General features: G+C 40.4%; 2 protein-coding genes and 2 long non-coding RNA genes across 14 annotated transcripts in view; 3 read left to right on the top strand and 1 right to left on the bottom strand.

The window, feature by feature from the left end:
• Nucleotides 1–10,643, top strand: part of ZRSR2 (zinc finger CCCH-type, RNA binding motif and serine/arginine rich 2) — a 14,402-nt gene extending 3,759 nt beyond the window's left edge. Inside the window, exons 6-11 of the mRNA XM_035326334.1 lie at nucleotides 996–1,034; nucleotides 2,849–2,964; nucleotides 5,938–6,151; nucleotides 8,520–8,575; nucleotides 8,757–8,866; nucleotides 9,527–10,643. Coding sequence (XP_035182225.1) covers nucleotides 996–1,034; nucleotides 2,849–2,964; nucleotides 5,938–6,151; nucleotides 8,520–8,575; nucleotides 8,757–8,866; nucleotides 9,527–10,008 — 1,017 coding nt within the window. The 3' untranslated portion in view covers nucleotides 10,009–10,643. The remainder of the gene's footprint in view (nucleotides 1–995; nucleotides 1,035–2,848; nucleotides 2,965–5,937; nucleotides 6,152–8,519; nucleotides 8,576–8,756; nucleotides 8,867–9,526) is intronic.
• A 4,193-nt stretch (nucleotides 10,644–14,836) lies between these two features.
• AP1S2 (adaptor related protein complex 1 subunit sigma 2) lies at nucleotides 14,837–45,388 on the bottom strand. 8 transcript variants are annotated; one of them, XR_004751099.1, is made up of 7 exons: nucleotides 45,225–45,387; nucleotides 44,038–44,216; nucleotides 36,622–36,730; nucleotides 35,656–35,793; nucleotides 27,369–27,463; nucleotides 17,815–17,823; nucleotides 14,837–16,979 (listed from the first exon to the last, which is right to left on the bottom strand). XR_004751099.1 is itself a non-coding variant. In XM_035326424.1 (6 exons), exons 2-6 carry the CDS (start codon nucleotides 44,214–44,216, stop codon nucleotides 16,932–16,934), a joined length of 483 nt encoding a protein of 160 aa, XP_035182315.1. In that variant the 5' UTR covers nucleotides 45,225–45,387; the 3' UTR covers nucleotides 14,837–16,931. The 8 variants fall into 8 exon arrangements, 5 of the variants coding, with proteins under 5 accessions (XP_035182315.1, XP_035182377.1, XP_035182442.1 ...); XR_004751102.1 differs by lacking the exon at nucleotides 17,815–17,823; XM_035326424.1 differs by lacking the exon at nucleotides 27,369–27,463.
• A 1,203-nt stretch (nucleotides 45,389–46,591) lies between these two features.
• Nucleotides 46,592–50,749, top strand: LOC118166897. 4 transcript variants are annotated; one of them, XR_004750851.1, is made up of 6 exons: nucleotides 46,592–46,706; nucleotides 47,915–48,153; nucleotides 48,288–48,397; nucleotides 48,881–49,077; nucleotides 49,366–49,785; nucleotides 50,055–50,749. It is a non-coding gene; the product is annotated as an uncharacterized LOC118166897 (long non-coding RNA). The 4 variants fall into 4 exon arrangements; XR_004750876.1 differs by having other exon boundaries at nucleotides 48,325–48,397; nucleotides 49,366–50,749; XR_004750842.1 differs by having other exon boundaries at nucleotides 48,291–48,397; nucleotides 49,366–50,749.
• A 20,609-nt stretch (nucleotides 50,750–71,358) lies between these two features.
• Nucleotides 71,359–71,658, top strand: part of LOC118167030 — a 25,793-nt gene continuing 25,493 nt past the window's right edge. Inside the window, exon 1 of the long non-coding RNA XR_004750904.1 lies at nucleotides 71,359–71,484. This is a non-coding gene — a long non-coding RNA (uncharacterized LOC118167030). The remainder of the gene's footprint in view (nucleotides 71,485–71,658) is intronic.

The raw sequence follows: 71,658 nt of genomic DNA, 5'->3' as shown, positions 1-71,658 counted from the left end.
TTTTTCTGGATTACTGATTTACTGGTCTAATCAGCAAAATTGGCTCAGAGAGGGCATTGACATGCGCACAGAGGGATGCTGTGAGTGCTCAGCTGGGAGTGGAGCCACCCATTTCAGCAACAGAAAGTTAGTCAGTTGATTTGGCCTGTCTCTTCAAACTGCAGTTTATTCAAATTCTGACTCACTGAAAGAAAATACTTATTTTTTCCTCTTAAGATGAGGAAATAGTTATTCTGGGTTTGTCTCTCTTTCCTCACATTGAATTGTATTTTTTTTAACTTGCTCCTCCTCTTTTTAGATCTAATTAATTCTCTTCCAAATCAGAACAACAATAATGTGTTTTCTTGCATTGGCTATCTTTAAGTGTCTTTATTCTTGAAATTTCATAGAATAATTTGTGAGAACTAATTTCCAGCTAGTCTTGGAGTGTGTCTATTGCTTTGCTCATCCCACTTAGAGGAGGGAAGGGAAAGAATATCCTCCTTGTTTTGCTCTGTTTGAAAGACTAGATGCAGCTAAGCTTACCAGGTTTCTGATAGTAAGATTTCTTAGTAGTTATAAACTTGGGTTTAACAGAAGCGTGCTGAGCAATATGCTTTTCTGGGGTGCGTCGGTTGTTCCAAGTCAAAACGTTTAGCACAACTAAATGGTTACAAATTTAACAGTGACTAGATTGAGTACTAGACCAAGAGATGCATTTAAGTATTCAGTAGTTCAATGATAGTTTCAAAGAAGAAAATGAAATTTTTGAAGTTTTCTAGCATTGAGGTTACAAAATTGTCCACATGAAAGTCTAGTCTGATGTATCCTTTAACAGCTTTGTACCATGTGAAATGCTACAAAGCAAAGTAAAACGTCTGTTTTTAAAGCAAACCCCATGAATGTTTCATTATGCATAATCTTTGAGTATTGTAAATTAGGTTCTTAACTAAAGAAACCAGATGTTTTGTGTGTCCTTGGGATTTTCACTAGTCCTGTGTTTGCACCATTTATAGGCAGCTGTGCAGAAGATGCTGGATCAAGCCGAAAGCCAGGTACGCTCAGCGTCTTTTTAAAAAAAGAACTGAAAAACAATTTAATTGCCATCCAGTGTTTGCCTCGTAGCGTGCTGTCCATCTGCTCTCAAGAACCTAATGGCCTGAATAAATTTAATATGTAGTGGTTTGCGTGAGCAGTAAACAATTATTTACTGGGTGGAACATAATTAAGTGTGTTTCTGGCTGGTTGATGGCAGTGCATTTGTGCATGCTCATTCCTGTTCAGGAGGTCTGAGTCAAAAACAAATCTGAAAATACTGCTGTGTGCTGTATTTAAAACAAAACAACAAAACGCCCGACCCGCAAACCTGGGAACAGTGGATTTTTGACTTAGAATTCTAAATAAATCTGTCAGTCCTTCTGGGTAGCAAGACAAAGTTGTTTTTTAAGCAGATGGGGGATTCTAAATAAGACATTCAGCAGCATAGGAGAGCACAGATCCTTAAGGAGAGAAGACAGTCTGCGGGAAGCTAACTGCTGGAGCGCCTGGAAGGACATGGTTTTCAAGCTGGCAGTGTATAGTAAGGAAGACTGCAGTCTTCCTTTGAATCTTAGAGAAGATGAATTGAGTTTTTCCAGTTTCCTTAGAGAACAATCTGATACGGTTAGATTTGTGAATACTCATACTCTGCATAAATCTGAAAATTAAACTTTAACCAAGTTACCTGTTGAATGTTGATTGCTTTTAGCTACATTCAGTTCTGAATTGCATTTAAAGAGTTTTCTTAGGCAGGGTATCTAAACCTTTATTTTGCAATATGGGTAGAAAAATGCTCTGAGCTATTATCTAACTAGTGCTGAAGATGTATTAGCAGCCACTTCTGCAAGGGCAGAGACAGAAATATTACATGTTGGGCTTTGTGTGGTATAAGTTCAGGGTTCAGTTACTTCGGCAGCGTGAACAGTGGTAGTGCTGTTTTGTTGAGGGGAAATTATGGCTGAGAATCATGAGCAGAACTGGTGGCAGAGTCAAATGCTGCTCATAAATAAACCGTTTTCAATTAATTTAAAAGGAGAACTTAGGCTAGTTAGCTTTACAGATCTTTTAGCTAAGGAAAATTACCTTCTTAAAACCTGTGTTGTTCATGGTCAAGCTTGCAACTTGATAATCCCAATTTGAATTTTAGAAATCTTAATGTGATGGCCTGAGTTGAGCAGTATGGATGTTTTTCATTCCAGTGCTAACTGTGAATTTAATTGCTTTTTGATTATGGCCTTTGGCAGGTTACTTTTATTTGGCCTTTCCTAACAGCATAAAAAGTGATAGTGATAATATTACTGAGCTTTAAGCTTTTGCAGGGACAGATAAGTAAATAGTCCTAGACTTTTACCTGCCAGGTGTAGGAGTGCTGCTCAATGTGTGCTGGCATGAAGGGGCTAACTGGTTTAGCTAAATTAAAATAAACTGTCCCAATACTTGTAATTCTTGTGGTTGATAAATGAAATTGTTATTTCAGGAACAAGTATCACACCTCTTTCTTTTTTTTTTTATTTTTTTTTTATTTTTACCTCAGCAAAAGAAAACACACGGTTTGGTTATATTGTTAATATGTAATTAGGAATATGGACTTATTCTTAAAACTGCACAATTATCAAGAAAAGGGGCTTCCATCATCAAAGACCCAAGGCAATGGGTAGCTTTTTTTTTTTTTTTTTTTAATAAAAGCTTAAATAGGTTCAAACTTGCATTTGTACTAAATGCAGTGCTCATAATTGCCTGGGGAATTAATTGGTAGCTTCATTTTGATACTAAATATTTCTTCTTTTTTTTTTTTTTTAACTTATATGTATGTTAATGTTTTTTTCCACAGCTGGAGAATGGTGTGTCCTGGCATAACCCAGAGCCCCCAGAGAACATAGGAACAGAGAAGGACAGAGCAAATTGCCCATTCTATATCAAAACAGGTTCCTGCCGATTCGGAGACAGGTAATCAATTGACTATTTACCAGCAGGAATGTTTTGGAGAGGTGAGAGGCAAGCAACTTCATTACCTCATGTGCAAAATGAAGAAATCTTGTTTCATAAATTACTTTTATTTATTTGGATGGGGTTCTGTTATTCATGGTGGAACTAGACATTGAGAGCAAAACCATTGGCTGCCTGGAACTGAAGTGTTTATTGTTAGGGCATATTACTGATGGTACGTTCTGGTTCCACTGGCCAGACTGCCTTTACCTTAGATCTGGCAGATGCACAGATACACTCAGGCAGAGTATATTTGATTTCTGCTATTAGCACAGGCCTGAGGTGTCAGATGTTGATTTTTATCTTGATTAGTTTACATATGCTGCATCTTTTAATAAATAAATAGTAGGAGGATGTCAACTAAAGCAAGACTGTGGTACATCTGCACAGTTGGGAAAGATGTTGTAGTAGCTTCCAGAATTCTCTTATTTGTATACTGTTAAACGTGTGATACATTCATTCTTGGTTCTTGTATACTGCTGTGGGTGCCCTGTATGGGAAAGGAAGTACAGTAAAATGTGAAAACAGAAGGATGACAAAATGAGGAGAGATGAGGAGCAGCTTCTGTAGGAGGACTGGCTAACTGGTCTAGGCTCTTCACTTTCAAAGAGTTGGTGAAAGAGGGCTGTGGTAGATTAATATTGATGTCATGAGCAGGATGGGAAGGATTATTTGCTTTTAGTATGAAACAGCTTAATTGGGTGTCCCCAAACATTTACCAGCTTCGAACAACAAAAAAACACCTTTCTGATAGGAAACAAATTGTAAAATTTGTTGCCAGAGGACGTAGAGGAAGTCAAGAGCGTAAATGGGTCCAGGAGTACAGGTTCATCAGTGACCATTGGAACTGGTGTCCCAAATGAAGGGCCTGGCTAGAAAATCCCTTCATTTCTGTGTGTGTTATGGAGGAACGATAGGTCAGCAGGGAAAAACTGATACTTTTTTTTTTTTTTTTTTATTACACGTATCTTCAGCATAAACAAGTAAGGCCATTTAACTAACTGGTATCACTGAAACGTGTGTGATTCGTGTACTGTAGTTTTCGTTTTCCTAAAAGTAATTTGTTGTAGAGTGACACGTATAGCAGACAATTATGTGACTAGTGAGCTCTATGGAGTTGCAAGCCCATATATCCTTTTCTATTCTGAAATATGTGTTGAATGCCTAAGTAAAACTTTGGGCAGCTATTTTACCGCAAACAGCATTATTGCTATTAAAATTTTAATGCTTAGTTCTTTGTAATCTTCGCAGTATTTTTGTTCTGGAGGTACATAATGGAGGTAACCTCCTTGGGTTAAATATGAATTGGCCATAAATCAATTTTGCTGCAAACTATGCATAAGCTTTGTAACTAAGTACTGAGAAACATCGTGTGCTGCCCTTCTCTCACCTATAGTTGTTGATTTCAGCTAGCTCTCATTCATCTTCCTTCTTTATCTTCACGTAACATACTTCCTTTGTATTCTGGTCATTTCATCTGCTGCTGCTAGCCTTAAGTAGAAAGACAGAGATACAGGCAGGATAAGGAATGAATGAATAGAGTAGAAGCTGAAATGGGCCACAGTGGTGAAAAATTGAGAGATAATATTACCAGTACAATAATGACAGACTTGTCAAAGCTCACTACGTCTTGAAGAAGGCAAAACTTTTTCAGTCGATCTTTATTAATCATAGAATCATCAAGGTTGGAAAAGACCTCCAAAATCATCTGGTCCAACCATCCCCTTACCACCAAGTAATCACAATAATTAAAATACTGATTATTTTTTTAGCAATACTAAATTCTGGGTCATTTTCCTTGGGGTTGCTTTTGTTCTGTCATGTGCTATCTGTGTACAGGCAATACTGGTTGGGTATAATATTTGTGTTCCATAATACAAATACAGTGGCGAAATGAGGTCGCTTTTGAAATCAAAAACGATCAAATTCATTGTCTCGTTTGTGTTTTTTTTCTTTGGTTGGTTTCTAAGTTGTAATTCAGAACGTGTGAGTTAATTTCTAGCTGGCAAGATGCAGAAGGAAACTTTCTGTCTTAAGTCTAGGTTGTAATTGCTGGTTTTAGACCTGACCTCCCCCAGTTTGTCTGTGCTTTGCCATTGCTAGATAAGAGAGCAGACTAGTCTGACTGTTGCTCTGATCATGTCATGAAAAGCAGAAATGTGTTGGAGAGCGTATGACCCAGTTACTCTGTGAAGTGTTTGAAACAGATCATAAAGCACAGTGAAATAAACATGGGGGCTAGCGTCTGTGCTCTTACCAAATCTAAAGGTTTGTGGGGGAGAGCTGTATTTCGTGAGGGAGGTAGCCTGAAGATGACAGACAGCGTGGGAGATCTTAATACTTTTATGGCTGCCCAGAAGATGCAGATTAAGCTATGACTTGTTTATAAAGAGCATTTTTTTAATGGGGGGGAAAAAACAAAACAAACAAAAAAAACCAATATGGTAGTCATCCAACTACAGGTCTAGGCATGCTTTCTTTTCCTCAGCCCCCTCCCACCACCTCACAAACCCTCTCTTCCCTGTGTGGTGAGAACACTACCAGTAAAAGTTCTTCAGTTAGCAAAAAGAAGAGCAGGGACTTATTTTTTAAATATAGTCAGTAAATACTTGTCAGTATTTCTGTAAAGCCATTGTGAAATGGGGAATGCATTTAAGCCTTGCAACTTTGGCTTTTAATATGTTACGGGTATCTGTCTTCTGCAGACAATTTTTTTAATGTAAGAATATACTTATGATTGACAGAAATCATTAAGATTATTTGCAAACTCACTTCTAAACTTTACTATTTTAATAATTAAGTAACTTGATTTTCCACTAGTGGGTTTTCTTTTGTAGTAACTTTCTCAAAATGGCAGCTGTTGGAAGCTTCAACAGGTCCATCTTCTGCCAAAAGTGGAAATCTTCTTTGTTCCTCTTCTCTGTAACTATCCAGGTGTTCTCGCAAGCATAACTATCCAACGTCTAGTAAGACACTACTTGTCCGAGGGATGTTCATTACTTTTGGCATGGAGCAGTGCCGGCGGGATGACTACGACACCGATGCGAGTCTCGAGTACAGTGACGAGGAAACCTACCAGCAGTTCCTGGAGTTCTATGAGGACGTGCTCCCAGAGTTTCAGAATGTGGGGAAGGTTGTTCAATTCAAGGTATGCATGGGAGTGTAATAGCTTGTCTTTTTTTTTTTTTTCAGTTTTTAACATATACCACATCAGCTGTGTTTTACTGGCCTTCAGAGAATTCTGTGCAGCATGCTCTAGCTAAATCCCATATACTTGAGAGAACTGTCTGGTGTCTGCTGCAAACTGTGCATCTCTCTCTCATGGCGCTTGTAAACTTCCAACCGCTGCTACAGCGCATTCTGGGTGAATCTTCTCTGCTCGTCTCCTGAACTGTCATAAAAGCTTGCGCTTTTATATTGCCAAGTGTTCATACAGAACAACAGTCCACTTAACCTCACAGTCCCTTCTCTACTTAGCCTGTGATAAGCCCCAGAGGGCCCATGGATTAAAACTGCTAGACAATATTAAAGATATCTGGGCTAGTGCATTTGTGCCACTTAAGGCTGCACCAAAGGAACGATGCTGTGGAGATGCAAAAAGTATTTGGAGTATACACCCAAATCATGTCGTTTTAGAACTGGTTAGATAAAATAAGTGACAATGAACTGAAAAGGTAGGAGATACTGCAGTAGCAGGAATTAATTTGAAATGGCTGTATTACAAAGAAGTATGTTATGTAAATGGTGTTGAGATTTGTCATCCAGCCTTCTTTTCTGCATCTGGCTTCCTGATTTTTTTTTCCCATTTATATTACGATTTCTCAGGGGGACAAATGAGGGTCGTGTAAATGGTGACCTTGGAGATGAATGATGCATTTTGACAGTCCCTTGTCATCATAAAGTGTGCAGTTTGGATGGTGAAATTGAATTCTCCTTGTAACAAAACCTATTGCAGCATCCCTTTCTGCTTGCCATTCCTAAGTGTTTTTCTGTAGTCACCAAGAGGCATGCTGTGCCTTTTCTCTTTTTGTTTCTCTGTACTGACAGCTGCCTTAGAACAGAGGTTGTATTAGCATTTCAAGCAAGAGGAAAGTTAAGTTTTTTTTTTTTTTTTAAAGTGAATTTTCAATAGCTGTATGAGGTTGTAAGAAAGAAACCTTTATTTGTTTGGATGAGTATCCCACCTTATTTTGACTCAAGGGATATTAGCCAGCAATGCTCCATCGTAGAAGATGGGATGTAGATTCCCACTGGAGCGTGGCTTGAAACGCTCTTACCTTCAAACTCGGATCCTTAAGGTAGTATCTTTGTTGTGTTACATGCAACTATCTGCTAAAGTTGCACATAGTTGGATCCCTGGGGCGAATAATGGGGTAAGAGCTTCTAGTGTGGGGTTTTGTAGCTTCTCAAGTAATTGTTCAACTGTAATTTGATTTTCAAAGTCATTTTCATTTTATTAGAGATGCTTTGGAATTATGTTTTGGCAGCTGGAATCTCAACCGTGGTTGAGTCTCTCCTACCATTTATAATCATATTATACTCATCCCTGTTTCAATTGACTTCCATTTCCAACGTGGCATGGGGTTTTATTCTTACTGTTCTTTCTGGGAAGCTACTCCTGAACCTGGCAGATTCTGACAAAATGCCCTTCCTTACTTTTCCCACCCAAACATGTCAAAGGTGAGGTCATTCTTACTTGTTCTTACATTGATGTTGCTATTTATCTCAAATACTGTGACTATTTACTCTGTAATATTTAATTACATAACTTCCCCTTGTTGCCTCTGAAGCCCTTGCCTAATCCAGGGGTGTATTCTCTGAGGGTCAGGCAGGGTCCAGTGATGAAAGAAGCTGCTTGCCTCATTTGGTGCCGATACTGGAAGAGGCCTGTGGGCAGAAGAGGCTGGGCTCACAGTTCTGCTCTGGAGAACTTGGTCCGAACCGGCTTGGGCCTGCCCATCTCAGCATCCCTAGTAACTAGTAACAAGGTTTTTGGAGGTTAAATTGTGTATTTTTTGTGAGTTCTAGATAGACTTCAAATGCTAAATTATTGTGAAAAATGGTGTGTCAGAACTGTCCAGTGAAAACTAGTGACTTCAGCTTTCCTAACTCATCTCACAGGGACGCTGTGAAGGTAAACTGTTCTAAAGATTCTTTTTCCATGACGAATCCCACATTTCCTCATGGCGCTACTACTGAATGTTTTCAGAGCAGGACTTGGCAGTTGCATAGTAAGGTTGGCTCAGACTTACGTGCAAGACAATGGAGTAAAAGCTGCCTTGTGCGCTAACTGAAGCAAAGGTCCTAGTGTTAAAGCAAAATGCTGGGAACATACAAACACAAACCAGAAGGCCTTTTTGTTGTCTGAACATCGTCTAAAACTATGTTTAGAAGAACATAATTTGCAAGTTCATATTGATGTGCTGTCATAAATCAGGATGGCTGCCACCTTCACGTGTGTGACTTGCTGTACATCAACCTTCAGTTGTCCTAACTTAATGTTTTGGTCTCCTTAGGTCAGTTGCAACTACGAGCCTCACCTGCGAGGAAATGTGTATGTCCAGTACCAGTCGTAAGTATTCACAGTCTTACCAAGTTTTAGAACTAAACTCCAAAGCCCCGTAATGAAAACTGTATAATCCAAATGATTTGTTCTCATACTGCAATGGGAGCCTAAAACTGGTAAGTAACATCCTAAATGCTTGTACAGTGATAATGTTACATGTGTGTTTCTTTCTTTCTTTTTTTTAAAGGGAGAAGGACTGCCAGGCAGCTCTTGCTCTATTCAGTGGCCGATGGTACGCAGGCCGGCAGCTTCATTGTGAATTCTGTCCTGTGACAAGATGGAAGACTGCCATTTGTGGTGAGTTACATAAACGCTTGTAAAAGAGAATGTGTTAATGAAAGAGTTAACGTAGAAGTGAAAAAGGGAGTTAATCTGTTGCTTTGATTCAGCCAGTGCTTCAGATCCATGTTCATTTCTGTTTGGAAGACAAATATGCTTGTTTGTGTAGCTCTAGGAAGGAAAGGGAATATTTGTCCTATGTCACTTAAGCGTTTCAATCGTCCTAGTGGATTTGCTTGGAGTGGAAAAGAAACCGTAGATCCCAGCTTTAGAAATAATGACAATACTAAGGAGGAAGTGCAGAAAATACAAATTTATCTCTTTCAAAAGCAACAGTAACTTCTCAACCATCAACAATTCTTAGCAGTAACTTACATTTGACTTCTCTATATTTACATTTTTACTAAGTTTAGATTACTGTAATTATTTATGAAAATAGTTTTAAGCTAAAGCCATAATAGCCGTCTTAAATACATGTTAGAAGGTTAACTCTAAGAAAAGTACATATTGTAAAAATAATCTTGGGTGAATTACACTGGTAGGTGTTCACAGATGTTTTCTGCTGGAGGAGGCAAAATTAAGTTCAGAAAGCTTCTTTTCCAGTAGGTGCATAATGAAGGTTTAACAGGTCTGGTTCATAAAAAATAAAAAAAAAGAACAAACCCTAATCTGTTGCAGGCTTATTTGAAAGGCAGAAGTGTCCAAGAGGGAAACACTGCAACTTTCTTCATGTATTCAAAAATCCAAACAATGAGTTCTGGGAGGCCAATAGAGACATACGTATTTCTCCTGAACGGACTAATCAGTTGTCTAAAAACTCTGAGAGGAGAAACAGATCAAGCCATCGCGATGACTATTACAGCCGGTCAAGGAGAAGGGGCAGCCCAAGCCCAGATCATTCTTACCGCAGAAACGGAGAATCTGAGAGAAAAAAGAATCGCCGCAAAAACAAGAGGAGGCGCCGGTCTGGCAGGTCAAGGAGTCGAGAAAGGAGGAGATCTCACAGCAGAGGGAGAAAGAGGAGAGGACGCAGCCGCAGCAGAAGTTACAGTCGAACACGTAGTCGGAGCAGAAGTCGGAGCTCTTCTCGATCCAGGAGTAGGGGTAAAAAGAGATCAAGCAGCAGAGGAAAAAATAGTGAAACTCCCAAAACAAAGTGAGAATTAATCTTAGAAGTTGCTAATTGATCAAACGTGGATCAAATGTAGAGCTGACAAAAATCTTTCCAATAGGGCACCAGATACGTTTGAGTTTTAAATAAAGTGTTCTTGCACATTAAAATGTTTCTTCCTAATAAAGGAACCTAGTTTACTGTGTGCTAAGCTTCAGAAAATTAAAAGTTTAAGTCCTATATAAGGTGTAAATGTCAAGTACTCTAGCTGCTCTGTCCCTCTGAACTACTGCAACATCCGGATGCATACTGAATACAAAATAGAAAGAGAAGTAAAGCTTTTTTGGTATATGCTTATTTCTGTGTAATGTGTGTGTTAAGTGTTTACTGTCCTGTTAAGGAGTTAGTACAGAACAGCTAGTGCGCTGTCAATTCACACAACAGCACACTGCCAGTTGAAGTCTGTGTAAAAGACAGCCATTTATGTTTACCGTATGTTTATGGGATATCTCGTTCTAGACAAAGTAATATAATCATGTTTTGCATTGGAGAAAAGGGATCTAAAAGGCTTCACTGTTTGCTTGTACACTTGCCCAGTAGGAGCTTTGTGGTCATAAGTGTTGGATTTTTCTCTCTCCTGTGACTGAGCTGCTGAGCTAATTGCCTGTAGGGATTGCAGTAGACTAAAACCAAGTAGGAATTACACAGGAAAACAATCAATTTATTCAGTACCTTAATCCCCAAGTAAGTGTGGAGACCAATCACTTGTAATCCCTGGAGTGAAGACAGAAAATACTTTGCATACTTCTTGGTTGCATACCATTTGTAGTTGAAAACAACCTGCCTAGCCTATTATGGAGTGGGCGGAAAAGCGTAAATCTGGTAACTGAAGACGGGAATGCGGTTGTAAAGGCTCGAGATGTTGCAGGGTGGCTAAAGAAACTCAGTATTATTTTATGCCTGAAGTAATATTTCTTTTTTTTTTTTTTTTTTTTTTTTTGTGAGAGGAGGACTTGATATAAAGCCTTTTTTAAGGCTTATATTACAGTTTAAGGCACCCTACTGCCTAGCTTCCCTACAGTCAAGGTGGAGAGGGGTACTTAAAAACGAGGTTATCGGGACGAAGCTTTTTAAAATGACAGCTGTGTTAGCAGAGTACCTGCAATTGGCAAAGTTGTTAATAGCTTTTTCTTCAGTTTTAAAGGAAAGATTTGTGCTGTTAAATGGACTGTACTTCACACTGTTTAACTTTACGTTTTTAACTTGGGCACTTCAATGTCTGTTTATGCTTGGAGAGAGCAGTTTGTGGCCCTGAGGGTGAGGGTGCCCCAGGTGTCTGCTGTCTGCAGAGATAGCTCTCTTTCTTCAGCCTCTCCAAAGAACGTGGGACTCCTGCCTCCAGAGTACAGTTCAGACCACTTGCTAAGTTAGAAGCCTCTGAAGTTGGCATGAAATGCTCCCAGATAGGTGTTTGTTATGACTCAACAACACAGCATCAAGTTCTTTAGAAAATCTGGACATCCTGACTCCAGTGTAGCATTCCTCATAGCAAGTGCATTTTTTTTTTTCCCAGGATAGTTAAGAGTGAATGACCATTGCTTCTGGATATAATATATATATATATATTTTTTTTTTTTTTGCTTTTCTAAATGCATACTGCACCTAGCATGCTGATAATACATTTTCCTTCTTTCATGTGTAACTGTTGTCCAATTTGGAGTAATACAGCAGAAGTGCTATATATTGTTGTTCAGTTCAAACCCGACTTTCTCTATATATTGTCATAACTGTAGGCAGAACTGTAGCTTAGTTAATTTGATTAAATGTTTTAGTTATTAACAGATGTAGGGACTGTAATAGCATAACTTTTGAAATAATAACTTCATTTGAAAGGCATATTTTGATGGATAGACAGCACTGTTTTAAATTATATTTGAGAAATTTGTGACAACTGCTTTCTCATAATGTATCTTTTCTGACTAGATCTTACAAGCAGATTTTCCCCAGGGTTTCTATTTTTTCATAGATGCTCACTTGTCTAGTTGGGGCACTTGTACAGAACGTGGCAAACCAGTATGGTTGAACTGGCCTTCCCCACTTGCTGGGCAGCATCACCAGCAGGCCAGTAAGATCATTTCACTGGTGCTGCCTCGCGTCCCACAACCCCAGTTCTGGTGACCTAGCCTGCTTGTGAAGGCTCTCTGGTAGAAATGTTGATTTGCGCCACCTGCAGCGTGTTGTACATCCCCTGCCGTGCAGCGTGCCCTGCCGCTCGTGCTGTTGCTGAGCGTTATCTGAGGGAAGTAAATCACTGAGCTCGACCAGAAGTGAAATGGGTGGTAGGATGCTGATTTTGTGAAGATCTGTGACAAGCAGGGTGAAATAAATGAAACGGACATCTCTAGGATTAGAAACCAAGTGCCAACTAAGACCCATGTGAGAATTCCACAGGTAATTAGGCTCCTTGTCCCCACGGTTTTGTAATGGGATCGGGGAAGCTGAGCTGCTGTATTTTATCTTTTTTTTTTTTTTAAAAAAAGTTAATAATAATTAAAAAAACATTGCTCAGAGGAAAAAAAAAAACATTGCTCAGAGATGCATGTAAAATTTAAATATACTTTATTTCTGCTATTCTAATGGCTGAGGCTTCAGCTTTTTTTCTTGAGGTCTGGATCCAACATGCTGGCTGCACTCGTGCGCTGTAGAACTGGTAGCTATAATTATCATTGTTTCATATGCAGTCTGCTTATTACACAGAAATTGAGTGCTGTAGATCTGACATTTAGTTTGCATTTGTTAGCATGAAACCTGGCATTCAACCAGTTTTCGAAATTAAGAGTTCATGTATTTCAGTAGTTTCCCTACTTCATAATCTTAAGTAGTGTCATATGCATGGTTTTGTGTTTCCTTATTAGCTGAGTGAGCTATTTATTCTGAAGAGACAAAAGAGACTAGAAGTTCTTAAATGTTAAGCTCCTTTTTTTTTTTTTTTTTTCCAAAGGGGAAAAGCCCCTGAAGGGGGCTCAAAACCACAGAAGGGATTTAAATTTGCAAGGAATAGCTTGTTCTCACCATGTACTCTTCTGCATAATCCACATAAAAGGACTTCATAAAGTGGCTAGTGAATTACTACTTTTTTTTTTAATAGTTGCTTAAGGCAGTTGCTTTCAAACTTTTTAAAATTTAATTGTGTAAGGATCACCAAGAGGCTTTGGATTGATTATGGAAGCAGGTATTGACAGAGCTGCAAGAAGGTGGTTTGGGTAGCAGCAGGGGCTGGCCAGCCAGCTGATGGAGTCAGGGCAGGGAGCAGGCACTGCTCTGACCCTTCTCTTGTGTAAGGACTAACGTACCTGAGCAGGAAGCTGAACGTGGAAGTCCAACTACTTCATGAAAACCATCCTGTGCCAGGTGATTAACTGAAGTGTCTTGTGACAGTAAGCTAGCACCCTTCCTGTGGCAGAAGGGGAATACTGGCAGAGGGGTAGGAGCTACTCCTGTCAGCACCAGTAGTATCCCTGCCTGGTGCTGTTTAGGCAGCTGGGAAATAGGTTTGCCTTCTGCCAGCAGCACACCCTCATGGTTTCAGCAGTGCCTGCTTTGAGGTGATCTCCCTTTCCTTGGTGCTTGCTGTGCTTGTTGCATAGCCAGCTACCATCACACAGCTCACGTTCACATGCCGAATGCAAGACTTGCATTTTCACGAGGGAACAAGTGTACAGGAAGGACTTTCCTCTCTGGCCCCTTCCATGAGTGATAGAGTGAGTGGTCAGAAAATATTTTAAGTAACTTTTCAGCTTTACACCCTTCAGGCGGACAATCTTTGATTCAGTTGTGTATTACCGCATGCAATATATCAGTAATTACCCTGATATTTACTGGTTATATACCTGTACCAGTAGCAGCATCTTTGGGATGTGCAAAGTAACAGTTCTCAGAAAAAATACAGGAGGCTGCTCAGAAATGCTGTTGCTTTCTGTCCCGTAACAGCACTTCAAAAATGTGAAAGTTAAAAACTAGTTAAAAGTTCAATTTAGTTTCTTATATCACTTAAGGCAGCTGATTTTGCTGTCACTGTAAACTTGTATACTTTTTTTTAAAAAAAAACACTTATTCCACTTATCCTTCTGTTCAGCTCTGATGTATCAGCTGAATACAGCTTCTATCACTTTTTTTTTTTAAAAAAAAAGCTATCTGACAGATACAGTTCAGAAAGCTACTAGACTGAGTAGAAAGCAAGCTGTACAAGCATAACCCATAAACATGGTAATTCAGCAAAGTGCAGCCACAGCATGACCATCATCACACTGTTAACTCAGAAAGAACAGCAGATGTTTAAGAAGGCCTCTTCAACTTGAAGATTCAGTGATCACTGTGAAGGCACTCAAGCCAACAATCCCTTGTCTAAACAATTCATAAATTCTACAGGATTCTTTAGCTTTTTTTCCCCCCTTCTCTAGGTAAGGTAGGAGATTCAAGAAAAAGAAGTCTTACTTTCACATTAAAGAACGCCCTAAAGATGGTAAGCTTTCCCCATGGTTTTTCTGGTAACATGAAGCAGTTCAGTTGTTTTAGAAAGCTGGAAAGCAGGTGAGCCAAGAGAAACTTCAGGTTGAGACTAGGACTGTGCATGTTACATTGACATGTTCCTAATTCCATGTCAGGAATGGAACAGCAAGCTTGTATTATCTAGAACCCTCTCTCAAGCAACATGTGATTTGTTTTAATTTCAAGTGAAGTGGCACTACCGCAACAATTTACCATCCACTTTAATAAATTCCATGTTTAATGTGATAAGCCTTCCAAAAACTTGCTAATTTATTGCTTTCTGTAGAACTTAAATGGATGTAAATAACTAATCTTGGACTCAGTATTCTCACATTTTTTAATAAAGTGCTCAAGAGCAGGTTAAGCACTGTAATAAAATTTCCCTTTTTTTTAAGCTGGCACTGAGTAGCCTTTTTTTTCCTCAGCAAAATAAAACAACTAATCACATATAAACACAAAGCAATGGTGTAAAAATGGACATTTATTACAACTGAACCAATGTGACAGTACGATGGAGGTCAAACAATTTATTCATCACAATCACAACAAGGCTTAACCCAGCGAAGCACATACAAGTGACAGTGTAAACTTGAAAAACGCTTAATAGGTAGGAAATTGCTTCAGGTTTGTCTAAAGGTAATTTCACCGCTTCAATCTCACACTGAGGGTATTCTAACACCACATTAACCTCATCTCTCCCTGCACACCGTGCACAGAGGAAATGTAAACCCCTGCTTTTGTGTGCCTTAAGTTAACCATGGTCTCTAGCAATGTGGTATGTTCAAATCCCAGAAATGGCTTAAGCAGACAAAGTTGAATGCTGGGAGTTCACAGGCTCTGCTCCAGCTCTGGCACTGAGGCATGCAGACCCAACCCTGCCTTCTGCTGCCACCTGCACTGGGACCTGGGTCAGGGAACTCACGCCTGTCACCGCTGACCCTCTTCTGGTGGTTTAGCCCCCATCAGGCCAGGCCAACAGCCTGGCTCTCCCCCTGGCCATGTAACTCCTTGTGCTAGCGCTGCACAACTGCCTCCATCAGCTATGCCAAAGCTCAGTTGGTGAGAACATATATGGCACTACATACTTAACTGACCCAGCCAAAACATGGACTTCTACCGTGAAATTGCTGGGAAGGGACGAGAGGGAAACAAAGCCTGGCATTCTCAGGGATCATGCATGCACACAGAACTTTGCTACTCCCAGGTGTGCTGATACCTTCTCAGAGCTCGCAAAGCATACACGAACCACATTTCCTCAAGTGAAACAGTTCAAGTGTACAATTAAAGGGCCTGCAAGAAGCATCAAATTATCACCTGATACCACTTTGCCCCATTTGCAGTGAATCTCATCTACACATCTGGTTTTAAAAGTTCTCACTGCAAGTTAGTTGGTTATACCGTACACCAGGTAGGAGTTTTATAAGGGATGTATCACACGTGAAAGATCTAAGTCAAGAAAAGTATTCAAACATGAAGCTGACACTGTTTTTCCTAAAGGTGCTTATACACCCATTAATGCGTAACTATAAAATACCAATAAATACAAATTAATCTGTAGAGTTCAAAAGAAAATCATAAAAACTCCCTTTTGTAAAGCTCCCTCTTTCCATGTTCAAAAGTATCCCATTTTCATTGCATACCTCTATAGTGTCAAAAAGGCTACTTTTGTTGTGTGTTTATATTCAGAGCAAGCTAATACTGATTTAAAAATAGTTTCCCTGTTTGGATTTTTAACTACATGCATTCCCTTTTTAATATAGTAACTTGCACAGTTTTGCTCAGATAACTACATGTAAATGCGTTTTCACTGCTAATAAATGATCAGTTTGCAGTTTTCTTGCAAAAAGCATTACCACCTTAACAGTTTTTAACCAGTTTGATATGCAGATCCTAAGAGGATTCTTTGGTATAATGGCAAATTCAGTAGTAAACAGTTATTTCCAAACTTAATGCATCAACTGAAAGAACACAGAATTATCACAGCTGTTGACTAAAAACGTAGATGAACAAAAGTCTTTGGTTGCATAAACACGATTTCTACAATATAACATTTCATACTTGAAGTTGTCCATGTAGTTTCCGTTCATTTAGATATGCTATGGCAAGGATACATTTATTTCCTGAAGTCAAGTTTGCTTATAAAAAACAGTACACTTACTGAAATCAAATGCAATTTTCCTATAAATGCAGAGAAGAGAGACATTGAGTCAATTTAAATCTAATTCCCTTTTGTTTATCATGTTTGGACTTCAGTTCCTGGTTCCCTTTTCAAAAGGAGAATTTCTCTTGTAGGCCTGAATGAAGCAGCTTAGCAAAACAGTAATACTGACAAACAGCATCTTACACCATTAGCTAAACATTACAATGAAGGCAGTGAACATTTACAGTATGAAACACTGAGATGTCATCAGCGAAACTGAAGATTTATGTCAATCCGATTTCTTCGAGTACACTACGTGGGGTCTCTGCTTCCTATGGAGGGAAAATTTGAGACAGTGGTAAATGGATCCTGTGCTTCTACTGAACAGTACCATACATGAGAGTTAGTATGAAAGATGCTTAATTAAAGAAAAGCTGAAAGACATGAAAATATAAAAGCACTGCAGTTTGCAAACATGGCATTAGCTGCACTTTTCAAGGAGCTGTTAATTAGATTGTCATGGTTCACAGGAAGAGCTGGTAGATTTTATTGCCCTTAAGCATAATAAAAAAAGCAATTCAAGTGTACCAGCAGGGAACAAATCACAGCCCAGTAATAGAGATATGAACTGGGGAGGGATGGGGAAGCATCTTGCAATGGAGTCTGCCAGTTATTTTTGTGGTAAATTGTTTCATAGGTCTCTGCTAGGCTAGAAGGAATACATGGATGAAAAGACTGAAGCTGCTTAGATACAGTATCCCTCATGCTCTTCATGAAGAGCCTAGACTTTTTACACTGGTAACATGCTTAGCTTAAAAAAAAAACAAGTCCAGGTTCCTTGGTACACCTGGTGTCAGTAAGTTTACTGTTCTGACAGTGGAGGTATTGCCAGGTTAGGAATTGGATTATTCTACGCTGGGTAGAATACAAAGCTTTAGGTTAATTCTGTTCTTACAAAGCTTTTTTGTAGTCAGAGCAAGTTGTTTTATACAAAATTCCAATCATCATCAGTTCCACATTCATTATCGCTATAGCATCTGAAAAAAATATTAGTTTGATTAGAAACATTAAGCAGTACTTTGCCATAATTATTAAAATATGATAAAAAGGGATACTGTATCTTTATGGAAACATAAGCATTAATATCCAGAGTATGAATAGACTTACTTTAGCATCCTAAAGCAAGACATGTCATGAAGCAGGAAAAAGGCAGATAACAGTTAAAGCAGCAAACAAATGTTTCCTAAACAAACTCTTATCTAAACATTTTTTAGATTTTTTTTTTTTGGTAAAGTACAAAATTAAAAGCCTTAAATCTTGCAAGCAACACCAGAACTTTGTTTCTATGGACTTTGACTATGGAGCACAAAATGATCACATTTAGAATCTTTCAATCTATTCAATTCACATGTAGAACTATTTAGCACTAAAATAAAAGCTCTAATATTTTAAAGGCAAATTCACTTTAAAGTCAGCATTTGGAAAAGTCCACTGCTGAGTACTTTCAGATGGCTTCCGAAACCCAGAAAAAAAGCAAGTTAAAACTGGAAGCAAGATACTTAGTGAATTAAAGATACAGTGTTTCCTCACTGGTGCGATATTTAAGTCTTCTTAGAACTGCAGTAACCTTGATAAAGCAAGGCAGTATGGCTTAAAGACTTACTGAGGTGTTTTAACATGCCACCCCAAACCCCCAAAAAAAGAGACACTGCTCAAAGAGGAAGCTATATCCTCTCTCTCTCTCTCTCTCTCTCTCTCTATCCTTGTATATATCATATATATAGGTTTTTAATATAACCTATAGCATTAAGTTCCCAGATGACTTTGATGCATTCATTTTAGAGGATATGCCTCTCCCCTATGCAGTAACTTAACACATTTTACTCCAAAAAAAATCCTCCACTTTTAACCAACTATAGCAACAGAACTTAAGTGGGGAAAAAAAAAAACATCTTGAGAAAAACATGAAATCATGAAACTTCTCATGGATTTCTGGGTCTTGAAAATATTTGTAGTAGGACAATCATGTAAAGTTTTAAATTGACTCAACAGCACTAGACATTTACAGTTACAGCGGTGAAGCAGTTTATTTACTAAACCTAAAAAAATGTTGCTCTAACTCTGAAGACAATGCACTGCTGCTATCTTTAGGGCAGTTTACTATTACCATCTCCACTGCCTATTCAAAGTTGCAGCTAATTTTCACCAGGCATATACTTAAATTAAGATTAAATTTCTTCAAATGAATCAAGGTCATTGTCTGATAATGAATTTAAAGCAAATTATTTCAGGGACATTGGCTACTTGCCCACAGGTAGACCTCATCAGTTAAACTCAGTAAGATGTTAACGTTTTAATACTACAGCAGTAGCCTTGAGGCAAACATGCCTTCTTACATGCATATCAACAATATAATCTCAACAGGAACACCTAAAAGCTGATGTGTTTTGCTAGAATAATTTCATCAATTATGACTTTTAAGAAACAAAGGGAATGGATTATGTTGTTCATGTTATTTGTTTTAGGAAGTGTCAAACATTTTATGCAATTATGGAATACATTCTTCTTTATTATACACTACCTGCAGCACAGAATCACCCAAGGCAAACAATGCAAATTTGAAATATATCAGAACACAGATGAGGAAAAAAGCCATTCACATGAGACAAAAGTGCATGCAATACTTTTATTTCAAACATGCCAGGGAAGCTAATTCATTACCTAGTCATTTAGAAGCAAGCAGCTGTATACAGATAACAAGAAAAACAGCATCTCATTACAGCTCAATGCACAGCATTTTAAGCCAACAGGCATGAAATAATGCAGGCTAAAGCAGCATTAACCAGACTTTCAGAAATACATTGTTAATGTCTTACAGAAAAAGGCAAACTTGGAAATGGAAAACCACTCCTATGATCTTGTCTTCTATGACTTCAGAATGCCGCAAGTCTGACCCAAATCTTTTGTCCCATCCCCTAAATCTCTCATCTTTATGTCAGTTTAACACTTGAAATGTAGTGCATTACCACATACAAGATGTGGAATTAGCTACCTGTAAGTAGCTAGTTAACCTCTGTAACCACCTCTTTGCTAATTACATTTCAACAATTTTCCAAGACAGCATTAGGTTTAGGTTACAAAATACACTCTTCTGCTAGACTAACAGAGGACGCTAGGAGTGCCCTCTCATTCTGCCCACTCTTTCTAGCTAAAAGTTACTCATCATATTTATGTGTGGCAGTTTGCTCATGCACACTGCAGTCTGCACTTAAAACTGGAAATATCAATTGAAGGAGACACATTTCAAGTATGCTATTAATTAACTTAAAGTCTTTCCCATCCTAATCATGTGGGAAACAATGAACTTGTTCTCTCCTTCAGCAGCAGCAATTGTTTAACTCACACCAGTGTTTTGAACACTGAAATACAAATGTTCTAACTTCCAGATTTTGCCCTAATCAATCCTGTCTTCCTTCTTTGTAAGGTAAGGCACACTATTGTACAAGATTCAAAGGATACTGGTATGAGCATCTTTAATTAAGATGCAAGATCTATGTAGAATTATGTGCAATATTTAATACTTCTATGTATATATGTAGTAGTTCCACACACTACTACTACGCTAATATCTCAGTAAATATTAATATCATCTACTGATTTTAACTCTATGTTTAAATACCACCAAAACTCAGTTAAAAGGTAACACAGGTCAAGTAATGTTACAGTACAGGTGCTGCAGCAAATAGATGTTTAGCTCAGAAAATTCTGCAGAACTTTTAAGCATAAGACTTCAAGCTTACACACAATACAAAAGTTAAACCATATGCCAAGAAGCACAAGTTTTGTTGAAATGAGACATGTGAAGAGACAACACTGTAAAACATAGGGGGAAGAGGAAAGTACAACAGCAGGGAATGGTTGTGGTATTCTATTAGATTCAAGATGACTGGATTCACCAAGCTGATGATAATGTTGTCATGAGTAAGTCACACGTCTATCTCCTCTGAAATTCTGCATGCATGATGAATGAAGCCATTTAGTACACTGGGACATTAAAGTATTCATGACGTGGCTACAAAAGAAATGTACATATTCTTACACATAATAAAAAGGTGGACATATATGCAAGGAAAAAAAAGATTCTCATTTTAGTATCCCTGACATGGAAGAACATTATATATAAAATAAATACTGTATTTTTGACTACTCTAGGTTTCCTAGGGAAAAAAATATGTTTTCACCCCCCTGTACTTGCATGCTGGCAGCACCAACATACAGGAGAGTTTCACATCATAATTACTCTAGTAATTACTCTAGAAAGTTCAGTTTCTTCTCAGCCAAAAATTGAAGCTGAGTAACTGTTCCAGAGATGGCTCACCCTATGTACCTGCTACATGCTAGCCTCTTTGGCAGGCATCAACTTTTGGCTGCTGTGAGAGACACGGCGGTGTGCTAGGTGAGCTCCTGACACCACCTACCATATCCACTCTCAAGGACACACACTGGTAACAGGCCCCCCGAATGCAATTGTGAGGAGCACAACACACCAGGGTAATGCAGCAGGGGGATTACATGATAGAGAAGTTACCATTCTTTTAAAGAGCGCCTGTCTAAAAACTGGGAGGAATCTGAGACACCTCCCACAGCAGTCCAAGTTCTTTGCTTTCAAATTATGCCACTGCACTATTTTAATAACCCAGCTCTTTTTGTTATCAGCATGAAAGATGGTACAAGATTTGTTGAAAGATTAGTTATAAATCAAGCAACATTCAACTTTTTTTTTTTTAAACCCCCACAAAAAACAATGCCGTGAAGACAGATAAGGAAGCTTTTAAACATAGCAATAGTAATTTAGGAGCATATGCCCCAGATATGCCAATTAAGCACTGTCTGGGAGAAAAACCTCTCTGCATACTAGTTAGCATCTTTCATTTTATATCCATTAAAATCTTCAGCACCCTATTTTAGCACCCTATCCCCCCAAATCACTGAAGTCTTGGAATAGAACCAAGAAAATTCCCATGACTTCTAAACCTAACATTTCCTGTCCTGCATTTTTCACAGCAGCATTGCCATCTAATTCACAAAATATTCAAGGTTGAATATTTTTTAAATTCTTATCTCCACTTAGTAGAAGTCCCAACAAAAATATCCTAGGGGCTTTACAGGATTTACATTGCTTTTTAAGAATTGGTAACATGACCATCATTTCGTACCAGTATACTTAAAATTATCGAGAACAAATCCAGAAGTTCTCAAACAACAGCTCAGTGGCAGCTGCAAAGTGAAGTCTGCTGTGATTTTTGGCAGAACTAGGAAGAATTGGTGTATAGCAGTGAATTATAAACGGATTTTTAACTCTTAAAATTCTTATTAAAGTCAAGTGTCAGTGTACATTTAAAAATGAGAAAGTACCAGAGTTGAGGCATATTTTTAACTGGAAAAGGAAACATCATGCTGACAGTATACAGTACTAGCCCCAAGGAGTAGGAGCCTCGACTAAAAAGAAGAGTAATTCTAGAAGCCTCCACAGACAAAAAATTTCCAGAGATAATTATGGAGAACTTCTGTTTTACTTACACTGCTGGTATGACATTCATTCATCAAGACAACTAAAAAACAGGCATAACTGTAACAATCTAAAACACCTAATTTTTACATTTTTGTATTTTAATTTTTTACCTGCTATCTTTTAGTTTTACACTACCTGATATCAACAAATAAGGACATGGAAGTGTTCCTTTTTTGTTTATTTACTTGTTACCTTTTGGCAATTTCCAAACTACCCAAGTTTACAACTGAATATTCTATTCCCCCCAAACCACCCTCCAGGTATTCCCCACCTCATTCTTTGAGCTACAAACCACTGAAAATAGGAATTAAATATCTCTGGTGTGAACATACTGGTACACAAAATTAGATGACTGACTCCTGACTCAAATTAATCTTACAGAACTAGGGTCTCATCTTGACAGAAATGCATTACCTGCTGATAAGGCAAGATAGAGTGTCAGATAACAATAGGAAGAAAGTGGTAATTTCACTCCTGGCAGCATTTTAGCTTATGGAACATGTAAACACCACCTGCAACTAGCCGAGCAATAAACTGACGTTGTAGAGGTGAGTCCAAAAGATGAAAGGGAAGATAACAGTAACTGAGAGATGAAGTGATAGCAGCAAAATCGTGAGATGGAAACTGCTGCAGTTTCAGTGAGCCCTCTGTACCAAGGACATCCTAGAATATTACATGCAGAGGGTCCGGCACTGTGGTAGCCTGACAACCAACAGAAAGGAAAAGAAAATTTTGACAAATTGTATCTGGTCAGAGAACTACAGTACCTCACATGCTTCAACTACAAACTGCTAAATTTCTTGCTGCATTCCCTGCCACACTGCCTTAAGAGAGACATAAGCCTGGAGGTCCAAATAGTAGAAAACGTTTGGGAGGGGAAAGGATGGATGTCAACTTTTACAGCCAGCATCTAGACTACCTTGCCTTCCTTCCTTCTATGGGACTCTGCAGACCTCAGACATCTAAGCCTGTGAAGCATGTGCGCTTAAGATAGCTAGCTATCTGTGAGTTTATAAATAACTTTATCTAGCAGCTAGGAAGAGGTAATGGTGTTCTGACAGAACAACACAATGTCAAACTAACATGAAACACTGGCCCTGAAAAATCATAACTTATTTTAAAAATGTGTATGTCAACTGTTTATCTGACTTTAACATGTAGAATCCATTTAACAGGAGAATCCATTTTTTTTTCAAACTGACATTTGTGATTGCAGCTCATTTTTAGAAGCTGGTGACACTGGGATTTTCAGTCCAAATCATCAGAGATTAAGTTAAAAAACAGTAGAATTTGGGTCACGGAACTATTTAGCCAGCCCAAGCAACATCTTTCTCAATCAGCTTTGTAATGACTCAGCCTAATTAAATATCACAGTCATACAAAAATTAGAAGGGACTTCATTTAATCCAGTCCTCCAAACAGCATACCTGTAACATTACTGATATATTTAATCTCTTAAGGGCATCCTGTGACAGGAACTTTTTAACATGCCGCAGGCAATTACTCATACGCTTCATTATCGCTGCTTCTAAAATTTTTCCAAACATCTACTTGGAATTTATTTTCTTACTGCAATTTTTTTCTGCAGTGGACAAGAAAACAGTCTACTTCTTTCAGGCATTAAAGAGACAAGAAATAATTTATGCCTAAACCAAGCTGACTCAAGCTCAGTGTTTTGCCCTGCTGACAGCTCAGCAGTGAAAAACAGACTTCAAGAACACCTGGCATGCCTCCTTCGTCAGGTAAAATTTGCTTAGGTTTTTGTTTCAACTTTCCATCAAAACCAGCACAAACCCCCATGAATGTAAGCCATGCTAAACTGCAGTCAAAAATACAGAGGCTACCTTATGATAAAGACTTGGTGTTTTGTTCCTTATTTGTTCTTTCCCAGCATCTAAACAAACACCAAGCGAGAACAGACAAAATGCAGGACCATGAAGTGCACAGCAGTTAGGGAATGACTCTACAGAAAAAAAGAAAACTTATGTGGAGAAGAGAGGGGAAGGATGAGAGTTTCTGTTTGAAAACACAAAGCTCTTACAGCAGAGATTAACATTTAACAAGCACTTCTTCAGTAATTCTTCAGAAGCAATTACTTTTACACTCTACTTCTGAATCCTTATTAGGAAATATTTCTAATGAGAGGCTGCTTTAGAAGACTGCTACTGTTCACTTGAAGTTTCAAGGACCTTAAAATATTAGGGTAACTGTTTCCCAATCTTTGCTTAGCTAAGTACTCAGAAACTGCAATTACAGGGTTATTGGGAAAAGTCTCCTTTACTTACAAGGAAGAGCAATGTATTTTGTTTCCTAAAAGAGCCTAGAAATACCCATGAGGTCGTCACTGTGTTCAAATACAACTATTACCTATGATATTGTTTAAAAACAAACAAAAATGATGCCAACTCCAAGTCAAGACCTTGTCTGCAATTTCCTATACACAGAGGACAAAAAGCAGCCTTCAAGATTAGTGAAAATCAGTCAACATGATACTCTGAAACAGCAAAAGTTGTCATGAACATGTTTCTCAGCAAAATGTTCTAGCATTTGTACACAATTAGGATCTAAAAACACTACCATTACCTCAGCAGACCAGAGCAGGAGGACGTGACACAATCAGTGACCTGCCTACCTCCCTCTCAAAAGCAGGAGTAAAAATACCAGTGGAAACTTTACGTACTGTAACCGGATAACAGTGGGTGGTCCTGCCTCTTGCTATTTCTGACCTGCTGGATCAGGGGTGATAATCGCTCCATGACGCAGTGCTTTCTACCTGCCTGTCAGTTGCTACAAAGTGAGCTAGGAAGAATTAATGTGGTCTGAGCTTTCATGGTGAGGGTGGTTCTGATAATCCACTGGCAGCTTTGCTTTCCCACCACAAGAACACAAAAGCTTTAGGGAAATACTACTGCAGAATGCTCCGTATTACAAAGCCAGAGCCAAAGTTATAAAACAAATCACTGAGTTCTCCTCTCCCAGATGATACCACTGTGTCTGTATGTTTGGCACGTTGCCAAACAATACGCAAAAGGATTCATTTATGTTTTCTTCCATTCTCTTCCAGTCCTGCACTGCAGCTAGCGATTTACATTACTTATTCCCCTTTGCTTAAGGAACCATTACTTAAACTGCTGGGCTGTGTTTCTGAAGGAATGACCAGAATATACTGTTGTAACAGCCATGTCACGTCCAGTATCATTCAGCTTCCATGGCAATGGCATTTAAGTAGTCCCACTCTTTCCTGTTCTGCAGCACTTTGCCTTCTTATAGTTGTTTGGACAAATGTTTGCAGGGCCAGTTTGTTAACAAGGAGAGAAGTTGCTGACTATGGGTTTTTATAAATGAACACTTAAATAAAAACATGTATCATTTAAAATACGATACATGAGGAACGCTGGCTTTTTAAAACACATACACTGACAATTGTTGAAAATAAAATGTAATTGAAGTTACATTATTAGCTTTAGTATATGAATCCAACTCTCCCCTTGCCTGCAGCCAACCTTCTTTACCACTGATGACCTTCATACCTATATAAGAGCAGCAGTTACTTCCAGGAGGCAAACTAACCCTCTCACTTTGTGCAGCCATCTGTCTGTCCCTCTACACTCACCCCAGCAGACATCATCCCCAGTTCTGCAAATCCTGTGGAGTCATAGCAAGCAGAAGTTACGCTCTGTACACTGTGACTATTCTTTCACTCCTTTCAGGGAAAAGCACAGCCCAGGAAGAAGCATCCCATAGGCAACTGACAACACCACTCTTTAAATCAATGGGGACAAAGCACAGTTGTTCAGCTAAAACCATGTCCCCATAGAATTAAAGATGGACATACTGTAGATAAAGTCAAGTCACCCAGAATTCTCTAAGCTTGAGCTTGCATGTTCCTCAGTCTTTGTAGCAGTCTAAGACAACAAAATATTAACACTCCTAAATAAAAAACTCTATGCTTAATATAGGTTTGAACCATCACAAATATACTTTTTTAAAAGTTCGGATCACAAGAAAATGTTTACAGTCACAGTATTAACACTAACCTCACCATGAAAAACACACTTTGTGAATAAAATTATTATGAAGAGAAAAAGCAATAAATGTGAAGAAAAAATGCGGAAAAAAATGAGTTGGAACATTTAGGTTTTCTTTTAGTTGTTTTAGTATGTCTAGATTCACATAAGTAATTCAATCATGAATAAATGACTCTTGTTGGCTGCTCGTATTGTACAGAACTAATATGCAAGCATATTAGTTATGTGCAAGCATATTAGTTACTCCCCGCTCCCTGACACCAATCAACTGCCATATCATGGACTAGGTAACATCTAAGTAGTAAAACTATCCATATAACAGTATATTTGATTTTGAACACATTACGAAATATTTTTCTCTATTATAATAATTTTCTTTGGTCTGGAAACAAAACCTTGATCTTTATAAAGCTGCATATGAAATTACATTTATTACTGCAGTTCCACATTACAAAAGCCAATTTGTCCACTGAAACACTTGTATACCCTGATCCCAAATCAGCAGCAGGCTAATTAAGTTTTCTCTAGCAAATCATTTTCATGTGCGTTTTAAACTTGCCTTATTTAAGATAAAATCTTACCTTTATTAGTAGGACTGCCATAGTGTACTCCACTTACGCTTTGGACAAAAATATGTTGCAATGCACTATATATGCAAATAAGCTTTGTTCTGTCATGCAGCATCCGGCACTTGATATACAGTCAATTGCAGCAGCACCCAGTCTTTTTAGGACCCATTTTCCTTGCACAGCAGATGTAAACAGCCCATTTTCCAGTAAATACACATTTACATGGGTTGATTGTAAGTAAACAAAGCCAAACATCTGTTTAGTTATTAGTTTTGGTATCCATTTCTCTAACTTGCATTATCTCACTTAATTATCGACACCAAAAGAAAGCTAGTAGAAGTCAGACGCTTTGAGTTGATGCGGTTAGTACAACAAAGGAAAATAAAAGGGAACACTCAAAGCACTCTTCAAAGACCATCATGCAAGTGTTGCAGAAGGTTAAGGCCATCACCCATTTTTGTTTACCCTTGCAAGGATTTAATTACACGTGCAACAGTTTTTGCATAGCACCCATTTAATCCATGCCACCAAAATGGTAAACTTGGTAGTTACCAATCACTTAGATGGGGGTCAAAAGGGCTAATGTCTTAGATTGCTCTTAATCATAAGATATCCTCAGACAAACCTCCCCAGTCTTCATTCTGGCTCTATAAACACAAAATCAAGCAGCAGTGAAAATGTAATATCAACTATGTAAAAAACAAATTAAAACACTGTTTACAGCTTATTTCTATTTAAGATAGAAAATATTCTCAACTTTATATAAAAGTAAATTCAGTTATTTCACTTAAAAATATTTTAGCTATTGTTATTCATTAACACAATTTTATGAGGTCCTACTAAAAGTCCACTGTTAAGAAAGCAAACAAATGCATCAGTAAAGAACATCTGTTCAAAGATCCCATATAGATGCATTAAAGAATGCATTAGTTTATTTTTCACTTCTTAACAAGCTAAGGATATTAATTCCTTAAAAGAATAAGCTCTAGAGTTAATCAGAAAGCTTCAGCTATGCTTGAAGTATGCTTAAAATCAGTTGTTCAGTTGTTCATTATTGTAACCTTAATAGACAGCATAGTAGCACAGGACGGTGCAAGTTCACATATATTTAATCCAGTGACCATTTCACACAGTGCTATTACTAACATTGATATTTGAGTAAGTCTTGTTCCATAAAGGGAGATGAGTAACATTCAACTTAAGTAACAAACAATTTAATTCAAGAGCTATGTAATTACATTTACTCCTCTAATAGTTATTGTTACTTGCTGAGCTGTATGTGATAAACCAGTTGTTTTCATGTAGTAATGCCCGGTGCAAGAAGTTGAACATTTTCACTTTAATCCATACATTAATCAACCATACTAAGATTTCTCAAAAAAAAAAAAAAGTGGATTGGCCTTTTCAGACATTTCTTGCCTTTTCAAATCCAACTTTCATTATAAGATTAAAATACACACACTTCCAATGTATAGCCAGCACCAGAACTATTACTGCTGTTACACCGACTGGCAATAAAAAAAATCCTTTAAAAACAGTATCTAAAAGCTCCCAAACATATCAGCAACATGCCTGCCATTTGTACAGATATATGAGCACAAAGAAATCAGAATCCAAAACCTAAACACAATGGGATCCCTCCTGGGGGCGTTTTTTTTTTTCTTTTCATCTACTGTTCTGTGGAGCTCTAAACACATCTTCACCAGTAATGAGAGTTTTAAGGAAGGACAGTACTACAGCAACATGACACATCTCACACAATTCTCAGACACCACAGGGAAATGGAATTTTCTCCTCACTATCTCAAGGTTCAAACATCTAACACTGCTCTTTTCAGCATTCTGCCAGGTTTAGGGAACACGTTCTATTAAAATGTAGATTTATGTGCTCATACAGAAAGAGCATCTAATTCTGAAGATAAGATACTCCTTACTGTCAAGCAGTCTTCTGCAATTGTTCATTGAATTTTCCATGTTTATTGACCAAAAGCATGCAACTAAGCTCCTGGAAACAACTATGGATTATGCAGCACAGCTAAAATTTTCATCGTATCACCCTGATGCAGTACGTCTACAGACAGCAACAGAAGAGAATCTCTGGAGAAAATCTATCAGGAGTTCAGTATTGTTAATATACCTGTCACAGTTCTATAAGGATCACTTGTATAAAAGAATAATCAATTCCATAGTTAGTTCTGTGATGTAAACATTGATTATTAGTATTGCAATTTATATCAGAGAGGGTACTGAACAGTTGCCAGGAACAGCGAGGACTTAACTTGTACTAATGTGGCTTACTTATAATTGTTTATAGTGTTTCAGTTTGCAAAACAAATTGAACATTTAATGCAACACTTATATTGTAGATGCCTTCCTTGTAACTTGCTGATTCTTTGGACATCCTAATCAGTTTCTGACTTAAGAGAATAAAATTACTCACATCCTACATGCACACCCTGAACAAAACCGTCAAGAGAAAACATTATGGAGACAGACTTATTAAAATGAGATTCTAAAGGTCTGCACAAAAGTTGTTTGGGGGAAGAACTGACAGATTTCTATCATTTTCAATTCAAAGTGAAGGATGGGTTAATATCTGACCATGTGTTTCTGGAAAGGTAACTGGATTTCTAAAACATTTAGAAACCACAGCCTGCAAACCTATGATAACGAGGTCCTAAGAATCATGAAATCTAGAAAAGCAAGAAATTTCAAAGAGTATTTGCATACCTACTAACTAGATTTTTCCAAAAAAAGAATAGAAGTCTCACATATAGACCAATTATTAAGTTATCAATGAAAAAGAGTCTTAGAATGGTAAGTGGGTGAAGTATGGTATGATGTCATCCTGGATACTCAGTGCCACATTTTGTAGGATGACATTTAGGTCTGAGAAGGTAAACTTCCCCTCCTCTCTCATTTCTACCTGGGAGAAAGAACTGAGATGCAGGTTCTACTGTTCGTTTTCTGGACGAACGCTGATGGCTTTAAACAAGAAACTATGATCTGATATTTGCAGGAGAGCCTATTCCACAGCACAGAGAGGACAGTTGAAAAATATGTATTTAAAATACAGAAGTACTTTTGCATTCAAGGATTACAGACCTGTCTGCTACTACTAAAGCGACAACTAGATGTAGTTAGAGGTTTGTTCCAAAGAAGTTATATTCCTATGATTTTTGATGATGTATATTCTTAGAGTTCATTCCATCTGAAGTTCAGCTAAATTTGTATTAGGTACGTCAGAAACGATGAACACATCTTCAGGAACAGCTGGCATGTTTTATCAGGACTTTTAAACTTTGCTGATGACAAGCAAGATAGCCATAAGCAGATCTAGATACCAAGTCAGTAATGCAGTTCTACAGAGATTTTAAGTCACTTTACTTGAGCAGAATGCTACAAAGAGTGAAATAGTTAACAAAACAATCACACAAAAAAAGACAGTGTAAAAGAGCCACAAGTTAACTGACATATTTGGAAACACCAGAACTTAAGCAGTTCCACACAATTAAAAACTTTGTAACTCTTATATCTCCTTGCTTTGCATCCTGTGAATGCTGAATTTAAGAAGCAAGCTAGTTTTCACTGCCAGAAGAGTAATTTGTATTCCATAAGAACAACAAATTGACAAGTATACTTGCATCTTGTCTTAGGAAAGTAAGTTCTTCCAAAGTGAAGCATATTATATATACAGTAATATCACTCTAGTCAAGTTATGTATACAAAGTTTACTTCATTCAAAAAACAACCATCTGTTCAGCTCGTGTGGGAAATCGAAAAAAAAAGCAACTGACCACTAACATATGTTTTATCTTGGTTTTAAGTAATGTGTTTTCTGATAAACTATGCCAGTCTTTAAGAACAAGAAATGCAAGTTTTTATTCCCAAGACTGGAAAGAAAAATCTACCCATCTTAATTTAAGTATCTTAAAACAAACAAACTACTGTTTCCACATGCATGCATTTTTTCACCTAATACTATAATAGCACCTACATTTTAAGCAGCACAATTAAGAAAGCATGCAATACTTCAAAAAGAAATTTTATATGTTGAATGCACATTCCAAATCAGACTCCTTTATTCTATTTAGGTATAGGTTCTTCTATGATACTTGCCAACCTACTTTACATGTCTCAAGAATAAGTATGCTTATGCTTTCTCACACGTATCACATGAAGACAGAAGGAGTTTCATTCCAGGTTCTTAACATCTCCAATCAGCACCATAAGAGAGCTCACTTTTTCTTTTTTCATCTGTATCAGTCAACAACTTTCACATAACTGGACAAGACATACACTTCATACGTAAACCAAACAATCAAGATCTAACTGCAATACAACTTCCACCATGCATCTAACACCCCTCTGGGACTGATGCCTGAACAGCATTAAAAGATGTCAGCTACCAAAACACTACCACAACTTACTGCATCTTATAAGAGTTGAGAGAGATTCCCAAGCAACGTAGGCCTTAGGTATTTCCTAATCCTTGAATCATTAATTAAGAGCATATGCCTTTCTCCATCACGGTAACTCTCATACAGGTCCCCACAAATACCTTTTAAAATATAATTAGAGACCATTATCTGTTTATATAATTAAGCATATACATGTCTTAAGAACTGCAGCCTTAAGCTGACTGAGCTATCTACTTGAAACTGAGTCAGAAGTTACCCATCACAGTCAAGGCAGTCAGCTCACCCTTAAAGAGAGATTAGAACCAAAATTTAATTGATTCCTGTTTCACACTGAGAGGCATACAGTCAGGTATAGCCGATGCACACAATGTCATAGCCAACTTCAGAAGGCAGTCTACTGCAGTAGTCCATATTTAAGATCTAACATGAAGTAAAGCTAAGTGAAGTCTGAATTCATGGTATTATGGTAAGTTTCTCAGAAGACTAGTGAGAAACAGGTGCTTACAGAGGCTCTTTCCTTAACCAGACGTAAAAACCTTATGCTCTCACTCACTGTAGGTTTTCAGAGATGTTCTTTTGTCACTAGTAATGCTAACAGTCCTCTATTTTCTCATATTCCAAGAACAACCTAATGCCATCTCCCCACTATTATACATACCTTCAAAGCTACTGTTTACAATTAGCACATTTCATCTCCAAGAGAATTTTCGTGACCAAATTTTCATTTGCAAAGATACTCATTCTAAAACTAAATCTACATAGCAACCTTGACCATCTTGCACAAGTCAGCTGATATTAACAATTTAACCACCCTTCTGTATATAGGATGAGGTAAGGACTTGAAATAGCAAAGTAAATGAGGGTGATTCATAGCATAACTCTTATTTTTCATGTGGAAGTTCTAGTAGATTGTACCAGAGGCCAAATTACAAGAACCTATGAAAAACATTACACAGCTTCTACATATTTGGTCATTAGTAGAACAGTGGTAGAAAATGTGATTTGTGAATAGACACACTGGCTTCACTTTTTTTTTTTTTGAGATCTTCCAAAAATATATATATTTTAAAAAATACTTTAGCCATTCTGTGATAACTACTGAAAGCCTATGCTACCTCTAAGGATAACGGTGGACAAAACGGGGACAATTTCTGAAATAATTTTATAAAAAATAAAGTTACCAAGAAGAATTTTCATTTGAAACTAACGTTTAGGAATTTGCTCCAACCTCAAATAAAGACCAACAATTCTGTATAAATTTGGTTTCAAATACATATGTAACTGCCTGATTTAGATATTAGAATTAAATCATTAAATATACAGTTTTAACACAGTGAATACCCATGAACTTCCAAGGAGCATACTAGCATACTTGGACCATCAAATAAAAATACGGCAAACTTAAATGGAAAAATAGATCCTTTCCTTTCCATAAAACACTTGGTATTGCAAGTTTCATGCATTAAAAAAATTAAATATCACAAAATCATGCATGCTTTGTATCTTCCACAGACCACTTATATGCAGCCATGCAGAAACACAGTGTCTGCAAATTTGCTTTTCTCAGTATAATTGAGTGGATTGCACAAAATACCGCCTTTTCAGAAACGCATGTCTCTGTAGTCACTACTTAAGTATCTAACATTTCTACCACAAAAGAGCTACAGAGCTATCAAACAAGACACACAACAGCATTTTCAACAGACTTTTCTAGCAATAGACTTACAGTGAAGCATGGAAGCATTGGAATAGTTAGTTTTTACTATCTGGATAATGGATTATACTGCCAGTTTTGATAACTGACTATTGATAAGTTACCAGATGGTAATAAATGGGAGGTAGGGCACGAATATTTGAACTGAGTGCAATTTTCAGAGCTAAAAGAAATGGATGAAGAAGGCTTTAAAGGTTTGCATATTTCAGTCCCACGAACTCTAGCAGTAAGTGAACTGCACAGCACCAAGACCTTAAGGACACAACAAGTGGGTGCTCAGAAGCACATCCTGGAAAACTATTAAGAACCGAGTTGCTATTCAGCAATTTATGCTTCTGCATTTTCTTTTAACATTATCCAAACAGCCACTTAATTTATTTGTAATTATTTTCCTTTGTGCAAGCATTCTGTACAGCTTTTAAGGTGCTTCATACATTAATGTATGTATTGTTAATAATGTATATTCAAGACTGATTATTAATTTAAAATTAGGCAATGCAAGTTTTCAGGTCCAAATAAAAGTCCCTTTGTTGCACATTATTACAGTGTGACACAGTCAAAAACAAACAAACTGTAACCCTGCAAGAAATGGTTTGCATTTGGAATCAAAACATATTGCACTCCAGTAGCTTTCAGGTATTCTGGGAAGCAAAAATAAAGTAGAGGTACTAAAAGTTTCCATTTGGGACAAACTATTATTTTAACAACCTTCTTTAAGCTCAGAACACACATGGTAGTAGTTAATACAAAATACCATTCAGAGAAAAAGTCAAACTTTTTTTGGAAGCTCAGTTTAAATATGAAATCAGACCTTTACAGTTCTTATAAATTAAAAAGCATATATGTGGAGTAGTTTTATACTTGACTGACAGTCGATACAATTCTGCTAAGAGTGAAAAAACCAATTAGCTTATAAAAACAAACATACAACTACAGCGGAGCCATGATCAAGAGTTAAATTCCAATGTAATCAGAAAAGCATTAGTAGATCTTGACAGAACAAAAAAAATCTCAGGTGGCCAAGGGAAGGGTATAGAGTAAAATGCATCAGGGTAAAGCTATCACAGCAAGGGAAAGTCTCCAACTTAAAGAGTCTTACATTCTTACATTCACGTTTTAAACTTGAATTTACATGATGTAAGTGTAAAAAGAGGATGCTAACTGTTTAGAAAGACTGACTGTCATTAATCTCTATTGTTTGCTATAGAACAGCCATAAAAATGGTGAAAATTAAATTCAAAACCCATGACAAGGAGAATACAGTAACTTCATCTAATATATAAATTAACTTTGCATTTGAAGAAGACAGACTGGAATAGGTAACGGTTATATCCATCTCTATAAAAAGAACAGCACAAGGTTTTAAGAGAAACTGGATGGATTTTTCCCCTTTGTAAACTGCGACAGGACTTCCAGTTAAGATAATTATATTCCAGATAAGATAATTATTGGAAGTAATTACTTCCAATTGTAAAGGAGGGACTGACAAACTTCTTCAGAATACAAGCAGAAAATACATACAAGTATTTTCTCCCTTAAAAAAAAAAAGTATCAAATCTGTGTATAATGCTGACCCTCGTCACAACACTAACTAGCTGCTGGCAGACAATAACTTCAGTGTGTTGTGGATTTATCTGTGCTCTGAAAGAACTACAAACACAATTACAAGGAAAAGAATAGAATGTGATGTGCATCTGCATCCTATTAATTCCTTTGTTGATTGTGGTATATCACATGGAACACAGAACACTCATATCAGAACTAAGAACTAAGAATTATATTAACAAATGGAAGGTTCACAAAAGTGTAAAGCAGAGTAGCTAACATGTATATAACAAGTGAAACTCAGTACGTTTAAAAAAAAAAAAGGTTCATCATCCCTGCTAAACCATGCATTTCACTGACTCACACACAAGACTGATGATATCCTCAGCCTACCAGAATTTTGTGAATTTAACTTAAACATTCAAGAAACTTAATGCTGATCTCAAGACTACAGCAATTAATTACAAAGAAAAAGCACAGAACTGAGTAACAAGAGGGAAATGTTATAAAGTTTTTTCTATGCCACTGAACCCCTCCCCATCAAATACTTTCCAGAGAAAAAGGCTAAGATGCAATCTAGATTTTTCATCAGAGTTAGTAATGAACAAAGGCATTCAAAGTGAAAAAACAGATGTTTGTACATTTCATTCTGTGAGGTTTTGTGGCAGTACTATTAGTGCTTTTCCAAATTAAAAAGACAGACACCAGAGTAAGCAACCTATAGCAGAAAAGCATGTCTTTAGAATCTAAAGAACTATACCTGAAGGAGTTTCAAAGGAGAGAGTCTAGCTTCTGGATTTCAGCAATGAAACAGTAAAGAAGTGAACATGCATCAGGTATGACAAAAAACTAAATGCTGATTAATAAAAAGAATGAAAGAGACATGAACAAAACTAAAGCTGCACGATCTATAGTTATCTATGTATACACAGAGAACAGAGACTTACATACACAAAATCACAGTAGGTTACAATATACTCATGCCAAACAAGATGAGAAGAAGAGATAATGTTGTAGTATTGCACAATTAGAACAACTAAGCAGAAAATACATGCTAGGCATGCTAGTCAGCACCTTCTACAAGCTCAAAGAAACAGGAACTTTTTCTAATCAAGGTCTAGCATGCCCATACTTTGGCCAGAGAAGTTTAATTTGCTTACCTCCTGTAAAAGATCTGCCTGTTCAATGGCCTTGAGAACATTTTTCTTGGAAGTTTCCTGAACTTCCCCTCCCAAAAGGAACTCATCCAGAATAAAATAGGCTTTTTCAAAATTGAAGATGATATCAAGTTCACATACCTACAAAGAACACCAAGCATTACTGCAAAGTGGAAGTACACCCTGTTGAGGCGTCCTCTTACAAAACTTAACTTGCTCACAGCTTCACCAAATGAAGATGTTAGCTTCAGGCTACAAATTTTTAAATTGGGCAACAGCAACAACAACAAAATACAGTTCGAGACCAAAAGGAATGATTTTTTTTTTTTGCTCAAGTTAAAAAAAATTGATTAGAGCATCTTCCTTTAAAAGCCTTTTCTTTTTTAACAAAGTTCAATTCACAACTGTCAGTCTGACATGTCTTTCATGAGGCAGAAGATCACCGCTATAGTTATCTTCTTCCCTGAACTATCCAGAGGCAGATCATGCAATTGTACAGAAAAATTTTCCAATAGTCACAATTTCTTATTCATCCTGTGCATGCCCTAGTCTGAAGGGCTAGAAAGACAGAAGGATGAGCAGCATTGTTCCTAAGCACAAATGGAGCATGGGGGAAAGTATATACACAAGTGCAGCACCAGGGAAAAGAGAAGCTGGAAGCCTGGACAGAAAGCTAAGGATTTGTAAGATTTTATCTGACCACAAATGAAACTAAGAAATAAAATAAATATAGGCAATTAGCACCAGACTAGCTTCTTCTCCAAAATCATAATTTAATTTTTATATTTTAGCAGTTACATAGGCACTGATCAGTTTAGTTTGGCCAAGCAACAGAAAAACTGTTAGATAAACTATTTAAACAGCCAGTTGATCATATTTTAAAGAAAAACACTGTGGAAATAAAACAAAGTGATGTAATATAAAGAGACTGTGAATCCATAACAATTAACTGAAAAGAAGTTCACTCACACTTCCAAAATACTTGTCAAGAAGTTCTACGTAACGATGAATTATTTCCAGAGTTATTAGTTCATTGTCCTGATCTTCAATAGCACAGCAGAAATAGAGGCTTGCATATCTGTAAGAACAAAATAATCCTCATGTTAGCAAAAGATGAGTAAAATTAATACACTTGAGAGTTATTAAATTCTCAGTAGTCCTTAAACTTAACTTTACATGGCTGTTAGTTTGTACGAATAGCCACGCAAGCTCTACCAAAAAATGGCTTGGAGACCAACAGACATGCACATGGACCCAAAGGGATCTGCCTCCCAGAGTCAAGCAAGACTTCAGTTTTTATCATCTTTTAGCTGATGGAATTAAATTAGCCTCATTAGTGTTTGGAAAAGGAAATATATTTGATTCTCTGGCCTCCTGGCGGAGTTTTGAGGCAAGATGTTTTCTCTACTAACTGTAACATCCAAACACTGGTATACTAATCAACAGATTAAATGTTAAAGTTATAGCACACAAGCTACACATATAACAGCTAATTAAAATGCCCTGGGATAAATAAATGGAACTAGCAATTTAGAATTTGGTCTTTAGAGAATTTAACTAATGCCAAAAAATTCCAGGACTAACACTAAGGTCATATACCCTAAGCACCATTAAGGCAACAACTCGATCACTACCAACTGTTCTGGTGTCAGGAGAGGCCATCAACCAGTTTCCAGCAATCCACTTCCACCTTGGAATACAGGCAATTATTTCCTTGAACATGATCTTAGGTTCCACTTTAATAAAAAGACTATCCAATTCTACTGTATGACACCACACAGTTGTTTAATTCATGTTTAAAAAAACAGCTGAAGCAAAACCAAAACAGGAGTGAAAGCTGAAAAACCCATTTGCTCTTTTGTAAAGTGCCAAAACCATATGGCATACAGATACACATGGCAGAAATGAGATTTCAAGTAACACCTGTTGTAGCCACTAATTTATGTGAACCAGGAGCTGCTTTTGTTTGCCCATCTAGAGAAAACTGGCAGCATTAAGCACTGAGTAGACCCTGTTAAAAAAAGTCATTATGATGTAAACATCAAGTTTAAGATGCATATTCTTTTCCCACACAGAGAAATTAATATGCCTTTGTAATGTTACAGAAATTATCACTTTATAATATTATTTGGGCCTAAGAGAAACTGACTTTTTTTTTGCTAGAAATCAAAAAAAAATATTTAGTATGTTGAAATATATCTCTCAAGCACTTAGCTACCATCATCCATGATGATGCTGAAAGTCTTACTCCCACTCTGCTCTAGCTGATTCAAATCACCATGACTTTATCATGAACAACTGATGAGATACACTTTTATTCAAAAGTTCTAAGCTGTTATAAAAAATTACTGTCCACTTCTTTCCACCCTATCACAAAAACAGACTTGGGGGATATGGAAGGGCTAGGGAAGAGAGAGGGGAGGTACCTCCAATGGAGCGCACCACACAAATTCCCTTGCTCTTTTATCTCTTTACCATGGTGACTTGTCAGCTCATCAGAAGTCCTATCTGAGAACAGTTCTTTTGATTTTACACTGCTGTGCTTGTCCCTCACTTTAATACTTCAAGGACATTTACAGCCATTAGAGTAGCTTGCAAGATGCTATCTGTATATGGCATCTTTAAACAAAGCTGCTTAAAAACAGGAAAGGAAAGAAGAAAGTATGATGAAAAAATATTTTCAAACCTCCTGACTTTTACTTATTTATTAAGTCTAGTGCCAAGTTAGCATATTTGCTTGTAGAAAAGAGAGCTTTGTACATTAGTTGACATTTATGGTGGTTACCAGCACCTAAATCAAATACATCTAAACAAAATGTCCTTCATATACAGATTAACAGAATTGATTATGAAGTATAGGTAAACCATTCCCATAGTGTTTAAACAAGTTGAATCACACACCAGTAAAACTTATCAAATCAAATTTGACTTAAATATTTGAAATGTATCCACACAGTAATCTCTATTACTTAAGAGTCTCTTTTGATACTCAGAATTATTTTATGCAAGTACAAAAAGAGAAGGGAGAGAGAGAGATTTTACCTAACGTAGAACACTTTCCAGGAAAGGTGTCTGCTCTCAGTGTTCTCATTTAAAAGAAAATGTAGCGTGCTTTCGAAAGACTTTATTTGGCAGCTATTAAGCAGAGTACACTTTCAAGCTCTGCCAACTGCAGTCTTGTAGAAGGAGTATCAAAAAATGAAAAGTACTCATCATAAGACGAAATGGAGGCCTAGGTATCTAGCCCTATATACAGGGAACATTACTTTTTTTTCCCCTTTCCTTTTTTTCCCTTCAAGTAGTAACCAAATGCAAATTCAATATGTCTACTTTGCAAACAGTGTAAGATTATACATGTCAGCCATCATTGCAAAGAGCATGTCAATACGGGAAACAAAGGTATACATTTCTCAAGACCCAAAGTCTCAACAGCAATAGTTTGTTGTTATTTTTTCCCTCTGCAGTCCATGGTTTCAGAAAAGCGTCCACAAATAGTCTCGAGCAGATGGAGAGTGTCTATACCAAGATGAGTAAATTTCTGTAGTCAGGCTGAAAAACCTACAGAAATGTTGTTTCTTCCTAATGAACCTGAGAGAAAACTCTTAAAACGCTCAATGAAGAGGAAAATCTTGAGATAAAACAAACCACTCCACACTGAAATACAAACACAGCCCAGCCTGTAAGAAACATTCTGCCATTTTCATTCCTTCCGCAGTTTGAGTTCTCCAGCCTACCTCCAAACCCTGCAGGATCCTTAGTCCTAAATCAGCTGTTTACACTCAGGGAAATATTTTATGATAAACATTGTCTGCTTGTCAGAAAGGGGGACCAGTTCCAGAGAGACCAAAACCAGGAAAAATCACCTAAGAATACAGTAATAAATGGAAGAGCAAAAAGGAACTACAGGCAACACAAACAGTAAAATTTGTGCCTTCGGGTAGGTGACCTTACAAAGGTTTTTTTTTTTTTTTTTTTTTTTGAAGGAAACAAGTTTATGAACCTCCCTCCAGCAGCTGCCTCGCAACTGGCAGGTAATCCTTCAGCCACATTCTCCCCTAACTCTGCTCACAGCCAGGCTCACCAATTCTGCTGAGGGAGTTGGTCACTATGGGCAGAGCACAGCATGCAAACCCTATCCATTCCAGGGTCTTCTACATGAAGAGAGACCACCTGCTTAAAGCCATCACTGACAGTTTGTCACCAGGTAAAGCTGCAAGCCTGAAGACCTTCAGCATCTAAGCTGCTTTGCGTCTAAGTTTTGTGTGCAGAAACCTAAAGCCTATAAACACAGAAAGAGCAGAGCTCAACTCAAAGCCACCACCACGCTGCCTTTCAGAGGCATGGGTACTTCAAGCAGCCCAAGAGTTTGGAACCTGGTGACAGGTTATCACAGTTGATCCAGTGAAAACTGCAACCATAGAGGTTGTCCTTGGCACAAGATTTGTTCTTCCTTCAAAGGAGCTGCATGTTTCATTAATAAGAAGTTCTGAGACTCTAGGACAGGCAGAGCAGTCACTATTTAATTAGGATACAGAAATAAAACATCAGTAATAAAGCTATCTAAAATAGGCATTTGTTCCACAGTTTATTTCAGCAAGGCTACAACCCCCAGTAGTTTAGAAATGAACCAAATCTTTGTCCTGGTAATCCTCTGTAAGATAAGGCTGCTGCTTCTGCTTAGATACACGCACAGATCCTCATATTACCACAAGAACCAGAGCAGTGTACGGAGAACCTAAGGAAGTTAAAACAACCAAACTTAAGTACCTAATTAACTGTTACTACATTCAGTCAGTTTTACATAGATACCTACTCAACACTGGGGTTACATTTTTGACAGATACAACTGGCAGTTGGATACACATAACAAAAGATACCGATCACATCAACTACTGGCTCCTAGCACTTGCCACATGACTACCAATGGGATCAAAATACTGGTTGGAAAGGCTCACTGCTTGCCAAACGGGTGCTCTTTTTTGGAGGTGGAAGGTAGGAGAATTTTAACACACCGCCCCCCGCCCCCCCCCCCCAGTCTTTAAAATAACCTGTGATTAAGGTTATTTTACATTAAACGGATGGCTGTCACAACACTAAAGGCAGCACAAGCTGTGACAATTTAAAACTATGTACGGCAATACAGTTCCAAATTGACATATAAAGGCAAAGTCACAATCCTTAATCAAGTTACCAATCAACAATAACCAAGTCCCATGATCTCAGTAATCTCAGTATACCAAATGCTAACATGTAAAATTTACATCAAAATCTGCTATTTCTGATTTGGAGTGCAATATACTAAACAATGAAAATAACTTATACCGCCAGAAGCTAGAGCAGTGAATAGCTGAGATCTTATAAGAAAAAAAAACACACAACCTATCTTAAGTTCCTTTTCCAGTAAAGTATTAGAATTTTGAACATTTAACAATGATTTCTGTCAAAAAGGGAAAGCTGCACAAACTACTATCCAATATTGTATGCTCAAATACTACTAGTTAAACAACAACAAAAGGAAGAGCATCATGAATTGCATTTGCTAAGTTTCTAATCAGCTGTCTGCAGACAGCTCCCTCAATTTTTAATGGATTCCCATTATTTTTTTCCCCAGGAAATCACTTCAAAACTGTGTCTTTTGGCATCAGAAGTTCGTATCCTTTTTCGGTCTTTGGGTGCCTACCAGCCTGAAAAACTCTTCCAAATGAGCTACAGAGCACATCCATCCCAATTCATGAGCTACGTCAAAAGCAGGGCACCTTACCATCTGCATTTTGAGATCTCTAAAGAATTTGTTTCTCTAATGACAAAATAAGGCAACAATGACTGACCCAGTTTTGCAAGCATATCAATGTTACATATATGAAACTAAGGAGAACAACAGTAATCACATATTCAGATGGATTTTAAGGACATATAGTTTTATCTCCTTGAAGTTTCATCCAGAAAGCATTTTATATGAATGATAAGGATGAAATAGCAAAGAACTAAGGAGGCTAATCAAAGTAGTCCAGCTTTCCTGACAAATGTGAAATATCAGAAGGCAGCAAGAGCTACCAGCTTGTCAATTTTGCATTTGAGTTGGTTTTATTCTTGCAAAAATGTACATCAATGAGAGCCTAGAGTATACTTCTATTAATGCCAACCATTCTTTGAGTTGATATATCTAGGTCATTCCTCTTACACCTGAAATGTTGACAGTTAATATGCTCTAAAAACAATTATAGCACAAATCAGCAATTCCAGACTCATAATAGCAATATGTACATACAGCAGGCACAACAGCAATACATACAAACATATGGAGCTTTTATTAAAAAAAAAATAAAATACTTTAAAAAACATTTGCACCAGGAGGTTGAGACCCTTCCCAATGAGAGACCAGACAAGAACAGACCTTAGTAGTGACATGCAGGAGTCTTGTCTGCAAGCAAGTGTGGGCGCCTTCTGCAATTTCATAAACCACACAGCTTCTGTTAGATGTCTCGCTCTTTCAGCTACCCACTGTTCAGGAAGTACTGGACCTTGACTATTTTAGTTGTCTTCTCAGTATAATCTGCTTCTGAGCTAAAGGATCTGCCTTTTCAAACAGATCATGGTAGTTGACACACTAATTATGGTATGTCGATTGGAAAAGCCTTTCCCCAAAGAAACTAAAAGTAGTTGCTGTTTTCAGATACAGGATTTTAAACTATCACCTCTTACACCCAGTCCTTTTGGTGATGTTTTAGTCTAAGGAAACTGCCAAAAAAAAACAAAGTAGAACAGAAATTGAGATGTTAATTAGCTTGATACAAGCCAATCTTATGCAGTTTCATAGGCTAACTGTGCCAGACTGGTTTGCAGACAGTGAAAAAAGCTACTGCAGTCAGCTGTGCACACCAGCAGTCTAGCAGATGGACTGCAGTCTACATACACATCAAAGCCAACTTCTGTATTCTCCTTGACCACAGACCCCACTGCACGTTACTGAGACGCACAAACACCACAACAACCCAGTAAGCCATACACAGATTTCCACCTGTTACCCGAACAGAAAAGGACATGACAAGTAGTTGACAACCGTTGTAAAGAGACTGGGAGAGATAATAGCACTGGAAAGAACTCACTACCAGAACAGTTACCACCGTTTGAGACTGGGCAAGAAGTAGAACAGACTGGCCTACTCATGCCCTGTTTTTCTGATCTAGCCCCATAAAAGCCCAGCCGAAAGCACACTTGCATGCATCATCGCTTACGGAAGCGCACAAAGCATTTGAGCAAGCTTGTCTACATGTATGTTGAAAAAGTTTTGTAAGAAATCAGAAGGAATAAAAAAAAACATTGTTTTCTTTAAGCAAAGCCTTTGTTTTTTCCTGCTGATGTTGGAGAGCTACACACATCAGATACACTGGTAGCTTTCATGTGCTTGATGCTACATGCACTGATGTACATATGAAAGCAGGACTTAGAACATCTATTCCTTTTTTATTCTACTCAGTACATTGGAGGAGAGTCAGAAACTCTCAGTTTCAGCGCCAGTTCTCTCTGTCATTCCTACTGACAGAACACAACAATATTGTGAGGCACTGAAATTATTTACCACCTCAAAGAAAATAAGAATGCATAAACCTTTTGAAGTTTATAAATAACTAGAGAAGGGAGTTAACTCAAGGTTTCATAGCACCAGCTTTAGCTGGAAGAAATGTAGTCTCCCATATCACAATGATAATTACTGTTATTTGTGGGGAAAATTATTTCTACACCTCTACATTGCAATACATTCTAAAGATCAGAATAAAGCTAAAAAAATTATTGCCACACACCAGCAAGTTAGTGAACAATTGAGACAGGAAACTATTGCTAACGAAAATTATACAGTAGTTGCACCAAAAAAAAAGCTAGTCATGATTTCTTAAGTTAGGAGAAATGCCTTTGCGTGTTCATAGCAAAAAAAAAAGCCTACATACTCTGAAACAAGAGAATGCATTCCCTATTTCTGTGAGTTTTTAGAAGCAAGTTACATTTACATGTGGCTTATGAAGCTACTGCCTGAGGTAAATGTTTATGAAATTTAGTATTTATTACCTATTACATCATACATGCTTCCTATTTCCATGCATTTATTTAATGTAGGCATCTAAGCAGAGAACTAAAACCCACCACTCCTTTTGAGAGTAGAAGGGAACCTCATCTCTTCAGCACATTTTGAAACGCATGAATGACTTCCTACACATGAATGATTCCTACTTCGCTATCAAATTAGATTCAAAGGAAAAGTCAGTCTCCTCCGTAGCCGGTAGAGGGAAGAAAAGAAGATAAATTTTAAAAAGTCAACCATCATTATTTTCTCACTTATTACACTGTTTGTGACATACGGTAATTACAAGGTTAGTGAGAAAGAATAACCTTTTGTAGACAATCTTCAGGTCTCTCCACTCCAGGAAGCTGCACATTTTCGGTTTGCGGGCTAATACTGTTTGAACAAGTTCCCTTGTGATTTTCTTCTTCTCTTTGTCAGATAACGGGACATACCACTTCTGGAGTCTCAGCTTCCCCTGGCGACTAAAAAGCAACATAAACTGCATCTGTTGAATTAGAAGGGGAAAAAAAAGGATTAATCTCAGTCTCTTAGTTTAAGATTAGATAGCTGTGAGGAAAGCCAAGCAGGAAGCAAGATAGGCTTTTGGATGGCTATCTACATTATGCATTTCTACAGCGGTGGCAGATGTTACACAAGATTTGAGAGTACCAATAACACAAAGGATTCAGCTGAGCAAGGTCAGTCAAAGCAAAGATAGTAGAAAGCACGCACAAGTTTCAGAAAAGCAAGTCAGAGCCGCCAAGCAGCAAATACACCCAAAATCATGACAAACCGCATCCAGTCAGCCCCAGTACGGTTGCATATGCATTTACGACAGAAAAATAACAAAAAACCCGGCACAACCACCTCGTCCAACACCCAAGCTTCTTTTTCAATTCACCGGCTTAGAGCCTTACAGCAGGAGCAATTTGCACTTAAGATCTCTCCGAAAAGCCTCAGAATACTTTAAGAGGCATTAAACCTCCCAGAGGAGCGTCCTGTGGCACAGCAGAGCCTTGCCTCGCCTCACACAAAAGGAGCCGAGATTAAGTGTTTTCCCTGCGGTCCTATGTTCCAGGGCTCGCTTCCTCTCGAGGAGTGATGTTGCAATTATATTTTAGGAGCAACTTGCCGGCTGGGCTTCCCAGCAGCCGCAACACTAAAGGAAACGGATGGCTTTTTTTTTTTTTTTTTTTTCCCCCTTTCCTCCTTTCTGCTCCAAGTTGAGAACCGGGCTGAGGAAGTTTCCCAGGCAGCCGCGAAACACGACGGGAAAAATAATAATAAAATAATTAAAAAAAAAAAAAAAGAAAGAGAGGCGAGTCCTGGGTGCCGAGCCTTCGCAGCCCCCCTCAGCGACCCTCCCGGCCCCGGCTCCCCCCCTCAGCCGCCGCGTCCCAACGGAAGGGGGGGGCAGCCGTTAACGGTCGCTGCCCTGTGGAGATATGAGGGGATGGGGGGGGGGGGGTCCTGCAGCTCAGCGAGCCGTGCCCGGGGACGCGGCGGTGCTCACCGTGCCCCAGGGACAGGACGAGCAGCAAGAGCAAGAGGAGGAGGAGGAAGAGAAGGAGGAGGAGGACGCGGGGCTCCTACTGCCGCCGCGGCTGCCAAGCGGCACTGAGGGGAGGGGGCACCAGCGCGCGCGCACCCCAACGGCCGCCCCGCCCCGTCCCGCCCCGCCCAGCCCCGCCCCTCCCTGCCCGGGCAGGGGCGGGGCCACGGCGACGGGGGGGGCTGAAGGAAACTTTACCGGCTCGGAGCATGCGCGCTGAGGGTGGAGGCGGGGGGTAAGGGGGAGCTCGCCGCCATCCAATCGGAGGGGTCCGTCATGGCCAATGAGAGGGAGCGGGCGGGACTGGAGGCGGAGGTGGGAGGGGGCGGTGTTAAGGATCCCCGATCCGCGCGGCCCGCGTTAGGATAGGGCAGCGGCCGGAGCGGCAACAGCCAATCAGAGGGCGCGGTGCGGATAGCGGTTGGCCAGCAGCCAATGGGACGGCGAGGCACGGCGCCGGGGTAGTGACATCGGTCAATCAGCCGCCCGGAGACAGAGACTCCTCCTCCCCGGCCCGGGGGGCTCCTATGGGGGGGGGGGGGGGGGGGGGGGGCGCGGATGGGGCGCGCATGCGCAGCGCTGTGTTTCCCCTAGCACGTGCGTGCCCCGCGTGGGAGGGGGAGGGGGGAGCAGAGGCTCGCGGGGCGGGGCGGGGCGCGCGGGAGGGCGGCCGTTAACTGGCGGCACGGCGACCGTTACCCGCCGGGGGCTGCGTCGCCGCCCTGCGCCTTATTTTTCCCTCATAACACCTTTTCCCAAAGTCACCTTGATTAAATTCACTAATTAAATATCCCGAATTAATCGCAGTCTTTTTTTTTTTTTGGGGGGGGGGGGGGGGGGTGGGGAGTTTGGTAGGGCATGATTTTTATGAATTGTGTGCCAAAACAGCCAGACCTGTATTTTTTTTTAATTATTTGTAGGGACTTCTATGTATGTGTGTGGTTTATTTATTTATTTATTTGTCAGTTCTGATGAAGGTTGGCTAAAATTCCACGGTGTAAACACACTCCCAAAGAAATCCACATCAGCATCTCTTTAAGCCAAAGTTGGAACACCTTAAAAAAAGAATCTTCCAGGGGGAGGTTCAGGTAGGAAATGAGGAGACATTTGTTCTCAGAAGAGCAGTCAGGCATTGGAACGGGCTGCCCAGGGAGGGGGTGGCGTCACCGTCCCTGGGGGTGTTCAAGGCAAGGTTGGACGTGGTGCTTAGGGACATGGTTCAGTGGGTGACACTGGTGGTAGGGGGGTGGTTGGACCAGATGGTCTTGGAGGTCTCTTCCAACCTGAATGATTTTCTGAATTCACCATTCACTCTTCCACCCCACCACCAACATTAAGGATGGAAATAACCAGAGAAGGTTATTTCTGCCAGGTGGCTGTTGAGTGGCATAACACGCTGATTGGCAGTGAGGGGAAAAGCGTGCTCCCCTCTGCACCTTCCTGGTAGGAGCCGCTCCAATTGCTTTGGGATGTGTTGTGCTTTTATTACTTTTTATTATTGACGCTTTAAATATATATATATATTTTTTTCTGGCTACAAAACAGCTGCGGCAGCAGAAACCAGTGCTGGAAGTGCTTTTGTGTAGAAACGTGGGTAGTCAGGAAAGCCAGTTTTCTGGCATTTCAGGGAATGCTATAATCAATTGTACTTGAGGAAAACTGCAGATACATTACTTTACCATTTTACAATATATGTTAGAGTTGTAAGAGAAAAGTGATACCAGGGAGAAGGAGGCATGCATGAAGCCAAACTGGGTGGACGAGGCAGTTGCAGACGTCTCTTAGGAAGTGGGAACTGCAATTGAGGTGCTCGTTCTCATCCTGTTTAATGTTGTCTTAGCAAGCATCCTGTTCTCATTTGAACTGGCCTTCCATCAAGTACAAGGACAGATGTGTGTGGATTTGGTAGCTCACAGACCCTACCCTTTCGCTGCTGTGGTATCGTTCTGCTCTGTGTATTATTTTGTCCTCAGTAATTTTGCAGCTCTGCTTGTTCCTTTTGAGGCTATTCCGTGGTCTCGAGCACCCTTTTGTTCAGTAAGCATTCTTAAGTATCTCTTTCCTAACCTGCACTTTGCTGTCTGTCCTTGAATTTAGCATCCTATATACCATGAATTCTCCATTAGGAGTGCATACACGCTTCAAGTGTTTCTAGATCACCACAATCATTATTTAAACCAGCAACCACCTTGTGTTTCTCTTCATCTTGGCTACTTCCAGTGTATTAACATCATTATAGTAATGAGAACTCAGAAATGAATTTCTGAAGTAGTCACTCCAGACCTGTATTTTGATTTGCTGCTTGCTAGCTCGGTGGAATATTTCTGCGTACAGATGAAAGCATGCATTCTGCAAATGCTTTGTTAGTAACATTCAGCCGGACTCCATAGATGGTTCGAGAAATATATGTATTTGGTGCTGTAAAGGCAAAGTCTTAAAAACTCTGATTCTTTCTGGATCCTGTATCACCTTTTTTAGGTTTTGTTAGATTTCCTGTTCATTTTTGGTTTATGGTTTCATACAATGATACAAGTGCATTTTTCTCCTGTATTTTTCCCTCCTGTCTATTATGTGACTGGATTTCTACAGGTTTTAACCTGGATTTTATTAGTTAAATCCCCTCCTGGTCAGAATCTCTCTGCAACATGCAGTTTCAGGTGATGTCGTGAGGTGTGTGTGACTGACTGGGGGTATGTCAGGCGTGGTGGGAGCAGCATCCAGCCTGGTCAATCTCAGCTGAAGTTTGTCCTCCTCAGCCTGTTCCTGCCTCCTCATCACTGTTTGAGCCGGAGGATGCGATGTTCTCAAGCCTGCATGGTATTGCCACTGGTGTGATCATCCTTTAACTCATTTTTCTCAAAATGAGCCTGCTTATTTTAAGCAATTTAAGGTGTGATTGATTCCATGGCAGTTTTAGATGATCTAAATCCCAGCTTCTCCCACCCCCTCCTCCCATTCCCACCTCCATGCTCCCATCTCTTCCGGTGCTGCCATAAGTGCCTGTGCTACCTCTCGCTGTTGCAGCAGGGAATTGCCAACGATGCTTATTTTGGCTGTACAGGTGAGGAGAAAACAACTGAGTGAGCCAGTCTCGGGGTCCAGTACCTCTGGCAGGAGGGCAGTGACAAGAAGAGGTAATGCTGCCCTTTCTGATTGTGCTGTTTCTTTCAGGAACTTCATATGACGTTCTCTTTGCATTTTTTTTCCCAGTGTTGTGGTTTGTACTAATTACCCCTCTTTATACCTACTCCATTGTTTGTTCCTGTAAGAAATTATCCTGTCACTTACCTATTGAACCAGCAATATACTAAACTAGCTGTAATTAGCAAATTGATAAAGACGCATATGATGCTTAAAACAATAATACAATAGCATCCGCGTATTCCACAAACCCATGGCAATGCAAATGTCATGCAGTCTAATTTTAGACATGACACCGAGTCTTCTGTTCATTAGCCTTTGTTTATTGCCTTACAGCCAGCTTTAACAAGACAGATTTTAAAGAATGAACTCAGAATTTTGATCTCTAAGCTGTGAATGATAACCTCCTGTTTTATTAATGGATTTTTTTTTTTTTTAAATGCTATAGTTATAAAATCCTTTGTACTCCATTTCAGATGTAAGGCAAGTCTTCAGGGGATATGTCCATTGACCATAAGACATTTGGGGTCCCCAGCCAAGCGCTTCTCCCTAGATTATTGCCAGCATGACTACAGACACAGAAGAGAACTGCCTGGAGCTGGGAAGAGAAGCAAGGAGGGAGGAAGGAAGGAAGCTTATACAAAATAAGATTAAATTTGCTTGGCTTTCCCTGGTATGGATTATGTCAGTTCTTGCATTTTGATTTTTTTTTTTAATTAATTAGAATATATTAGTTTTGTCTGGAATATGGGTCTTGTACGAATGTTATTGAGGCCGACATCTTGGCATTCAGCACTTTGTGCACTGTTTCAGTGCCAAGACGAAAGCCCCTAATAACATTTTGTTGTGTTTTCTTTGTTACACAAGATAATGGATAAACCAAGAGGTTTTTGAAAAACAAATTGTTTATTAATTCTAATGGAAAACTTGTTCTTTTTTTTTTTTTTTTTTTTTTTTCCAGAAATGCCACCCAGTATTTGGTAAAGAAAGACTTTACTTCAGCCTACCTTTCCACTGTCTTCAGCTTCCTAAAGCAGAGGCAGCGTACTTTAAAAGTGCATACTGTATCTTTACAGGTCTCCACTAAAGTAGTCAGTGGATGTATCAGTGAGACTCATTTTATTGTTAATTTATCTTCTTGATGCACAATATCAGACTCCATTTTCATTGACTGAATAACCATGGAGTCATTATGAAGGCAATAAGAACTGAGTTACTAGCCTTGGAAGTGATTACTGCTAGATTTTTGCCTCTTAAGCCTCCAAACAGGATGTTGCATTATTATATGCAATTCTCTTCCCTGATGTACTGTCTGAGCATTGGCTAGACTATCATGTACCACTCTGATTCATGCAGAACACTTAATCTCAGTGGAGCCAGAGTAAGTATACATGAGCTCGTAAATGACATTTTACATTGCCATGCTCTCTCTCTCTCTCTTTTTTTTTTTTTTTTTTTTTTAATGTGGAGCTCTCTGTCTTGATGAAATACTACTTATCGCAAACCAGGGGCCTGATTGCTAGATGCTACTAAGTCATCACATCCTACCTAGAACCCCTACCTGCCTGTTTTTTCAGGGTAGGTGTTACAGATCCTGAGATCCTGTTAAATATGATTGGTTTCTAACAGTTGTGTATGCCTCTCCCTCAGGAACCTGAATGATAGGCACAGCCACAAATTGAGCATTGGGGTGTTAATCCCCAAAGTTGACTTTTCACAGCTGTTTTGAAGCTGAGATGGTGGTCTTTTGGCCCAGTTCTGTGAATTACAGAACCTATACCATGGCTTACACATGTAATTTCCTTTGGAAAATAAATACCTGCTTTTGAAAATACCTCGTTTCTGCATTTTCAGGTAAGGAAATGTGGTAGCTGCCAGTCAGCCAGGGCTTCCCCTTGCTTACCACATTTGTCAGCCTGAGCCTCACGCGAGGTACAGCAGCCATCTGAATGCGGCAGCACAAAGCCAGCTGGCAGCATTTTGTGCATTGGGCTAGTGAGCAGCAGGATTCTCTTTACTCGTGTGATGCTCTTATCTTTCTTGTTTCAATGTTTATATTGGAGCAGTGTGCAGAGAAATGAAGAAGAAATGAGCTGCTCCACAGAGATTTATGAAGAAATTGTCGCAACTCTTAATGCCCTTTCCTGCTCCACTGGTACAAACTGTGCTACAGCGCAGCAAAGAACTGAATGTTTTCAAAAGCAAGCGCACAAGGAAACCTGGCTTTTCAGCCTCACAGAGTGCTTGCTTGGGAGGGAGGGAGAGAGAGAAAAAGCAAGGAGGATTTCTAAGGCTGTGTCAGTACTGTACTTTAAGGAATCATTGAATAAAGCACCTCACATACATCTTGCACTCATCCTCTGGCACTCCTAAGAAAGCAGCAGCTGCGACTGCAGTTTGTGAAGTGGCTGATGCTGCAGGTTAAGCGGTAAGTACTTACTGGATCCATCCCCTCAGATGAAGAAGTACTTGGGCAGCCTTGTGCGGAGCTGCTCAGTTTTGCCCGTGATGAGGAATTTCTTTTTTATATCAGAGCAGTGCTCTGGTGTATAAAATGCAGCATGTGGGTTTTCTGAGCGCACTTTGATCACCCTAAATCCTCTCAAACCCTCATTTAGGCATGTATGTCTCATCTGTCCTCCCTGTGAGACGCCCCCAGCTGACGATCCCATGAGGCCTCTTGATCATACTCTGAGGGGAACCTGGTCCGACATAGCTCAAAAGATGCTGCGTTTTGCACGGAGGAGATGGTCCAGTTGCCGGCTTCTGATGTTCCCAGATTGGCACATTGCTTTGTATAACCAGGACGGAAGGTGCACGCTTGCACAGCCTGTGTCCTAATTATGCAGCAGATAGAAACTTTCCAGGGGAACTTGGAAACTGGTATGAATCTGAAATGGTAACCCAAACCTAAAATGTTCCATGTTATAATCAGACTCCTAAGTCTTCCAAGCTACCACGCTGATCCTGCAGTATTACACTGAGCTTTCGTCTCAAATCCTTTTGGGTAACTCAGTCCAACTTCCTCCATCTTTCTGAAGAAAATATATTGCACAATCTGCCTAGTCCTTGCCAGTAACACAAGGGGACGGCATACACTGTAAGGCCTTCACTTATTGCCTTTTTCTTTTTGGCTGAACTGTGTAAAGAGTATGGAACCGGGGCAGCTGAAGGCCTGCAAACCATTTACTTCCATATTTTGAAGGCTCAAGAAGGATTTAAACGATGCATAGATTTTGTGCTGGCTGTGTCCACATGTGAGGAAATTTTATCCACATGGATTATGGTTCATCAAGCTGTCTAGACTCCCTCTGTCACTAAAACCTATCCTTGCGGTGCCACATGTGTCCTACGTTAGAGCTGCTGAACAGCCATTGCAGTAAACGTCTTTGCCAGGGGGTGTGTACCTGGGGTCTCTAGGTTTCAAAGGATTTTGAAGAACTAAAGGGCATAGGGAACAAGTGTAATAAAGCTTACTGTGAGATCTTACAGAAGGGGGATGTGGCTTTATAAAAAAAATCTCTGTAAACAGTTGACTATGCCTATTTACATTCTTGAACCCCCATACCCAGAAGCACCAAAATAAATCTGTCCACGTCATCTAGCCAGGGTCCCATGTGTGATCACAGACAGGACAAGGAAGCTGTCTGTTAGGTCCTCGTTGTTCCTCTGAGTTTCTTCTTCACTGGAAGCTTGAATTGATTTTGGTCTTGTTTTTGTTTTTTAACAAAAGATGATGCCTGGGGGCTTTTTCCTTCACAAATTTGACATGTCTTGTATTTATCCGGGTATTTTATGTCTCTGGACTTGATTTTCTTGCCTGATGCTTTATGTCTGTTCCTTCTCTTCATTCGCATACCTGTGTTTTTACTGCATGTTCTGCTCCTGGTGCTTCCACACACGTATATGCACACATTTCCACCCACACTCCATCAATACCAATCTATCTTAAAATTTGGCTCAAATTACTGAAAGATAATTGAGTAGCTCCTAATTTTTCCTTAAACACTTTGTTCCTCAAGTGCAAGCTTCCCTTTTTATTTCCATCTGTGCAGTAGCATATCAAATACAGCTGGAAGCATGTCCCGCTAAGAAGACCCCACTTACTCTCTAACTTTAGGATTCTGCCCTGTTCCAGTGGGTCATTAGTGGAACAAAGCCAGAAGGAGATTCAGTTGTTTGCTCAAGTCTGAAAGGCCGGTGTTTCAAAACTGCAGAGTGTGCTATTAACAAGGATGAATCCTTGGCAATGCATCCTTTCTGCTGCAAAATACTTGCTGTGTGGAACCTAAGACCCTTATTACAAATTCATGAATGATTTTAATCCATTCTGGCAGCTTTCATAAGCATTGCAGTCATCTGGAAGCAAAAAAAGATCATTAGTGTGTGCAAAATAATACAGCTATGCTCATATTTGATCTAGTTCTCTAGTGGGAAAGGAATACTTAAACTTTTTTAAAAAAATAATCAAGATAGGTTTCTACTATATTAGATCTAACAAATCTATTTAGAAGTCATGTTCAATAAGACATAATAACACAATGCAGAATATATATATAAAAAAAGGCGTCTAAAGCATGCAGAGCCACCTTCAATGTGCTAGAGGAGTTGTAAAATCATGTTGTAAAATTTAACTACCAGTTGTCAGAAAGTGACAATCTAATAGGAAAATCTAGCTATCAAGAATTCCTTCCTTTCATCTTCATCATTTTTAAACTGTTGCCCCAAAAATGTGAGTTTCTCTCTGAGCGCTCTTAACTTGTGGGGCACTGCTTGTTGCAGACGCAAAATTAACTGGAAGGAAATCAGATCTGAGACTCAGCAGCTTTTGCTTCCCTGGAGCACTATGGTGCAAAATGATAGCAACAGTCAGGAAGTAACATTTATTGTGGTAGATGCCTGAAGAAGTACCCAACAGCTGATTTCTAGTACAATTTTCATAATATTATTTTTGCCAGTAGGCAACTGTCAAGATACTTTATGATTGCAAGTCAAAGAGGAAGCGTGTGTGGGAGAGGATGCATTGAATAGAGTATTCCAGCGCTGCTGTGAAGTTTTCTGTAATACAATCAACCCCAATGTAAGACCAAAAGTAAAGATTCAACTTTCAAAATTCCAGCTCTTATTTCTATAGAGCACCAAGCACAGCTGAGCTTTAGTTGAGGCTCCTAAATGCTATGAAATCTCTAACTTCTGTCAGTAGAACAGGTTCGTCCCACTTGCTCAGATTTGCAAAAGGAACTCATGTAAAAAAACGTTTATAATTCATCTCTCTTCCCAGCCTGCCATGAAGAATTTGTGGTTTTACAGCTTGCTTTGCCACTGAATAATCAGAATCAGGCATCCTTCCTCTCTGCTCAGTCATGAATAATTTGCATGGAGGGGTACCAACGAAGAGTGTAGTGAAATCACCCCCAGGCAGCTGAAGAGTCTGAAGAAATTAAGCCTGTGCATAAACTATATGTAGACTTAAAAAAGAACAAGAGACCCATGCCTGAAACAGAGCAACAAGACTGTGAATATGTAGGTTGGTTTATATTTATTTACAAATGTTGGTAGCAGATGGTTACCAACATTTTATCAGTATGTCTGCTTAAGCAAACTTAAAAGCTGTAAGAAACAGCACAATTTATGTAGCAACTCGCCTTCTTTAGCCCACTCTTCACTTGCATTACCCAGAACAACTCCCATTACAATTCATCACACAGCTAAGTAGCTAAAAAAGGGAAGAGATGCAAGGGGAAAACCAGGAAAGCAGCATGGTTGTCCAACACTAGGGATCAGTGGTTTCTCCACCATGGATTGCCTGCTTTGACTGATAGTTCTGATAGTTCTGTGCATGCAGAATCATCTTCAGAATATTTCTTCCTCTCCCACATATGGAGTGTACCTTCGATTTTAAAGCTTATAGAGGCTACAGAAGCAGACACTACCTGAGCAACCAGATAGGCATAATTTATCTCACTGCTCTCTTTGTGAGGGAGCATATTTAGCAGACAAACTGAGCCAGTCTGCTTTTTTATATATATATATATTTTATTTTTTTTCCCACATTACCCTTTTATTTTCATGCAACACGCAAGCTGCCTGAGATAAGGTGATGACTGACAGATGAGGGTGGCTAGTCCAATGGATGCCTCTGATAGATATATGTTAAAAAATTGCTGTCTAAAGGAAGTAAATTAATAGAAAGGGGGAATCTCAACTAAATTTCCCCAAAAGAATGCTTCTCACCTAAGGGTACCTCCCACTGAAACAGTTTAATTCAGCTGGGCTCCCCTCTCTCTTGAATACCCAATTCACTCACAAGTTCAAAAAGAAAGATTATGTTTTTGCAGGCAACTGGAAGGAAATACTTGTGATACCAAAGTGGAGATGGAAGAAAACATCAACTACATCACCACAAATGGGATGGGCAATATAATGAACAAACAGTGATTTAAAAATGGAAACGTGAATGCTTGCTCTGTAAATATTTGGATGGGCACTGACTTTCCTGTTCCTGTTCTAGCTAGTGGCAAGGAAGAGGGTCATGCCCTGTCAAAGGATGTCACTGTAGATGGTGCAGAGGTGAGGGTAACACCATCATTTCCCTGTCTGACTTGGCCTCGCAGCCTGCCTGGGTTCAGAAACCTCCATTCAGCAGGAGCCCAAAGTGTGCATGTCCATGTGTGTGTGGGCTTGTGTCTGAGAAAGAATTACTGACTATACACTTATAAATCAAAAGAATTACCAACTATAGTCTTTTGTTCCTTTCTGGGAAAATCCTGTATACAAGAGCTGTGCAGCCTCATAAAAAGCAGGTGGAGTTTTAACTGGTTTAGAATAAGCTGATTTAATTGATTACATTAAAAATATTAAGAGACTGAGAAAAAAATATTCCTTTCCTGTCTCATTTATATGTAGAAAATACTCAAAACAACTTTTTATGAGAGTGAGCATCGACTTAATTAGAAGTGGCGTGCTTTCAAAAGATTCCTTCTGCGTGATTCGACACATCGCAGAGCAAGTTTCACTGAAGACAAGGACATGCATATTTAGATCTGAGGCTTGCAGGGCGTGCCTGCTCTGTACGGTTCACTGAGGTCTACCCTCAGAGTTAAGCAGGTCTGAGCTTACACATTAGCCCAACTAGTGAGCATTTCCATGCCAAGATTTGAGCGATGCTTATGTTCCCTCATTGTTCCTGTACCTCATTGTTCTGGGACGTTCAAGGGCAGTGGAGCACAGAGCTGGCTCTGTGTGCTGGGACCCATCCGTGTGGCACCCAAGGCAGCCCTGGCACAGTCAGGGGTGGCAGGGATGGGACAGGGATGCAGGGCCACCAGCACTCTGGTTTGCCTCTGCCGTCTCTGCCCAGTCCTAGAAACAGACTAAGCCCTTTTGGGGCTTCAAAGCAGTGCCAGCCTGAAAGCACAAGACTGAAGAGTGAATGATGGATGGGGGCAGGCTAGGAACTGGCTGGCAGCCCTGAATCACTCTGCAGTTCAGGCATCACCACGCTGGAGGAGACTTTGGCAGCGTCCATGCTTACCTTCCAGCTGAATCATCCTGCTCGGCTGGGCTGAGCCGCACCTGGCCAGGGACGAGACGCCAGGGAAGGAGGCTGTGCTGCCAAGGGACCGTGCCTGGCTGGGGCTGGGGGCGAGCTCTGGGGCTGGGCTGCCCCTGGTTCCCAAGCATGGGTACAGCCACCCTCCTGCCTGCTGAAGGCAGATGCGTCTGGTCCGTCTCTGAGAAAAAGGCAAAATAACCAGACACAGGGGCAGCAGGTTTATGGGGTCGCTCTTTTCCCCTCCGTGTCAGGGAGTGGAGCCAGTGCCCTGCCATCCCTCGGGAGGCAGAATCTCAGGGCCTCGCCATCCGTGGGTGCGACTGCTGCCATTGGGCTCGTCTTAGAAGTCGCGGGTAGTGACATATTTAGGCTGCAGCAGATCACATTTTCATTAGCGGTGCTGCTTCTGGAGAGGAGCGCTGAGTAGTAATAATTATTATTGCTTTAGCAGATTGTATCTGTGCGCTGCTGCCACCTGCCACTCTCCTTACCACGCTGCAGAGACAGCCCTGGCTTTAAAGCCTGGTGGGTGACCTTATTATCAACTCCATGTTTTCGAAGCCCACAGAAGGCCGGCCCCAAATTATACAAATTAGAAATAAATACACTGGAGACTTCCTTTTCCTTGCTGCTCAGCTTCTGGGTCTTTAGCATCCATACAGGTCATTTTTCATTTTTCTCTCTGCGGCAGGCTAAGATATTAGGTGAGGGAAGGAAGGGGGGGGAAAGGGAGGGAAGGGCAGAAGGAAGGAGGGAAAGGAGAGAGGGAAGGGAAGAGGAAGAGGGAGGGAAGGGATATGTTTTATCTAGCAACAGTTTACCAGCCGAAAATTATCCGCACCGGCACAGAAGTTATCAGGGTTGGAAAACCACCCTATTCCCTTCCCATAATTTGTCCAGCTGGTGTTAATGAACTTAAGATTTCTTGTCCCCTCAGTGCTCATGATTCCTGGGCTCTAACCCACAGCAGTCCAGGTGATGGACTGCCTGGGTGCTGAATTTTATTTTATGTTTTTCTTATTTATTTTTGAAGTGAGAGAGCTGGGATTTCAGGCTTTTCACTTGAGTGCTATCTTTACTTTCTGGGCTGTTGAATACGCAGGTGCAGAAGGCCAGAGTGTCACAGAGATGATACACCAGAAAGGGAAGTAAGACAGTGGGGGATCCAGCAATAATGGCTTGGGTGGTGCTACAAATGCACAAAATGATGGTGGTGGAAACACCATTCTCCCAGCTCTGTCCGGATGGCCAGCCTCCCTACAACCCGTCCAGGCACTCACCTGGGTCAGCACGAATACGGCACAGATTGTTTGGAAGGCAATACTTTGTTTGGATCCCTGTGCTGTATAAATCCCTATGTTCACTGATTCAGTAGAGGTGCACAAGTTTACACCACTGGCAAGTCTGGCCATATCTTTAATTTATAATTCAAACTCTTTGTCACAAAAGTGGAGAAAATGATTCCAAAATGTGATTCTCTGTGCTGGGAACAGTGTCATTTAAATATAAACTGTGGCTTGGCCACGGTCAAAGGTTTGTGGCATGCATTGTTTCCATTTTAAATGTGTAGAAAGAATGAAATTTGTAGCTGAAAGCCTGATAATGTGGTTATCCTTGTTCAATTTTTTAGCACCATCTGTTCTTCCCAAGTAAGAATTCCTGACAAATCATATGAGCGAAAACTTACTTTATTTCTCCATGAAGCAGACAAACCATTAGAGTTACGGAAATCTGGTTGGGTAAAGAAATATGTTTATAAAATGATTGGTTTAAGTCTTTGTTGTCTGAGAAAATGACTTTTTAATGTACTGACAGCTGTCTCCCTCTGGCATGTTTTCAGTTTAACAGTTTATGTTGGAGCCAGATCATTTGTTTCATAACTGGCTGCAGCATAACAAACAGCACTTTTAAATCTCCAATCAACCCACGTATCACATAAATGTTATTTGTCCCAATTGGAATACCTTTCCAATAACTACTTTTTCTTAATCGTGCCTGAAAAATGCGTAAGTAATATGGCCACACAAAAATCCTCTTTTAAGTCATGTCAATAAAAACATTACGTGCCTGAAACGTTTGGGTATTTTAATAGGTTGTCTTAATTTAGAGTTCAGGCAGCTACCCAGCACATTAATGCATACTTATTTATTTGCTAAAAAACTTCCATAGTGCTTATTTAAATCCTATCTCGGAAACAAATGTTATTATTTTCTTCTCCCTAAAGCCTGTTTCCAAAACCCGTCGTGCTGGACATGGTTCAGACACAGTCTGCATGCTTACAGGCTGAGCCAGGGCGTTGTTTAAGTGTCTTCACCAGGCTTCATCTCTCCATCTGTATCCAGTGGTGTCCAGCCGGATCCAGGCTGGTTTTGTATGGGTGAATATAGAAGTCCCATTCTGTGTGTACCACACCAGACATTTCACCTGCGCTTCGGAGCAGCACCTGTCCCTTTGGTTGAAAACTGCAGTCTGAACACAGAGATCAATTTGTATTAGGGGCAGCTGGAAGTGGCACAGAGGGAACTTTTCTTCATTTCTATCTAAAGTGGCTTTCTGACATCACTGTAGCTCCTCAAAGGGTCCTATGAACATGGTATTTGAAGGACATGGCACAGAAAGGACAACAGCAGACTACTGTTTCTGGTTTTGGCAGTGTGATGCTACTTTTCCCTCTTCCATTGGGAGAAGAGAAGCTTGTAGGTCAATTAGATCTTTATTATTATTATTATTATTATTATTATTATTATTTTTTGGCATAGCCCATTCTGTGCACTGCAGTGCCACCCATGCTCATTTGGTAAGGCTTCCTTAACATCATTTTGAAGAGATGTTACTGATTTTATTCATGATTAGATCATGAATATCATGTAACGAGAGCAGTGTTCAGGCATCTCCTCGAGGCTGGAATATGTTCTTTGATCCTGAACCATAGCATTTATGCCCTCTTCTAAATCCTGTCTTTCAAATAAATCTTGCAACCAAGGTGGGAAGGATCTACTGCGGGTAGAAAATTGTCTTGCTAACCGAGCAGTGAATGACACCATTCCTAGGTGTATTTCTGTGGCTCATTCCATGTCTGTGATCTGTCCCTAGGCTATGCGCACTCTGAACTGAAACATTTATTTTGTGTCAAAACAGTGTGCTTATGGGCCATTTGAAAACAGAACAAATGTTAAACCCTTCGTGAGCTTTTTAGGGGAAAGAAAGAAGCCCCATTAAATAAGCAAGCATTTGTCAGCTGGCTGCCAGAGACTGCAGCTGTAGGTAGGAAAGCAACTTCTGGCCCATGGCTCTCTAGATTCTCACCCTATCCTGCGACAGTAGTGGTGTGAGACAAAGGTGAAACCTAGAGCTGCACAGGCAGCAGTACTGCGGTTGTATTGCATGGCATTGACTGTCCCTATGGTGAATGGGGAACCTGCATGAGCTCTGCTTCAAGCTAAGGCTTGCTTTTAAGCACAGGAGTTGCCACGTCAGGTAGGCTGACCTTCAACGGAAAATGAAGTTTAATGGTCAGAGGAGAGCTATGGAGGTTGTGTGGTTCGCTTGGATGATCCAGTTCTGGCTTGACAGAACAGTAAGCAAGGGAAGTACATGTTGCCTTTATCATTTAGTCTGTCTGCCTGTTCTCTGTCCCAAAACTGGGTGGAAGGATCTCAAATCTGGGTCAGTCTTCCTCCCTCTCTGACTCAGGAAGCTCTTCGTCATGGTAGACAGGCAAAATAGTCATGGCTTCCTGAGTAGTATTCAGTTTTGGGGAGCTAAAAAATCCCCAAGATTTGGGGCTGCTAGCACATGGCATGCAAGCTGGGCTTTTCTCCAGGTGCATAAGAAGATGGAGCAATAGCTCTCCTGGGTAAAACAGTGCAGAGAAGAAAAGATGAAATTGCTGCAATAGTACAAAGAAAATATTAATAATTCTGAATATAGATTTATGAGCAAAGTCAATAAAAAAACTCAGTTCTGTGTTTAAAATTGTGGATGTTCTTGCAAGATACTCTCAGTTCTGAAGCGTGCCCTACAGTATATTTTCTGCAGCTATTCAGATGACAACGGAGTGTTAGGAATGTCACATTGGGTGTGTGTGGATATGTAATAGCATTCATGAGCTTCTGTGATGACACAAGGTTTGTGGAAGCTCTCCGACTATAGCAGATCTCAAATAAGTGATTGTTCTGAATAAATTGTCTACACTATTGTTTTCCCACTGCAAACAGAACAGAGCCATTTTTAAACAGCCTGGATAAAAAATGACATCAAGTTCACTGTGTGAAAGGAAAGGACAATTTCAATTATATTTTCCCTGATATTTTCTGAACACTTCTCATCATGTTTTTTTTTTTTTTTTTTTACTATTGCACAATTCTTCTGATTCATACCCAGACAAGGCTTTGGAAAGTGTTGCCTCCCACTAATAAACATGGGATTTGCACACAGTCATTCACGTAATGTTTTGGAACAAGGAGTCACTTATGCAGCTAGACAAGGGGCAGAGCTTGGGAAAACTTTGCTATAGCACTTCTCCAAACCACGGCTGAAGAGGGCGGTGCTTGTGTTTCTTAGATTTCAGATGCTAATTGCAGCAGGATACTTGTACAGCACATTAGTGAAAGCCTTCAGTAAGACAAAGGTGCCATGGCAGTCGATATTCATGGTTCAGCAAACAAGCTGAAGCCTCCGTATTTTGCTGGGGAAAGTGGTGCTGTCTTCCAGATGAGTCCTTGCAGTGGGTTCATGGCCCCTCACGGTCATTACAGACCCCATGTCAAATTCTGTGAGAGGGTGGCTGTCGAGCCACTACAGATGATGGCAGCTCAACTTCTGAAACTCTCGCTGCAGTGTCAGCTGGATGCAGCATTTTTGCTGTCTCAGGTCATGATTTACAGAACATTTACAAGATATTTCACTTTGGAGGGAGTGGAGCAGCAGCAGCAAACCAGCAGAGAGCTGGGCAGTGTGCCTGAGCGCAGGCCGATGCGCACACGCGCCCTGAGAGGGACAGCCTTCAGCAAGACTGTGATTTACAACCACTCATCCATCCAAATACATTAATGTTTTGGGGGGATATCCCAGGCCACTCCACCCTCCCTGCAGCACATTTTTCAGCCTCCTCACCACACTGCCCTGTGTTCGGGGCTGCCTGTAACCCCAGCTGGAGCAGGGAGGCACAACACAGGCCAAGAGGGAGATTTCGAGCAGCTTCCAGCTAGCAGGCAAAGTGTTCTTCCCTGCCACATCCCTCACAACGAAGTTAAACCCTAGCTGAGAGGCCAGGGCACTGCCGTGCACGCTGGGGCACTCAGGGAATGGGCACCTCTGGAGAAGGTCCTCGCTCCTGTGTCAGGTCCTTCATTAATGCAGAAGTACGTTACCCATAGAGGATAAAGGAGACTGGAAAGGAGCTACCTAATAGGGCACACAAGAAATAAGGGAACCTTCATGTCTAAAGCCTGCTGTTTTAAACAGCAGTGTCAGCTCAAATGGGTGTATTTTTTAATTTAGCTTTCCTTCTATGTCAGTTCCAGAGATGGTCACATTTTCTCCGCTGTGATATTGCCAAAGTAATTGTCAGCTGAGTCCATAGACTTATTCTGTGTCACACCACTCTCAGATAACTGGAAACATACCATAAATATTAGGCATCTACTGGAAACAAAGAATTACAGAAAACAGTTGCCTCATCCTTGAAAATGACACAAACATTTTACTGTCAAGACAATCAGCCACAGACTTTCTCTTAGTGCAATTCGCAGCCAGGAGGTTCTCCCATAGGTTGTAATGATCAGCCTCCCCATTAACAGCCTCAGAGCACCTGCATGATACTCCTGATGGATTGTGATTTTGCTGCTGCTGTTGTTTAATTACAGCAATTAAAAACCATCAGCACAAGATTTTCAGCAGGAGCCAGGAACGGGAGGGGTGGGGTGCGAGGAGGACAAGCTCCTTGCCCTGCAGTTGGCCGCGGCCATCCCGCTCTCCTCGGGGCAGAGCTGCCAGCACGGCTCTGCCTGCAATGCTTTGGATTTCCTGAAATGCCCACCGCTGCCTCGTTTTCAGAAGTGTTCCTGCCCATCGCTAAAGGATGCTTTGAGAGCAAGATGCCATCTCGTGGTCGGATCTTCAACTGACAGGTTCCTGAGCTTGCTTTCCTGAGAAGCTAGTTAAATGGTCCCTCCAGCTTAAAATTAACAAATTAAACCAGCATTTCCAGATTTCATTATAAACGCAGCTGCCCCACTAACACCTGAAGGCTTTTAAAGTACAATACTCTGATACTAATCATAACCCAGAAGCGCATTCAGAGACAGCGAACTTTTACGAAGTTATGAAAGCAAAATGCTGATACGTGCGATTTATTTTTCTGAAGTCAATCAAACACATCAATTTTGCAAAGTGTAATGATTTTGTGCAACTGCTTGGAAAAAGGTAGCACAAGCATGATTCAAGGGAAAGACTATGATTCCCATAATTAAGGTTGATGGAAAAATGTAGTGGGACTACCTCATCAGTTTGCGAGGTTTCTTATTTCTGAAGCTCAGGTACAAAGCTGAGCAGTAAGAACACCAACACGAAACACCTGCCTGAGGTACAGAGCTCACAGACATTGGGAGCACTCCCTAGAGGCAGATTCTGTACTGTTATTCAGGAGGAACTTGTGAAATTAAGACTCAAAGACTTGGAATTCATACAATGTTACAAAATTTCAGATATCTTTTATGAAAGGTAAAGCTCCACGTACTTGCATAAGGGGACCAGGACGGAATGCCTGTTGGAGCAGCGAATGTTTCAGAGAACCCCTTTTCCTGTTTTTTTTTTTTTTTTTTTTTTTTTTTTTTTTTTTAATATTATAATTATTTTATATTTTTTTCCTTGCAACTCACTTTCAGGTGCCTGTAGCAACCTGGTAGCTTTTCTGTCCCTTTTTCTCATGTCCTCTCCACAGTCACGTAGTTTAAAGCACAGCTGGCCCGGCATATGTACTCACTCTGCCACCTTCCTTGCACAGAAGGACACTTACCCCTGACAGATGAGACACTGGTTTGTTCAGGTGCAGAGGAAGATCTACGCTCTTTATGTTGGTGATCTCTTCAGAACATGTCTCCACAGCCCAGACGCAGGCCTGTAGGGAAGAAGACACACTTTCTTCATCCTGCTTTGGACTTGAGTTTTGTGAAAAGAGGATTGCTTTTATGAATAGCACATTCTCACCATTTCCACTTAGTGGAAGTGACCATCATGCCACCAGTATCTATCCCAATCTCTTTCTACTTACCTCATGGCCAAATCTGAATTCAAGTTAGGGCGCCTTTTCCACACAGCCTGTTGTTCAATCTTAACAAATACTTAAGGACATCCAAAGTCAGGCTTACCTGTATGCACTAGAGCTTCTGAGGTTGTTGGTTGTTTTTTTTTTAGGGCTGGGAAGGGAGCTTAGCATCCATGCAAGTAACTTGACTGAAAACAGACGAGGTGAAGGAAGTACTCAAACTCCTCAACGTTAAACAACCGTAGAAGCCAGGAACACTTACATGCTGGCTTCTGAACTCAAGTCACTTCCAAACTGCTTCGCAGGGAAGTAGTACCACCAGGGTTCTGCCGTACTGAGAAGGCACCACCAACGTAACTAGCTCATAGAGTCTCTAAAACTATTTCACAGAGATGGTAGAAAACATGAAGAAAAAGCAGCTTCCTGGGGAGCACCGAGCCCATTTCACCACAAGAGAACACAAGAGAAAAGCACCCAAGACAACCCAAGCCTCAAAATCCCCCAGGGGAGGCAATTTGCCCCTCCCCCCACCTCCTCATGCTTCCTATATAGCAAAGGTCAAATGATCCACACCTGGCAGATTTCACTTAACAAGGGTGGAGCCAAGAGACCTTGTGGAATAGGCTCATCTACCTGGCTTCAATGTTTTAAGGTTGATTGCTCCTTATCACTAGTAGAAATAACCTGACAAGGGGCTTAGTGGTTAGAGTTGACCTAATGAATTAACTGCAAAAGGTGCACAAGGGTCATATTTCTGTCAGTCATTCTGTGAGGAAAATTAGTAGAGAGCCTGTTAAAAAATAATAATCATCATAAAAGAAATAAATAAAAGAAAAAAGAAAATGACCTTAAAGACCAAATTGCCATCATAGATTTTCATCTGTCTAGTCATGACAGGTAAAGAATGGAGCAATCAGAATTCCTTTTCTTGTCATGAATGTTATTTAAATTTGCTGTTCTGAGATCTCTTCTTTATGCAGGACTTTCCAAAATCTAGCCCCATGACCTCTGACTACAGCATTTATAGAATCATAGAATATCCTGATTTGGAAGGGACCCATAAGGATCATCAGGTCCAACTCCTGGCACCGCACAGGTCTACCCAAAATTGTAGACCATGTGACTAAGTGCACAGTCCAATCGCTTCTTAAATTCAGACGGGCTTGGTGCAGTGACTACTTCCCTGGGGAGCCTGCTGCAGTATGCGACCACCCTCTTGGTGAAGAACCTCTTCCTGATAGCCAGCTTAAACCTCCCCTGCCTCAGCTTAACACCGTTCCCGCGGGCCCTATCACTGGTGATTACGGAGAATAGGTCAGCGCCTGCCTCTCCACTCCCCCTTGCGAGGAACTTGTAGCCTGCGATGAGGTCCCCTCAGCCTCGTCTTCTCCAGGCTGAACAGGCCCAGCGACCTCAGCCGCTCCTCCTATGTCTTCCCCTCTAGGCCCTTCACCACCTTCGTTGCCCTCCTCTGGACACTCTCCAACAGTTTCAAGTCTTTTTTGGACTGCGGTGCCCAGACCTGCACACAGGACTCGAGGAGAGGCCACACCAGTGCGGAGTAGAGCAGGACAATCACTTCCCTCGACCGACTAGCAATGCCGTGCTTGATGCACCCCAGGATACGGTTGGCCCTCCTGGCTGCCAGGGCACACTGCTGGCTCATATTCAGCTTGCTGTCTACCACGACCCCCAGATCCCTCTCTGCGGGGCTGCTGTCCAGCATCTCGTCGCCCAGTCTGTACGTAGTACTAGGGTTGCCCCGTCCCAGGTGCAGGACCCAGCACTTGCTTTTGTTAAACTTCATGTGGTTGGTGATCGCCCAGCTCTCCAATCTCTTCAGATCTCTCTGCAAGGCCTTTCCCCTCTCAGCCGAGTCTACCGCTCCTCCAAGTTTGGTGTTGTCAGCAAATTTGCTCAGAACGCCTTCTAGTCCTACATCCAAATCATTTATAAAAGCATTGAAGAGCACTGGCCCTAAAACGGAGCCTTGAGGGACCCCACTAGTGACCATCCGCCAGCCTGATGTGGCCCCATTTACCACAACCCTTTGAGCCCTGCCCGTCAGCCAATTGCTCACCCATCGTCTGATGTTTTTGTTTAGCTGTATGCTGGACATTTTGTCCAGTAGGATCCCATGGGAAACCGTCTCTAAAGCTTTGCTGAAGTCCAAAAAGATCACATCAGCTGGTTTCCCTTGATCGACTAGATGGGTGATTTGTTAGGCAGGACCTACCCCTGACGAACCCATGTTGGCTGTATTGTCCCCCATGTGCGCTTCAATAACTTCAAGGATCATCTTCTCCATAATTTTACCAGGCACTGACGTGAGACTGACAGGCCTGTAATTGCTAGGGTCTTCTTTCTTGCCCTTCTTGAAAACTGGCACAACATTTGCCAGCTTCCAGTCTACTGGGACCTCTCCAGATTCCCAACATTGTTGAAAACTAATTGCGGGAGGTCCCGTGGTGATGTCAGCCAGCTCCTTAAGCACCCATGGACTTGTATGGATTCAGGTGGAGCCGCAAATCCCGCACACGTTGAGGGTCGGTTGGGAGTTTATCATTGCCACCGTCCTGGTCCTCCAGCTCAGGGCACCCTGGGTGTATTTACTTTGGTTGCATATAAACTATCACGTCTAATTGCCAGGATCTGGATCCTCCTGCACTATTCAGGTCAAGGACTGGGCTGAAAGTTTTGGCTTTAATTTGGTTACATGCCTACATTGCTGTTTTCTGGCAGGTCATGGGAAGAAGATTGGCTGGCTTGGGGCAGCTTATGTACACGTGGCTTTTAGGCTGCAGCCAAAGTGTTCCCCTAGACCTGGAAGTTTGAAGGTGGTTGGAAAAGCCATCTGAGGGTTAGAAAGCTGCCTGGCATAGAAGGACCTGGGAGTATTGGTGGCTAGTCGGCTGAAGATGAGCCAGCAGTGTGCTCAGGTGGCCAAGAAGGCCAAGAGCATCCTGGCTCGTATAAGAAACAGCATGACCAGCAGGGCTAGGGAAGTGATTGTCCCCCTGTACTTGGCTCTGGTGAGGCCGCACCTAGAGTACTGTGTTCAGTTTTGGGCCCCTCACTACAAGAAGGATATTGAGGGGCTCCAGCGAGTCCAGAGAAGGGCAAGGAAGCCGGTGAGGGATCTGGAGAACAAGTCTTATGAGGAGCAGCTGAGGGAGCTGGGATTGTTCAGTCTGGAGAAGAGGAGGCTCAGGGGCGACCTTAGCACACTCTACAGGTACCTTAAAGGAGGCTGCGGCGAGGTGGGGGTTGGTCTGTTCTCCCACATGCCCGGACAAGGGGGAATGGGCTAAAGTTGCGCCCAGGGAGGTTTAGGTTGGACATGAGGAAGAACTTCTTCACCAAAAGGGGTGGTAGGCATTGGAACGGGCTGCCCAGGGAAGCAGTCAAGTCACCATCCCTGGAGGTCTTTAAAAGACGTTTAGATGTAGAGCTTAGGGATATGGCTTAGTGGAGGACTTGGTAGTGTTAGGTCAGAGGTTGGACTAGGTGATCTCAGAGGTCTCTTCCAACCTAGGTGATTCTGTCTTGCAGTCTCCAAGCTCAGATACAACCACCTATTAGTCTGGCACCACTGATTTTTGTGTTCCTTGCACTAGCTGTTCCTTCACCTTCTCTTCAGAGGCAAGGACATGAGTCTCTTTCACGCTCCTTCATTAGTAACCACAGCAGGATAGATTAAAGCCCCTTGCTTCAAGTCAGTAAGATGCCTGCCTTTGGTTTCTGTGAAAATTCAGGCCCTAACAACTGAAGTTTCTTCTGGTTGGTGTTTCTTCTGTCTAGGATAGTTTCATTTCCCTTTTGAAGACTTACAAGGAGGTAGTAACAAAAGCAAAGGCATAAAACAGCACCTGAGGCATAGGCTGCTTCGGAGCCTGCAGCAGACCATAGGTATGATATTATCATTTCAGACAAATATGTTCTATGTAACGTGAAGTGGTCCCGCATGCTCCCAATCTGCCAAAGGCCAGAAAACGTGACCTTCCTTTTAAGACCGTACGGAAAAGAAAACCAACAACGACCAAAATTAAGAGAAGGAACTTTTCCTTCACCTAAATTTTATTAGTTTGCAACTCCCTCAGGCGTCCACAAAAAAGTGCTCCCCCCCTCCCCCCCACACACCCAGAAAAAAGGACATTTTGGCATCCAGGTATAATTTCAGTTCACACCAGAAGACATTCTTCTCACTGAAGTACAGTTAAGCCCCACAGAGTGCCAAAAAACCTGCCACAAAGTAATGTATTTACAAGTTTGTTTTACACCTTGGCATTATTTACTTGCCCGGTCTTGCATTCCGGGCTTGATCTGTCTGGGGGGGTGACGGGACGTGTAATGCCATGCAAGGTTGCTTGGTTGTATGACTGACTAAACGGCTTTAAAATTTTGAACTGTTTGTATAGAAGCAAGTACACTATCCCCAAGGGAAACGTAGAAACTACCTGTTGCTTCTCGGGTTTATAGTTTTCCCTCAAAAGGTGTAAGCATCTGTTAAGGCATGAGAAAAGGTGTAATCAGCTGTTTGAGTGCAACTCTGACGTATACATGACTGTTTTCCTCTCCGATTTCCAACTGGGAGTGCAACAGTTTTCATTGTGCTCTTAGATCAGGATTCTGATTCTAACACCGGTGCCTAGTGCACATTTCTAGAGAAGAGAGAAGCAAACCAGCCCTGTCGGCTTTGCGTCAGATGGAGATAGCAAACAAGTGTGAATGAAGAAAAACCCGTAGGAAGGTTTGCAGATAATTGTCATTGTCCAAAAGCTTTAAGCTGGTTGAATCCTTGGAAGTTAACTAATGGAAACTCAGGTTGCATCGCTGAATTTGAAGTAGTTAAGATAGACTTGCATCGTTGCAGAGCCTCAGTCACCGTTTCAGTTGGCACTGCCTCTGCCTTCACAAGAATCAAAGACAAAAGCAGATCTTTCTACCTTGTCTGCTACTGGCAGACTTGGAAAAAAAAAGCTCTTAATATTAACAAGTAATGTTTTCTTAGGACATTTCACCAACTATGTAATGTTTAGGAGTAACCAGACTACAGATGAAAGGGAAGATGAAACAGTAGAAGGTACTTGCGTGGCCTTAGTTTACATGGCAATTGACAACAACCACAATCTGCAATGCTTTAGAAGTGCCTTACACCATCCTCCCCGAGACAGAAAAAGGGGATTCCCATCTTATTTCAGGGGAGTGCAATCCCTCTCAACATAGGACAGCCCGAGGCACGCTACTGAGTACTGGAAACCTGACAACTAGGCAGCACCAAACTCCACTGAAAGGGGAGGGTGAGTCTCTTTGGATCTTCACGTAACAGAAAGGAAAGTCAGATTTTAGCCCTAAACAACTGTTTTTAGAGGCAGCCTGGGAAGTGATTCTTTTTAACCCAGGGTCCATTTCAGCATCTTCAAAGCTAAAGAAATGGTTGGCTGCTCTGTTGAATTGTGTTCCAGGCAGAAAATCTCACGTTCCTAGTAACATGAAGAGCTTAGTGTCTTGCTTCGGTCCTCCAGATGAGTTTTGGATTCAATCGTATCCCCTCCAAGATGAACAGCTACTTTTACTTTGCGGGGCTCATGTTCTGCCTAAAAGATTGGTAGCTTCAAACTTCTTCCTGTCTCCTCTCAATGAAGGGAGGAGGATGTATAGAACAGCAGGACAACTTCCAAAACTACATTGCATTGCCACAAACCTACTTCAGCATATTCCTGTCAGTGCAAATACTCCTTGGCAAACCACCAGCACAGATAAGACATTAGGGTGGAAGTGCGTGGAGCGCACGGTGTAATACTTTTCTGTATACGTCCAACGTTAGGAGACAGTCAAGCAGAGATGAGAGCCTGAGATGCCAAGTGTGGCTCAGGATATGCTGAGCACCACAGAACTTGGTCGGCAGGACAGGCCTTGCATAGAACTGATGTTGTCAGTGGCAAGCTGAATTTGGAGCGACCTGACCTGGAAAGCTCTACCAAAGTATTCCCCGTCTTCTGTATGAAGTCCCACAGGCTTGATTGAGAGATTTTTCCTGGGGACCAGGACTGGGGACCTGGACATTTCTCACTCAATCCCTTTTTCCTCCATTGTTGTTTTTGGTAGCTGACATGACTCGTGCCTGTTGTGTTTCCTTTATTTTTCATCCTTTTTTCTCATGGTTTCTCCTTTGTTGATGAAGTTTCTGCATGGTACGTGCTGTCTACCCACTCTTTCTTTTTCCTTGCACAGAAGGATGCTTACCCCCCGTACCTCAGACACTGGTATGTGCAGCTTGGGAGGAAGATAAATTCTCTAACTTTTTTTTTACCTCTTCTCAAATTTTCAACACAACCGAGTTTCAGGCCTGTAGGGAAAAGAATTGCCTTCTTTCCTACTGGCAGGGTTGTTTAACCATTTCATACACTGTGGGTTCTTCATGGTCTTTCCAGTAAAGTGTACCCTGCTCTAGTTTCCTGCCCAAACCCTCCCACTCTCCCTACACTCATAACTATCCTGCCTCAGGACAGATCTCTGGGTGACACTGTTACATAGTTGTTTTTTTTTCCTTAGTCAAACCTGAAGTACATTCAGGAGACATAACGAGAATTTACTCATCTGAACATCCTAAGGATAGTCAAAGTTTTGGAAAGCTACCATAACTCTCCTGGAGGAAAAGAAATGGAGAGTGAACGAGTGGGGAAAAAACATCTTCCCCTGACTCTACCTCAGAAGCTATTAACAGTTACACCTTTTGTGCTTTTTCCTCTGGAGACAAGCTATGGAAAGGTCAGGGGGAGGTGTCCAACAGTCACTTCTTTCTTTCAAGTTGTCTCCTTGCAGCTATAACTTCTGGTAATTTCAAGGCTTTTTACTTGCCTATTGTGAAAACAACATTTATTTTATGAACAGCACATCCTCACCATTTCTACTTAGTGAAAATAATGGTAATGTCACCAGTATCTACCCAAATCTGTTTGTACTTACCACAAGGCAAAATTTGAATTCACATTAAGGCACCTTTTTCGCACAGCCTGTTGTTCAATCTTAACAGATACTTAAGAACATTCTTCAAAGTCAGCCTTACCTGTATGCACTTCAGCAACCAAGTTATTTTTTGGTTTTGATTTTTTTTTTATATATTTTATTTTTTAGGGCTGGGAAGGCAGCTTAGAATCCATGTAAGTAATTTCATTGAAAACATTCCAGGAGAAGGAAGTACTCCTCAACATTAAACAACTGTAGAACACAGGACCTGCCAGCTTCTGACTCAAGTCACTTCCAAACTACTTCACAGTGAAGTAGTATCACCAGGGTTTTACTGTACTGAGAAGGCACCACCAACGTAACTAGCTGATAGAGTCTCTAAAACTATTTCACAGAGATGGTAGAAGAGATGGTAGAAAACATGAAGAAAAAGCAGCCTCCTGGGGAACACTGTGTCCACTTTACTACAACCATAGAAAAGCACCCTAGAGATCTGAGCCTCAAACTCCTCCCCCCCCCCAAGACCTCATGCTTCCTATATAACAAAGGTCAAATGATCCACACCTGGCAGATTTCAATTAAAAAGTGTGGACAAAGAGACCTTGTGGAATAGGCTTCTCTATCTGGCTTCAGTCATTTAAGGTCAATTACTCCTTACCACTAATAGAAATAACCTGACAAGGGGCTTAGTGGTTAGAGCTGACCTAATGAATTAACTACAAAAAGTGCACGAGGGTCATGTTTCTGTTAGTAATTTTGTGATCCTGTTAAAATAAGATAAATAAAAATAAATTAAAGAAATAAGTAAAAGAAACAAGAAAATGACCTTAAAGGCAAAATTGTTATCATAGATTTTCACCTGTCTAGTCATGACAGATAAAGAATATAGCAATCAGAATTCATTTTCTTGTCATGAATGTTATTTAAGTTTGCTTTTCTGAGAGCTCTTCTTTACGTAGGACTTTTCAAAATCTAGCCCTGTGACCTCTGACTACAGTATTTACTTTGGCTGCATATAAACTATCACGTATAAATGCTGGGATCTGGATCCTCCCTCACTATTCAGGTCAAGGACTGGGCTGAAGGTCTGGGCTTTAATTTGGTTCCATGCCTACATTGCTGTTTTCTGGCAAGTCATGGGAAGAAGATTGGCTGGCTTGGGGGAGCTTACATACACGTGGCTTTTAGGCTGCAGCCAAAGTGTTCCTCTAGATCTGGAAGTCTGGAGATGGTTGCAGTCTCCAAGCTCAGATACAACCACCTATTAGTCTGGCGCAACTGATTTTTGTGTTCCTTGCACTAGCTGTTCCTTCACGTCTCCTTCAGAGACAAGGACATGAGTCTCTTTCACACTCCTTCATTAGGAAAAAAACCAGGATAGATTAAAGCCTCTTGCTTCAAGTCAGTAAGATACTGGGCTACAAAGATGGAGAAGGGCTTAGAGGGGAAGACATATGAGGAGT

This window comes from Oxyura jamaicensis, chromosome 1, assembly GCF_011077185.1.
Source record: "Oxyura jamaicensis isolate SHBP4307 breed ruddy duck chromosome 1, BPBGC_Ojam_1.0, whole genome shotgun sequence".
NCBI classification, from domain to species: Eukaryota; Metazoa; Chordata; class Aves; order Anseriformes; family Anatidae; genus Oxyura; species Oxyura jamaicensis.
The sequence above is the reverse complement of the archived record's forward strand: the minus strand, read 5'-3'. Positions and strand labels throughout refer to the sequence as shown.

What these genes read in the sequence shown, in the direction of transcription:
- AP1S2 (XM_035326424.1), bottom strand. Translation starts at nt 44,216, where the DNA reads ATGCAGTTTATGTTGCTTTTTAGTCGCCAGGGGAAGCTGAGACTCCAG. An exon ending in CTGAAGATTGTCTACAAAAG is followed by an intron (nt 36,731 to 44,037) that starts GTTATTCTTTCT and finishes TTGTTCTTACAG; the next exon opens with ATATGCAAGCCTCTATTTCT. An exon ending in TTGACAAGTATTTTGGAAGT is followed by an intron (nt 35,794 to 36,621) that starts GTGAGTGAACTT and finishes TGTTCTTTGTAG; the next exon opens with GTATGTGAACTTGATATCAT.